Source organism: Cryptomeria japonica, chromosome 6, assembly GCF_030272615.1.
Source record: "Cryptomeria japonica chromosome 6, Sugi_1.0, whole genome shotgun sequence".
Taxonomy (NCBI): Eukaryota; Viridiplantae; Streptophyta; class Pinopsida; order Cupressales; family Cupressaceae; genus Cryptomeria; species Cryptomeria japonica.
Window position 1 is genome coordinate 156,383,616 of NC_081410.1, and position 72,089 is coordinate 156,455,704.

Genomic DNA, 72,089 nt, shown 5'->3' on the forward strand with positions numbered 1-72,089 from the left:
TAATTGCTATAGAATTCACGATAGCACACAATAGCATAATAGTGGTAGTGAAGCATTCAATGAGATATTGGCAACAAACTAGGATATCAAGATACTAGTTATTTTATGGGCTTACAAAATTACACACAAAAGAATAACCAATTATTACACTTTTTAATAGTATACAGACTTGATACAAATATGCATATACAATACATGGTACTAAACTGAAGGTTGGCAAGTAGACTTAGGTTGACTAAAGAAGAGTCAATTAAAGAGAGATTATCAAACTTGGAAAATTAGATGAGAAAAGATTGTTGGTAGTATATAATCAAAATTAGGAGAATTGAAAACAAAAGGAATGGCATGTTAGGGATAAAAGGAATAAATTGTTTCAAATTGGTGGCTTTGTCTTACTATAAAATAACAAGTTTAAGAAAATTGGAAACCTAAAAATGTGATGATTAGAACCCTATAGGATTGTACAAATAATACACTTGAGATTTATTATGTTGAAACACATTCAAGATGACATGCTAAATAGGGTATTTGAGTGGTGGAAGGTTAAAACATTATATTGTGGGAGCTCAAAGACTTGGAATTGAAGAAGAATAGTACCAAGGGCACTTTGTAAAGTATGTATATTGGTTTAAATTGTAGTGCAACAAAACACAAAATCAAGGATGTACATGTGAGAATAGCTAAAATGTGGCAACATAAAATAATAGTATAAATTAAATTTACAGCATAGGATTTGTGGTGCCAAACGAGATAATTCAAGGATGGAACATGATGATGTAACACTACACACTACAACTTAGGACATTTCATATGAGCGTTGATATGTAGCAAAAATGCCTAACGAAGGAGAGTGAACATGGAAAAAGTAAAACCACAACTTTTATAAATAAGTAATGATCAAAAGATAGATGGAATTGAAATATATGCAATAAAATTTTAATGGTCAAAATGTACAAAATTATAATATAACTACTATTAAAATATAAAATTGGGATTGGGAATTAAAAGAAAGAATGGAATGAAAGAGATGGATGGAATAATAAATTAAAACTAAAAAATAAATGACTTTTCAAAAAAAAATTAAATATGAATTTCATCATACTAAAAAATTGAAGTGATGAAGCTAAGATAGGATACAATGAAAAAGTAAAGGAGAGTTGTTGTTAATTTTGTGGATCAGAATTAAAATTTATCTTCTTCTATGTATTATATATCACTGAATTGTTGTATAAATCTGATTGTCTTCTTTTATGTTGCAGGAGAGGAGGAGCATTTTTATTTCAATGTCCATTCTCACACATTTCATTTGGTATATGTAGTGGGTTGGGTACGGTCAAGCGATGCCTTGACCGGCCATGTCTTTTGGACATGGCCGATCAAGACATCACTTGATCGTGCCCCCTCACGATAATAAATGTTTGAACGAGAAACTTCATTTATCTCTCATTCAATCATTTATCTTACCAAGGCTATCATGCATTAACACTCCCTCTTAGCTAGGTAAGATAAATGTAAAAGGTATTGGGAGCAATATTCATAAATCGTATGATGCTTATCTTGGGACCATAGTTTCAAGATGTGAATTGCCTCTGTCGACAATTCTATTCACAAACTCTTGTGTGGATTGCCTTAGTCGGCGATTCTATCCACAAGCTCTTGTGTGGATTGCCTCAGTCGGCGATTCTATCCATGAGCTCTCACGTGGATTGCCTCAGTCGGCAATTCTATCCATGAGCTCTTATGTGGATTGCCTCAGTCGACGATTCTATCCATGAGCTCTTGTGTGGATTGCCTCAGTCGGTGATTCTATCAACAAGCTCTTACGTGGATTGCCTCAGTCGGTGATTCTATCAACGAGCTCTTATGTGGATTGCCTCAGTCGGCGATTCTATCCATGAGCTCTTACGTGGATTGCCTCAGTTGGCAATTCTATCCATGAGCTCTTGTGTGGATTGCCTCTCTCGACGATTCTATCCATAAGCTTTTACGTGGATTGCCTCAGTCGGCGATTCTATCCACAACCTTGAGTTATTGTAAGATCATCACCTTCCAATAACCTCAAAAATACAAGTGGAAATCATTTGGAAGTCGTCACTTCCTTATGATTTACACAGGGCCCATAAAATAATTATTAGTATTAATAATAATAATAATCAATATTTACAATTTTTACCTCAGAAGTGCTCAATCTTGATTAGTAAGCTCCCTCTCAATCACAAGGCATCTTGAGTTTCTTCTAGAGAACATATGTCTGAATTTCTGACTTCAGCAAGGGACGCTTGTAGTTTAAGTTTGAGAGGACAAGTTCTTGCAATGTGGCCATATTCGAGACTTTCAAGGAGATATCAATCTGATCTTAATCGGATCTTCCTTCAGGCGGTTAGGCTTTATAGAAGGAAACCTGGCTCTGATACCATGTTAATTTTGTGGATCAGAATTAAAATTTATCTTCTTCTATGTATTATATATCACTGAATTGTTGTATAAATTTGATTGTCTTCTTTTATGTTGCAGGAGAGGAGGAGCATTTTTATTTCAATGTCCATTCTCACACATTTCATTTGGTATATGTAGTGGGTTGGGTACGGTCAAGCGATGCCTTGACCGGCCATGTCTTTTGGACATGGCCGATCAAGACATCACTTGATCGTGCCCCCTCACGATAATAAATGTTTGAATGAGAGACTTCATTTATCTCTCATTCAATCATTTATCTTACCGAGGCTATCATGCATTAACAGTTGTGAATTGGGGTAACAAGTAAAACATTGTTTGTACACAAGAGTTGCATGAAGCAAACAGTGTGCAAAAACCTAAATAATTAGAACTTGGCCTTTAAGATTGATTTGAGAAATAGGGGACTAATATAGAATGAATCAACTAAAGAGGTATACTAAAGAAGGTATCAATTAATCATGCATGTGAGTAGAAAGTCAAAATGGAGATTATGTCAAAAGGAGGGATATAATGTAATGAAATAACTTGCACAATAAAAGAATATAATAGAAAATATGTTGAAAATGTTTTATTATAATATACCACTTTGAGGGGGTAATCTCCTAATCCACTTTGAGGGGGATACCTCCAATAGTTTTCAATATGAACAAAATACTCCTCATGCTGATTATAAATAGCCACTAACTCCTATATATATAATTCTACCTTGGTTGTCACTTAAGTTAACTTAGATACTTAATTGTAACCCCTAAGATTACCTAACTACTAATATATAATTATAATAATCAATATATAACATTAAAAATTTAAGGTGTCCACAAGCCAATTACTCATAACCCAATACACATCATAGGATTAGGGGTATAGCAAATAATGTAATAAGAATCTGTTGGAGCAATAAGTCATTTATGAAAAATACCATAGGGTTTTCATAACCATGCATTGTCACATTTATATTACAAGATATAATATATTTATATTATATTTATTTCATTAAAATAAATGTTATGAAATAAGAATCTGTTGGAGCTTCATTCTTAAAATGTTGCAATGGCTGGGGTTTGGACCTAAAATTAAAAAACATGTTCAAATGTTGTTTGAAGATGCTAATGCACACCTTATTATCAATAAAACCATGTCAAATTCCTTTGAGCTACAACGTTCTGTAAGGCATGTTTTTACAACTGATGTCATGGGTTACCTTCTCCAAAAAGCCAACCATATGAAGTTGATCAAAGGAATTTCTATTCCTCGGAATAAGGTGGTAATTAATTCCCACTTTGTTGATTATAGTATGTTGTTTTTGCATAACTCTGAAGAGGAATTGAACAATACTTTAGACATTTTTAACTTGTGTCGTGCAATTTCTGGTTCACATTTACCTCACAACAAAACTGAATATCTGATGACTCATCTTGATCCTACTCCACATTGGATACCAAATGAATGGAGGCAAATCAAACATGGAGAAATAACTAAATATCTTGGCATTCCCTTCGGCTTGGTTGTATCCTCTTTTAAATATTTTTCCAATAGCTCTCCCTACCTTTTTACATAATAATTTATCCTTGATAGAAATTTATTTTTCACTCAGCCAACTATCTCATAACAACTCTTTGCATTTCAAATAAACTTCACTGTTCTATTCTCCATGACATATTTTCAGATCTGACAAATATCAACCATTTTTAATTTAAATGTTTCATTCAATAAGCATACATGAGAAACAGCAAGGACATGAGAGCTAATACATGCATAGGAGATCTGTAGAAAGAAAATACAAGGCTAACACATGCATTTTAGAATGAAAAACCCCATCCTCTTGCTCTACAAAGTCTTTTGGTCTTCAACGAGCTCATATGGAGCCTGCGCATTGCTTTCATCTCCCTTGTGATTATTGTCTGCATCTACACTCGCCCCACGGATCTTCACACAAGAAATAGTTTCCAAGCAAAAACAAATCAATTTACTTTTCTCATTCATCATGACAAACCATAGAAAAGCAATGTAACATGAACATCAATCAATGCAACACAATCATCAATCAAATGAACAAAATGACAGGAAAAAATAAGGAAACAAGCTTTCAACTGGGAAAAAGATTCTACCTTCATGAGATACTCCTTTTGATAGCGATAGCCCTAGATGAACAAGAGGAAAAATACTCAGCTATGCGCTTAAAGTTAAAAACAGAAAATTCAGCACAGGTTTGCTGTTAGATAAAATCTTGTGGGCCATATCCTCTACATTATTTATAAATGCAGCTCTCATGAGTTTGAACTCAAGCTATTCAATTCTAGAGAAATAATCTAAAACTCAAAATCAACCAGTTTATGTAGTTCTTTCATGATACCTTATGAAAAGATTCAACATCGATTTAGAACAGCCTAACAGAGTTATAAGGAGCAGTTTGCTGAAATCAAGTAAACCAAAGGTGGTAGATTACCTTATCTGTACCATAGATATAATCACAGTATGTGAACACTGAAGCAAAGTTACTCTGACTTTGTCCTCCTACATAATGATGGTAGTCATGATACTCTGGGCCTCCATAGAAGGGAATCAATTTGGTAGGACTCCATGGAAAATCGTACCTATGCAAGCATTAGAAAATGAGACTTGGGGAATAAATGTAGTATCTTTTACTGCGCATCTTGAGGAGAAGATGAATTTTTTATACAATAGCCAAAGAAAATGGAAATGCACGCGAGCATTGTGAAACTACTATACTCTATTCAATTCTAAACAACAAATTGATAAAATTACACAAAGACAAAAACAGTTTTTACAGGTTAATGGGGGAAAGCACACAAAACAGTAACATAGCTGAGTTACTCTTGATCAATGCTGCAAATCTTTGAAGCTACAATAGTACTTTTTTAAACAGAACAATCTGTTGCTGAGTATGTATAAACTGAATATTATAAGAAAAGCTAAGCAAGATGAATAACAACAAAAACTACATAGTTGATATCAAATCAATGAATAGTGGAAAATAGTTAAGCTATTGCCTCTGCTAGGATTTCTAGAACTCCATACTCTTGCAAGCTGGATAGACCATGGACCTTGACAGCATGAAAAATAGCATTAATAAAATTGAGGGACAGAAGAATAAGCAAGAGAGCTGGTCCTGTATGCATATAAATAGGTACACACGGGTTTGTTTACATCAATGAATGACTAAGATGCCTATGGCCGTGGTTGAGGTAACAAAAGATAGAAGTGGCAGTCCAAGTTGGCGAGTGGACGGTTAGTTTGATTTGGCATTTCCTAAAGATGCAGTAAGAAGAGGTGGACAGGTGGTGACTGGAGAGGAACTGTCAGAGCAGGGATGGTTATGTCTCTCGATTGCTCTTCTAAGACACCGATCTGTTCAATGAGGAGAAAAATGGAACAGGAGAAACCTCCTTCCCCAACTCTCTTACTAATTTTGGTGAAGTCCTGGGCACATTCAATTGTTAAATTTGTCATGAAGATTCTTTGATGTTTTTGTTGTTGAATATTTAAAATGGGAAGTCTTTTGTTTGATAATGTGGAGCACAAGATATTTTTAGTTTGTTTTCTCAAATTCTGTACCTTTTTTTGTTGTTTTTATGTTAATGAGCAAATGCATTAATCTAATAAAACAAGCTAAAAAAGACTAATCTGATCAAGGAAACTAAACTAACTTAATCTAATTGCTTTGACCTAACTAAACTAAGCTAATTAAAACCTTGCTAAATGCAATTGCTTTCCTTTTTGTCTTTTGTGAAATAAATTAATGAAACGGTTAAATTGATTAATTAATATTAGATAGCCAAATACACTAAATTAATCAAATGGCTGTGATTAATTTAACATACTCGATCAACTCTCCTGTTCATGGGGCCTCTAGAATTGATTCTACAATAAACCCTGTAATGTTCCCTATTAAGAGGCTGCCAATTCCTAAAGAGCAACATACATTGCTACTTATTATGCTACATTAAGTACATATTAAATTACTATGGTTGCTCATAGTATAATTGACATTGTCCTTATTCAAGCTCTAATCTTAATCCCTTCTAATTCTCAACCCTAGATGGGGATTTACTTGTCTAGGGCGCGATGACACCACCTTCATAATGGAGCCCAGATTTCAGGAACATCAATCCATTCACCCTTGGGGTTCATAATGCACCCCAGATTTCAAAATCATCAGTCCATTCACCCTTGGGGCTCATCTATTTTTGGGATAAATTTACTCCGCCTCTCCCTAACAAGACCAAACCTCTCCTTATGGGGGGAAGAATTAGAATTGATTAAGTAATTGGGCGATGAGTACACTAACTTCTAATATATTATGAATATATATGAAAATTTCAAATTACGTATGACTGTCATACATATTGCAGTCTATATTATTAAATTATGCATAAAAACAATATCAAGCTTCATATATTTTGCGTACATATTAAGCACATCCCCATGCATACTACCAAGAACAAGGATGTTACTGCCTGTAACTTAATAACAGTTCTGATCTGATCTGATCGATGGTGATGTCATTGGATGCTTTTGATACCTTTTCTTTATATCTCTCAATGTGAGGGAGAGGTCACACCTCTTCGTCATGTATGCCCTTTGGCAAGAGACACGCCCTTTCACCATTAGCACCCTTTGAAAGAGTGCAACTCTTCATTATTTCTGCCCTTTGAAAGGACACAACCTTTCACAATCAGATCTGCACTTCTCACTCCCCAAATTATCCCCCCTTCAAATGAGTTCTCTTCTCCCTTTTATACCTCATATTTGGGGGAGTCACAACTTATCATTTTATGCCTTTTGGCCATTCATTGACTTTAATCAAATTTTAATTATATTTTAATTTTATTTTTATTTTTATTCTTTTGTATTTTAATTTTATTATTATTATTTAATATTTATTGTTAAATTGTATTTCAAAGTGGGGACATTACAAACCCACTCGTAGGAATCAAAATAGAATCCTCCTCCCCCAGTGGGTGGGTGAAATTTAATTTTGATGGTGTTGTGGGGGGCAAACCAAGCAGCTCAAGTGTTGGATGCAAGGTGCATCATTTGAAACTCTGAAAGAAGAATGGTCTACACCCCCTCGAAAAAAATCAAAGATGGCACCGAGAACAAGTCAAAAGCACAAACATTTGTGCTTAGACTGCAAGTTGTGTTTTCATAATGACTTGCTATTTGTGCAAGCGGAAGATGACTCCATGATCATAATCAATGCAATAAGAAGGCAACCTTTGTTGAGACATGGACCAGTTAGGACTCAAACCTAGGACTTTCCATACCCTGCTAGAGTGCTCTACCACTGAGCTACTAGCCCCTCTTGGACCAGTCCATCGTAGGTCCGAGTGTGGCTTATTTCCAACACCAACACCCCCCTTTAAGCCACACCTCTCGTGTGCTTGGGGCTCCTAGCCTGGGCCTGACTCTAATACCATGTTGAGACATGGACCAGCTAGGACTCGAACCTAGGACCTTCCATACGCTGCTGGAGTGCTCTACCACTGGAGCTACTGGCCCCTCTTGGACCAGTCCATCGTCGGTCCAGGTGTGGCTTATTTCCAACTCCAACACCCCCCCTGTAGCCACACCTCTCGTGTGCTTGGGGCTCCTAGCCTGGACTTGGCTCTGATACCATGTTGAGACATGGACCAGCTAGGACTCTAACCTAGGACCTTCCATACGCTGTTGTAGTGCTCTACCACTAAGCTAATGGCCCCTCTTGGACCAGTCCATCGTCGGTCCAGGTGTGGCTTATTTCCAACACCAACAACCTCAAATCAGAAACTTATAAAATATTCTTCGCGAAACTTGGCACCTTGTGGATTCTTTGGAATCCTTCACGATGCAACAGATTTACAGAGAGGTATATAGAGAATCAGATATCCTAGCAAAGTTTGCAATTGCCAACCATGGGGAATAGATCATCAACGATAAGGTGGAGGCACAGCCCTCTCTTGGCACAAGGTTTGAACATCTAGGTGGAATATCTAGCAAATGAACACTCATATGGCAACTGGATTTGACCCAAGGTGGACAGGAAAATAGAATGACAGTTTCACACATGCCTTATTGTCTAACAAATGTGCAAGCAATCTTAAAGGCTAGATCTTTTTTTTCTCGATCCACAGCATAATGTCATTATCAACACTTTGTGGCAATCCCAGGAGTAAGGATTGCTAGCAAGAACAAAGGAATCAAGCATCCCTTGGATAAAGCAATATAAAGCAAGCATAATCATCATGCTAGCCTAATATCCCAAACTCAAATAGCTCTTCACCAGACTCTCTGGATACAACATATTGAAGCAACTAGCCAACTCAACAGTAAGAACTTTGGATCAAATTGCCAGTGGAGAAATGGAGACAAAGCTCCATGGATCTTTCGATACAAAATGAATTAGAGCAGTCTTCATAGCTGTGGCACAAAGTCAAACCATCAAAAACGTGATGTAGTCTAGAACAATACAATTTACTTGATCAAAAGTCTAAGCACTCATATGAGAGTGAGGTCACTTCACGATTTCTATTGAGTGCAATAGATCTTATCCAGAATGCAAGGATAACCAAGGGCTTGGTGGAAAGTTATCTTTAGAAGAAGCTCTAGTATGAGAGTCAGGTTGCTTCAATACTTCTATAAAACGCAATGGATCTTATTGAAGATTAAGTGATAACCAACGGTCCAGGTTATCTTCAAAAGGCTTATAGACTGCCGCAATTAATGTCATTAATAGGTACAATCTACAATCAGAAAACAGACATAGATGGGCTCTTCAGCATATCAGAAAGGACTAATCTTTATATACAACCATAACTGAAACTGATACAAGAAGGACTAATGGAGCAATCAATCATGCCTCTGAGATTTTCTAAATCAACCTGGGCAGATATTATACATTGACAAAACTGAGAAGATGAAGAGAATGGTTTGGGAATCACAACTCCTCATCTCCCAAGCTCCCTTTAGATAAAGCTATTACTTTCCCCCTACAACACTCTCTTACTCTAGCTCCAGTGATGAGATATGAAACATATTTGGGACAGCAATAGTTAATGAAGATATGAAGCACAATCATTCATGTTGGTCTCCCATGCGGATTTTTATATTGTAAATCTAGGACTTTGTTCTTGTGTTCCTAGATTATGATCTCTCGTGTCCCCACCACTTAAAGTGGCAAATCTGATTTGAAATTTTTGATTGATTTAATAGAAAAGGAGCAAATCCCCAGTTTCCATTTCACCAACCAAGAAAATAACATAATTAAATAAATATAATTAATTAAATATGAGCAAATAATTTCACCCGTTCTCTTACCATAGGAAATTTTTATTTACTTTTCTAGAATTTGCAGAAGCAATTGAATCTCAGAAATTGAACTGTCTTTCCAATATTTTCCAATAAGAGCAAAGCTAAAGAAATAGGTTTTTAGCCAGTAAATATTTCTCACACAGAAAAAAAAAAACCTTCTTTTCAACAAAAATTAATTATTAATATTTCTTCTAAGCATAGATAACAGAGTTTCTAGTCAAAGTTTTCTATTTGATTAATTATTTAAGTTTGCTCTTGAAAGAACCTAATTTCTTCTACTGTTTGAGAAGGAGGACTTTTTAGAACAAAACCAACAAAACTTATTTTTCTAGAAATAAAAGCTTTTCTCTTTTTAGTGATTTTTTTTATTGAAAGAAAACAAAGAAAGAAATGACAAAACTCGCATATCCAATGCTGCCTTTTCTATTCTAATAATTCCTACACTGATAAAGAAAATACAGCTAAAACAAATAATATTTTCTAAACAAAAGTTCTCTTATCTATGATAAACAATTAAACCAGACTGAAAGCTAGGTATGTTATAGATGTAGAACAATCTTGGAACTATCAACACTATCTTCAAGAATCCATTTTTCAACTCCTTCCATTTCTGAGTAACTATCTATGAGTCATCTCCAAAGGCCAAAGGAGGAGCTAAGATCCAAAAAGACTTGACCTAAACAATGGCTGCATGTATAAAATTGCAAGAAAGTTTTGGCAAAGAACAGAATAGTCAAACAAGAAATATGATAGCATATTGTTGGTTGCAAATTACAAGTTTCATGAATGGTGCAAATGACTCAAATTGAAGGTTTTGTGAGCATAGGATGACCCCAATCACGTCAAAAAATAGTGGAGCTAAATCAAGGCTAACTAGGTGAAATGCAATAGAAAAGCATAATAAAACTTGTGTTTTGAAAAAAAATATAAAAAAAATTACGTGTTCAAACAGACTAAACGAATTTGCCACTTTCAACAGTACAGGATTTGCCAAGCAAGCGTGACTACCGCAGTGAATGGAAATGTCAAGAAAAAATCACTAATTCTTAAGGAAACAAAAATAACTTTTGACAAAAAACACAAAAACCTAAAGCAACACAAGGAAAGAACTCGGGGCAAAATATCGAAAAGTGGGACCTCACTTTGAAGACGTGCGTTAGCTACCAAAATTTTATTTCACTTAATGTCATTTTTAGGATTACTAGGATTCTCAATAATCATCAGACTTGCCAAGGCAGCCCATTCACTTTTGGGAGCTTACAAGTCCAATAATTATTAGAACAGTGGAAGGATCAATCCCAAGGATATCATGGGGGATCCCAGCCCTAGCCCAAAGCAACTAAAGCGTCATCATCTAATGGGGAGTTGTAATCAAAAGACTAGTCAGATTTAAAAGTGGGATAAATGGTAGCATCGAATAGGACTGAAATTTAGGCAAGGACAATGGAACGAATAAGACCACAATTAGGAAGAAACCCTACCAATCAAGAGGCTCAAGCCTAATTGAAAAAGGTTTCTCGATATCAAGTTTTTATAATCAAGCAGCTAAAGTTAAGATGACATCATTGGATAAACCAAAGTACAAAAGTCAAGATAGAATAAAGATTTATTCCTGTCACTTCCAAAATCTATTTAAAGATGATATTTCGGAGGGGATTAAAGGAAACCGTCTCTGTCTGTTGAGATGGTTGAGATAGTCCAAGTTAGAAAAATCATCAGCATAAGTGGAGCTATAACTAGACCTTTTACCCCTAAGAAGGTTAGTTCTCTAAAGGCATTACCCTGAAGAAGTTTAACTCTCTAAAGGCATGTAGGAGTTAACTAGGAATTATCTCTTCATGATTTATAAAGACGGTACCTTAGAAATGAACAATTATTCGGTGCATCTTAAAGTTGATAAAAAAGAATGATAATAGAGAAAAGAACGCAGCATGAAAATTCATTGCAATTCTAAATGTTTCATATAAAATCATAGCCAAAGCCTTAAAAATATCATCAGGCCTACTGCTCAAATGTAAGTGAGTCTTAAACAGTAAGATTTCTGTGAGTTAAATACATTCTTGACAACATCATTAGGCATGAAGGCAGCTCACTGAGCTGCTGCTTCAAGCTAGTGACATATCTTTATTCAAATTATTTTGATAAACCCCTGGGAAGTTCAACTAGCCCTTTATTCTCTAAACATTGTAATCGTTGGATTTTGGGGAAACAAGTATCACAAGGATCAAGATGTTGCTCCATGATGCTTCAACTAAGAGTGGTTGTTGACAGATCGTTGTCCAAGGCACTAAACCTGCAAAGATCAATTCACAAGAGCTTCCAATTTGCTCCATTTCTTTATGAATTTTTTTCTCAATGCTCTTGGATGCAAGCTTGATGAAGCAGATAGTGCCATGATGGGATGTATTAAATTATTCTGGTGGGCTGAAAGCTAGATTCATCCTTCTCTGTTTTCTCGTGTCTATGAGAACTCCATCTTCCTAAAGAAAGGAGAATTGGGCCACAGGTTTTCAAAGGATATAGACTTTTTGACCCTCCTACTAAGAACATTGATGAGAAAAAAGACATCAGATTTGTTAGGAAGTTTCCTTCTTTCATGGATGGATCTTCTTCACTTCCATTTTTACTTAAGGGTTCTCAGTCCACTTTTATTCTTCCTTCAGAGTTTTCGTGGCCCTCCACAATTCAGCTGAAGATATTCATTGTACTGAAAGTCAACCGTCAAACACCTTCTCATTTTGGACATGATGGTGTGCATGATGACGCATCTATGGTAGATCCCCATGATGGACATTGTGCTCATATGGAGGAAGTACATGATGAGATTATTACTGATGTTGCAATTGCTTCTGACTCTTCGCCAGCTCTTAGTGAGGACTCTAGGCCTGAGTAGTTTAAGAACACTTTGGAAGATGTTCCTAAGCTATCATTAGAGCTAGTTGTTATGGAACAGAAAACTTGTGGGCAGAAGTGCAAGGTGAACTTTGCACTCATCACTAAAGTCGAGGGAAAAAAAGATGATTCAAACAACTGCATGGAAAACCTGAAGGAAGTGACAATGAGAGACAAATATGAGGCCTTAATGAGGAAAAAAATTTGGCAGTTCGTTCCTAGGCCCAAAATTAAGAATATTGTGGGGTGTAAACAGCTCTGTAAGACCAAGTATACTTGCATGCGTGAGGTGGAGAAGCATAAATTTCAAATGGGTGGTAATGGGTTTTTCTCAAGAGAAAGGCATTAATACACTAAAATATTTGCTCAAATGGCTCGCATGGACTCCATTAGACTTGTCCTCACTATAAATTAATTTTCTTATATATGAAAAGTGCATTTCTCAATAGGGACTTGAAAGAGGAGATTTACCCAGATCGACCACCTGAGTTTGTGAAGGATAGCTCCACTCAACTTGTATGCAAGTTCAAGAAATCGTTATTATGGGCTTAAATAAGCTGCTAGGGCACAGTATGAGAAGACAGTGATTTTCTTATCAATTCTAGATTTATCAAATACATTTCCTACAACAATGTCCATGAGTAGAAGAGAGGTGAGCAGACCATCATCATTGTATTGTATGTGGATGACTTTATGCTCACAAGAATTTCATCCAAGGAAATTGAAAAATGAATTCTAGGTTGAAAAATACGTTTGAGATGATAGACTTGGGCCATCTACACCTCTTCTTAGTTTTGCAATTTAAAAATGAAGGATGGTACTTTTCTCTCATAGCCTAGATATGCCTTGGACTCCTTGAAGAAACTCGAGATGGAAGATTTCATGCAGCCAAGACTCCTAAGGCTTCAGGGACAAAGCCAGTGAAGGACTGTCCACTGATCCTAAGGTGGATGCCTCCTTCCACTAATCAATTGTGGCTGCTTATTGTATTTCATTCACGGTAGATCAGATACTCATTTTGTTGTTCATATGTGGCTAGATCAGTGGATTGTAGCAAAGAGTATGCTGAAGTATGTAAAAGGTACTTCAGATATGGTAACGCTTAATGGGAGAGCAAGCTTACTCGATTTAATAGGATCTTCAGATTCCAATTATTGTGGTCACGCGAATGATCAGAGATCTATTTCTCATTATATTGTCTTCAATGGTGGTGGTCGAGTTGCAAGGCTGAGCAAGAAGCATACCCTCTCCAGGGCTTCTACAGAAGAAGAATACTGAAGTTTCACTTAGGTGGGACAGCAATTGCAATTGTCATGTCATTTACTTGACGAGGTTGGCTTCATACAAGATATAACCTATAAAATTTGAGTAATGACCAAGAATCTAGTGTTGCATCAACAGTTGAAACGCATTTAAGGTAAGCATGAATTGTTTTCGTGAGTAAGCACAGCATGGAGGAATTGATGTGCAGTATATTCTGACTACAGACCAGCTAGCAAATAACTTCACCAAAACTTTTGATGGAGGCTACATCTTTTTGGATTTGAGAGATTATCAGAATACAAGATGCTGTCACGAAGGCAGGGTGAATGGTTAATGAAACCTTCAGCTCCCTAAGTCAATCTTAAGGAATGGTGTTGAGTGCTAAAACAGACTTGTGGTTTGTGTTCATTAACACTATATGGCCCATTACTTAACCCTCTCATATACATTACCTATTTAATGTATTTATTATTTTGATCTTTATGGCCATTAGCCAGGTATTTAACCTTATTATATTGTTAATCAATGGCCAACATGTATTCATGCACATCCACAATGGAAAATACCTTGGTTGAAGTTGACTAAATGTATGTCACCCACCTAAACATTTGTTAGCAATTAAGTTTTTATATATTACTATTCAAGTGTGTGCTACAGCACTTCATAATGAGCGCATCAAAACAAAAATCTTTTGTGAATGGCAAATTAATGAAACCTCTGGCTCCCTAAGTCAATCTTAGGGACAGATATTGAGTGTCGAAATTGACTTGGGGCTTGTGTTTACTAACACCATATAGCCCATCGCTTATGTCTACCACATAAATCATATATTCAGTGTCTTTATTATTCTGATCATTACGATCAATGGGCACGATTTAACCTTCGCATGTTGTTAGTCAGTGCCCAACATTTTTTTTCTTTTTTTTTGGCACCTAGGGTATTCGCAATCCCCGCGGCCCTGGCCCAGCGTTTCCACTTTAAGGGCGAGCCTGGGAGCGAGACTAGTCCCTGGGGTGAATCCACAGCCCACAAGCAATCCCCCTCTTAAATCCAGGAGGGGAGTCAAACCCAAGACCAATAGGGAGCAAACCCACCACCCAAGCCAACTCACCTACCTGTGCCGATTAGTCAATGCTCAACATTTACTCATGCACATCCATACAGATTGCGTCTTGGTTGAGATTGACATTAAATACATACCTAAACATTTGTAGGCATTTTTTTTTCATTATCAGGATTGCTATTCAAGTGTGTGCTACAGCACTTCATAATTCAGTGCACAGAAGCAGAAATATTTTCTGAATCACAGACAGCCTTGCTGGACAACTCCAACTAAGTGGGTTTAAACTTGGAGAAAACTTCATGGTTAAGCACGTTTGAGTTAGAGTAGTACTGTGATGGGTGACCTCACGGGAAGGCCCAATGCTTCACCTCTGTGAGCATCATCTAGATGCATTGAATGCTAAGTGGACCACTCATTGTTCTTGTGAACCACTACTCATAAATCATGGATTAATGAGTTTGACTCGAAAAACTACACAGTTGAATTCTGATAGCAATATCAAAATACTCATGTATCATCTTGCTAGTTAGTACCCATATTTAGCATTTTAATAGTCGGCAGCAATCTACTCATCCCAATGTTAAGAAAATGTATCCTCATTAATTGACCAATTTGTGTGAAAAGAAAAATATGTATCAAACACGACCCTCAGGACTAATTCAATGGAGATGCTAAGGACTATGAGAAAGGCTATATACACTTCTCTAACCCTGTTAACTCCTACAAACTGCTGTATATGCTCAACAGTCTGCCAACCGAATCGGTACATAGGCTATTCCTTTTCTTTTTTGTGCAGAAGAGGGTAGTGATTTGCTATCATGTTCAACACCCAATCAACAACCAAGAATGCCAAATGGTCCTCTTATCCCTAAACAGTCTTTAGAAACTTGGGGTTGTCTCTTCAGCCACTTCTGACAGATTCACTGCCACCTATGTGATCTGATACTTGATTATAGTCAGCAGTACAGCTATGAACAATATGAGAGAGGGATTCAACTGGATGAAGACGTAAAAACTGGAATACCTTACATCATACTATCATGTATTTATTTACTATAAAAATGAAGAGAATTAGTACCCGCTGTGGGTATCAATAGCTTCCATTTGGCGCAGCGCAATCCAGAGCCAGAATGTAATCAGGTGTCCTGGAGCGATTGCGGGTCCAACAAAGGATGGGATCCCCAGTAATAACACCTCTGCCCAATGTGCATAAGGAGCAGCAAACCCTATTGGAGTAGTAAATTCATGGTGAATCCGGTGGATCTTATCATAACCCCATTTGCAGTGCAACCACCTGTGGATCCAGTAATTGCCCCAGTCTTCCACCAGAAAGTACACTGTAAGTTGTGCAATGACTTCCCAGAGAGCAGGCAGAGGCAGGCTTGTCCTGATACCAATAAACTGCAAGGACACCAAATTCAACATATCATTGTCGATATAATGCAATACTCTCGAATTCATCATTACTTAAATGTGCCTTCTTTGGCGCTTGAAGTTCTTCTGATTCAAGAATATAGAAACCAATTTTTCCAATCCCTCAGCCCTCAACCCTGCCCTCCCTACAAACATAAATAAAATACCATAACACATTCACAGATACCACTTGGTTTATCCACAAAAAATGAGATGTGTGATGTGTAATGTCTGATAACTCCAAAGATCTGATTGCTGTTTAAGCAGGAGTGTAGTGTTCGCTTTTAGCGACTCTAAACCCAAAAAATAGCATATCAAAAAACAAAGACGACATTCTGCATACCTTGATAAAAGGATAAGATATCAGCTGCAGAGGCCCAATAACTGTGAAAAAAACATACATAACACTCTTGTAACAATGCAGCACCTCCGATTTGGGTGTGTAAATTTTGGGCTGAATTTTATATTTCTGTAAGCCTTTGGCCTTGGCGAGGTCCAGAATGGCCAATGGCAGTGGCACCATGGAGAAAACTATTATAAGAAACCATATGGTGTGAAAGTAGAGCCAAATGTCCGGCATTTTGGCAGAGTATCTGAACCATAGATTTTCCCAATAAGAGAGGTCCCTGCCCAGAGCGCCCTCTGCTTGGTTTATAGTTTCGTACGGCAGCATTGTGCCTTCTATCTCTGTAGACTTCCACCGTTTGGATAAATGGTAACTGAATCTTTCCTGTGGGTATGTGAATAACAGGGACACTGAAGTAATACAGAGAGTATTTTAAAAACACAAAGATTCTGTGATGGGACTTCGTAATTAAAGCCAAAAGAAAATAACAGAATTAAAACAGAGTATTTTAAAAACACACAAAGATTCTGTGATGGGACTTCGTAATTAAAGCCAAAAGAAAATAACAGAATTAAACCAGACGATTTGTTTCGGATCATTGCATGTAACTGTGGGCCACTTGATTGCGACTAAAGATATATAACTAGTGTAACATAGTGGTCAGTATTTGTTTTTATTATATTGAAATTTGAAATTGAAGTTGTTTGATAGTTATATGTGTTCGAAAGTAGTTAAAGTAGGGTTAACAATATTTTAAAAAGATTTTAAAAAATAATAATAATAAAAAAATATAAAATAATGGTACTTAAATTTGTTTAATCATTTTTTGTGATTGCTAGCAATAGTTAGTTCATTCATTTATTGTCCAAGGGGTTGAGCTTAACTGGTTAAAACACTGGGTTCTCACTCTGGAGGCCCAAGTTCAATTCCCAATAGGGACATCTGAAGTGGAATTCTAAGTTGTGACTCTTGGCCTTCCATAGGATGGGGAAGGTCTTGGGTCAATCTAATCAAACATAATAATAATAATAATAAAAATAATAATTCAAAGATATGTAATGGGGATGGGGCCCCCTACTGTGTCCCCTATTCAGGCTTCGGCCAATTACCGATCAAAAAAAATAAAAAATAAAAAATAAAAAAAAATAGTTAGTTCATTTATAATTTTTTTAAATTATTGACATAATTGTTATGCAAATAATAATTTTAAGTATATAATTATAGTTATAATGCTTTTATGATTATGATAGTTGTAATTAATAATTATAGAATTAGGGTTATCAACAATACACTTTCTATCATGTAATACAATTAATTAACTAGTATACCTATCTTTAAAGTACGTCGTGGAAAGATACCATATTTGTTCCCTATTCCACAAAAAGAATTATATTATTATATTGTAATTAATATTAAATTATTATCATATTATGATGTTGTAATCAATATTAAATTATATTTCTATTAAACTCTTCATCAAACCAAAAAAATCTATTAAGACTAATTATTATTATTATTATATTATCATATCTTTATATTATTATTATTATAATATTAAATTGATTAACTATTAGTACGATGGAGGTAGACAAAATTGATTAATCATTAAACTCAAAGTGAGTGGTAGAGAAAATAAATAGAAAATCTTTCTTGAGTGCTAGTTGAGAGGAGAAAATAAATAAAATGTTTTTTTTTCAGTTTTAAAAGAAATTAATCCAAATGACACATAGAATAGTCAAAAAATTCATAAAAACAAACATAAATATTACTAAAATAAAAGTTAATATGTATAAAGTTATTACTAATTATTATATTTTTAAAAAGATTGAAAATATTTGTTAAATTTTTTTAAAACAAATTTGATTATAATTCACATTTTAAAAATAAAAATTTTATAAAAAAAAAATATTGTTAAATATACTGATTTTTTATATACATTATAACATATTATAAACAATTTATTATATTACTTATATAAGATATTTTAATTAATTAAAAATTATATATATATATATATTTAACTAAATAATTAAATATACCGTGTTATTTGGAAAGTAGTTTTTTTTACAAGTGTACCAATACTAGCTCGTGTTTTTTTAAGAGTTTTTTTAATACAAGATTTTTTTAATAAATTACTTATATAAGATATTTGAATTAACTAAATATTATATTTTTTTATTTTTTAACAAAAATTTTAATTTCTATCCATCTATCAAGATTTATTTTTTTAAAATTGTTTAGGCTGAATTTGTTTGACTTTGTAGTCAAATATATTATTAGTGTGAAATTAAGAAATATATTTGTTAATTAATTGTTTAAAAAATTATAAATATATAATTAATAATTATTTTTTCTACATTACATTTATTATTGAAATATATTAAAATTAATAATTATATCTACATTACATTTATTATTGAAATATATTAAAATTAAAATAAATAAATATATAAATTTTGAAATGAAAAACATATTATAAATATTTAAGTTAACTAAATGAATGAGTACAGAAAATGGAGTAAAAAATTGCATATTATGCCACATCAGTCCATTGTATGCTTTATGTTCAAGATTTTTTTTGAAAGTTAAGTGGAGTAAATAAAAAATATTAAATGCCAAAAGAAAAATACAACGTGGAGTTAAAACCGTGGTTGTCAAGGTTACTAAAAAAATTATTTTATAAATATAAAATAGCTAAAAGTATTGTTAGAAAAATTATTTGTCTTATATTACCCTGAAAAAGGTTAATTATCTAAAGGCATTACCCTGAAAAAGGTTAATTCTATGAAAGCATGGAGGAGTTAATTAGGAATTATCTCTTCATGATTTATAAAAACGATATCTTAGAGATGAACAATTAACTCAGTGCATCTTAAAGTTGATAAGAAAGAATGATAATAGAGAAAAGAAAGCAATATGAAAATTCATTGCAATTCTAAATGTTTCATATAAAATCATAGCCAAAGCCTTAAACATATCATCAGGCCTACTGCTCAAATGTAAGTGAGCCTTAAACAGTAAGAGTTCTGTGAGTTAAATACATTCTTGACAGCATCATTAGGCATGAAGGCAGCTCACTGAGCTACTGCTTCAAGATAGTGACATATCTTTATTGAAATTATTTTGTTAAACTTGTGGGAAATTCAACTAGCCCTTTATTCTCTAAACCAGAGTTGAACTACTCGCGACTCGGCTCGACTCGCCAAGCCCTTGAGAAAAAAACTCGGCGAAAACTCGGGAAAAACTCGGAAAAACTCGGCGAAAAACTCAGCAACGTAAAAACACGCTTAATTTTAATAAAAAATGCATTTTTTTTGCAAAATTTAATGAGAAGATGCATCCAATGAGTCAATAAATGATAACACAAAAGAAACAAGCTGATTCTAGATATATTTGATTGCAAAGTGTCTACAAAATCGCATCCTCATGAGAAATGCTGATGGCTGGAAGCAAAATAGTAAATAGTTTTTGTAAAACCAAAAGTAAATACAACTTCCTCTCCCCAGCTCTAGCTAAAACTACTTTCAAACTTTCATCATATTTGAAATTTCATCATTCATACTCATAGTTTCAAACTTTCAACTCAAAGTTGGGGTCAAGGGGCATCGCCGAAGGATCCTGAAATTTGACTAAGTTTGGAAAATTGAAGAATCCTCCAAAAACTAGATTTTGCATTATAACTCCTGGAGGTCCGAAACCACTCTCAAACATCCTGACAGTATATATGGAATATAACTTAAAGTATAAGAAATGTCACTTATACTTAAATGTTATATTCCATAAATGAATCCTGACAGACAGACCAAAAAACTCGGCGATTACTTGAGGGCATAGTGGGCTCTCAGGGTGGCCCTTCCAAGTGAGTTTCCCCCTTCTCAGCCCAAAACCATATAGAAAAACAAAAAATGCATGTATTTTTGGCCGTTTTTTGCTGTTATGCTAACCCAGGCGAGTTTTTCTTTAAAACTCGCTGAGTTTTTGACAAAAACTCGCCAAAAACTCGGCGAGTTTTCCTGGCGAGTAGAAGTCATTACTACTCGCCAGGTCCAAAAACTCGGCGAGTTTTTGTCACTCGCCGAGTTTTCAGCGAGTGTGCCATCTATGCTCTAAACATTGTAATGGTTGGATTTTTGGGAAAGAAGTAGCACAAGGATCAAGATGTTGTTCCATGATGCTTCAACTAAGAGTGGTTGTTGACAGATCGTTGTCCGAGGCACTAAACCTGCAAAGATCAATTCAAAAGAGCTTCCACTTCGCTCCATTTCTTTATGAATTTTTTCTCAATGCTCTTGGATGCAAGCTTGATGAAGCAGATAGTGCCATGATGGGATGTATTGCATTATTCTGGTGGGCTGAAAGCTAGATTCATCCCTCTCCATTTTCTCGTGTCTGTGAGAACTCCATCTTCTAAAGAAAGGAGAATTGGGCCACAGGTTTTCAAAGGATATATACTTTTTGACCCTCCTACTAAGAAGATTGATGAGAAAAGACATCAGATTTGTTGAGAAGTTTGCTTCTTTCATGGATGGATCTTCTTCACTTCCCTTTTAACTTGAGGGTTCTCAGTCCACTTTTATTCTTCCTTCGGAGTTTTGGTGGCACTCCACAATTCAGCTGAAGTTATTCATTGTATTGATGGTCAACCGTCAAACACCTTATCATTTTGGACATGATGGTGTGCACGATGACGCGTCTATGGTAGATCCCCATGATGGACATTGTGATCATACGGAGGAAGTACATAATCAGATTATTACTGATGTTGCTGTTACCTATTTTTCCCCTTTCAGGATTAAATTAGCCTCACATAAGGACTTGGTCTCATTTTGAAAATTTTGAGGAATTAGGTGTCAAAATGTCAAATAAAAGGAAAAGAGAGATTTTAATATCTCATATGAGTCCAGTCAAGCAAATAATGCATGGCATTATTAGGAGTTAAAAGAAACAAAATAAAATAAATAATGTCTTTTATTTATTTCATTCAAAAGCTCCAAAAGCCTTCAAGCAAGTCTTCCCACGTTGATTTTTAGTCTAAATCAAATGTCATGCATGGTTTTGGAGGGACATCATTAAATGAAAGGCAAAAAGAAGAGAAAGATGCAAGAAAGATTCCACGCGGTATGTTAGGGTTCCACTTGAGTTTGTTTCCCCTTCTCCTTTTCCATCGCTTTCATGGAGATTTTTAGGCAGAAAGGGAGAGTTTTCTGCACAAGAGTATGTGTTCAACGCCTCAATGATAATTCACAGCTAAGATGCAGTTAAAAAAGGGGCATGCACAAGTTTGTTACAGGAATCATATGTAAAGAGAGAGATTATTGCAGCTGTTTGAGGATTATCGCAGCGGTTTGAACATGGAGTTTGCCTTTTGAGGAGGAGTTACACCTTTTGAGGAGGAGTTACACGTGGAGAAGAGTCTAACTGTGCGTTCAAAACTCTTTCAAAGCCCATGCAGAGCTACACATCAGATACTTTAAAGATAAGTCCATTTTCTCTTCATTGAGTCTTTTATTTCATTTCAAAGAGAAAAAGCATATTCATGCAATGAGATTGGATGTATTAGGGTTTGGTATCCAAGGGAAGTAAAATAATAAAAAAGCCCTCTCAGAGCTTGACAAGCTCACGTAGATAATGACAGTCATACAAGGACAACAAAATAGGTTGTGTGCAGCATTTATAAAGGCCAAAACAGTTAGAGAAATGGAAGCTTGCAGTTAGTCTTCTTTCTTTACATCTTCAAGAGTTCTTGGAGCCCATTAATGGAGTCTAATAGCAGTCCATTTAATGAAGGTTCATTATAAGACACAGAGAGTCAGGAAAAGTAGCCATGTTGAAATCTCATGACTGAAAACAGAGACAATAGACAGTCACTAAAGATCTCAGTCAAATCAAAACACATTAATACAATGAGCATCAATATGTGAGGCTCTAGAAGGGTAATGGAGATCACACCCTATCCATACAAGCAAACCAAAGGGCATTACAAGATTTTATGGCAGAGAATGATCAAATCAGTCTATAAGGGATTTTCTGAGCCAAAAAGATATTACATTCACACAAAGATGCTGGAAATATGCAAGGAAAGACAGAGGTAAAGGACAGAAAAGAGATTCAATACAAATAATGTCAAAGAAAGAGAAATCACTATCACAGGGGCAACAATAGTGGGCAAATCTTTTGTGTCCATATCTTGACAGTGATGAGATCTCAGAAAATCAAGAAGACATCCTCCATGAAGATATAGACACAGTTTGTTGTAGTCACACACAGTCATGAGAATGTAAGCAAAAGAGTATTTATGATGCACACAATACATGACAAATCCTAATAAGTTTTATTGCAGCTTTTCCATCATTGTCAACACTGAAATGATAGTGATAGCCCTGTAAAGAGATATAAGACAAAGAAAGGGCGTGACTGGTTATAGATCTGACTTGGGGCACCCAATGTGAAAAGAGCAGCCAAAATCATTATAGCGGCCAAGAGATTAATATGACAGTGAGCATCATCAAAAGAACATCAAAACAGTGACCTTGACAGTTAATAAAACCATTTGCAGCCCTAACTCATAGAGAATAGCAGTCACCATATACAAGACCCAATTAAAGCATGTAAGGCAATGGATCATGGTCCTAGGGAAGTGATCTAGATAACAAAGCACATTATTGTATCATCTCAGGTGTAGCAGCCTTCAAAGCATTTCAGAAGAATACAGTGGCATAATGACAGTGCCAAGAGGGTTGTGAGGCTCAGTTCCTTAAAACTGTTATAGAAGTCTGAGATATCAGATGTTAAGGATACCACAATTGACACAAAAGGCTAACCACAGTAGAGAATCAAAGGCATACAATACCTTACTGCCCTATGACACATAGCAGTAACCAGTGAGCAGGCCTTTACCATCAAAATACAGTCCAAAGGCTCAAGTTATCTCAGAACATTAATAATGAGACAGGGAAGTCTTAATCATAGGTGTGCTCCATAATGATTGATAGTTCCTATTAAAGAGAGATAAAGAAAAACCAATGCAAAGTTACAGTGTAAAGCCTGTGACAACATGGAGAGCAGCCTTAAATGTTGAAAGAGTCTTTGCAAAGATCATTGTTATGAACTTATGAGCAAATCACAGTTTCAACAGTGTATTACAGTTATGGGGCAGTCCAATGGTCTCAGACCATGCACTAAAACAGGGCAGTGACATCTAGAGCATGACAGTGATCAGAGATAACACTCAGGGCAGCAGTGATTAAGGAGTCAAAGTTGTTCAAAGGCTTATGCAGCCATGACTAAGAAATCTGGAAGCATCCATTCACAGACAATAAGAAGTACTGACAGTACAGTATAGAAAAAGGGACAAATTCTATAGAGATCACTCCAAGAAGCCAGTCCTAATCTCCACAATGAAGTTTCAGTCAAAGTACAGAAAAGACCATGGTACAGTGACTATCATGAGCTAAATGTAGCAGTCACCTAGGGTCCTGTCATAGCAGCATTGACTGTTATAACCATGAGGACAGCCATAAAAGGCTTTAGAACAGTTAAAAAGTATCAAAAGAAATAGAGTGCAGTCATTATATGTCAAAAGGCAACAGAGTATATATTTCAAAGTCAGAGTCACAAGATTATACGAACAGTCATCAAGGTTTTGCAACATGAAGAATAGCCTAAGTCACTGCCCAAAGGTCATGATGCACAGTAAGCACAGGGATATCCTTGACAGTAAAGCAAAGGAAAGACAGTAAATAGATCCAAAATTTCAGTGAAAACACAGCTACGAGCCAACTACAGTATAAGTAAACACAGTAAAACTACAATGATCAATAATCAATGCCATGATCAAGTCAGTGAATGCATCAGCAAGTACACAATCACAATACACAGTGATCAGACCTGTAGAAAAAGAGCAGAATATAGTATGAGTTACTGTCTTTTCTCAGGGTATATCACAAGATCAATAGCTCAAAGAATGCTACAGCAGTGATTAGGGTTTATGACAGTAATTGCAGTGATAAGAGACTAAGAACCCAGTCATAGCAGCGTTAGGCAAAGGATAGGGCACCGCTTTCTACAAAGGTCAAGAGTATTGAAAGATGAAGGACACGATCATATTGACTGAGACAAAAGGCCATGATCAGAACAGTCATAAGCACACAAGGAGGACAATCTATTCATCATGTTTGCTGTCAATAAAGAGCAGAACACTGTCATCAAAAAACAGTGATTTGAGCATAGTTTGAAAACATATATGGAAAATAAGTGAACAGTCACCATTCAACACAGTTGCAGGCTCATAAGTGCAGGGACCTCAGAGCAGAGTGAAGGCATGACAGTGATAAAGCAAAGGTACAGAGATATCAAGCTTTTGAGCAAATGCTCACTGCTGCTCTCATTATAGTAAAAGTGCATAGATGATGTGATTGTGTTTCAATATAAAGGTATATGGGCATACAAAGATCACAGTGAACAAACAATGAGTTGATAGTTCAAACATATAGATGCATTGCAAAGATAAATTATAACTAGCGGTTGGACCTCAGAAAGGTCCAATTTGTACTGCCGATAGCAATTTCTCAAACGAAGATGAAGAACATCATGCCTGAAAATGCATGCATTTAAGACAAGATACTTAGATCACTTGCGAGTGGGCTGCAAATGTCAAAGATCATCCACAGATTAGAAAAAAGAATAAATTTAAGTAAATAAAATAAGTATTCATTTTTTTAGACTGAATTAATATGGTTGTTGGCAGCAAGCCGCACAAATACTGGAAGTAATGATCATTTTAGTGTAATCAGAAAATCTATATTTGAAAATGATTGGAAACTGATTCTGGCAGCAAGACTTCTAGAATAATGACAAGTTCAAACTTAAGCCCATGAGCATGGCAAAATCTCTTATCCATCCATCTGGAGGTGGTGTGCTTGATATCTCATGAACTTAAGAAGTTGGTCGTCCTTCCTATTTACAAGCCATTTCTAATAAATTCAAAATTGATTTCCTATAGGAATTTGCTATATGCATTTGCTAGTAAATAATCATAAAGGAAAAGCAAATAAAGTACTTACAAATAGCAATTACTTGATTTCTGCAAAGTACATCTACAAATCTATTAATTCATAATCTAATATTATATTCAAACTTATCTCAAAAAATATAATTGCAGAACAAAATATTACTTCTGCCTTATACCTTTATTTCCCTTTTGTTTTCCAATTCTCACTTGATGCCTTCCTCAAATGAAGCTTCCTCCTTTTATACCCTCCAACTTATGCAATCGCTGCCCTTTCACTTTGCAATCACTGCCCTTTCCTGATCACTGTTGTTAAGGATAATAAGGGGTTGCTGCTTAGCATACAATAATTATCACCGCTAAGGATAAATGATAATTAATATCTCTCAAGGAAAAACGCAGACCGATAATGATTATTATTCCTTTGCTTTCTTTATTCAGAACTTGTATTGATTATAAGGGTGATCTGTTATATTTATTATTTTATATTTATATTATTATTATTTTCTTATGGTGGGGGGCATGACAAGAGAGCATTGCATCAACATCGAAAACCATAAGGAAAGATTGACTTTTCCATTTTCTGCTTGGCGTGTCTTCCAACTTGATCAAAATCATTAAATCAATCGAAGGATTGACTAAAGCAAAAGCTGGGAAGTTGGTCACCTTCCTCTCCTAGCTCAGCAAGTTATAATGATGTTTCCAGGGACCACACATTTCAAGTATCATAGATGAACAAAATTCTAAAGATCAGAAGTACAGATTTTAAGGTCGTCAACCAAGGTAAATAACACAGAAAAAGGGTCAAAAACACAGCCACACAGACCAGAACTGTAGGTGTGGGATTGAACGAAACAGAGCATAGTTCATTTATCAATCTGTCCAAGCTTCATGGTTTCACATCTACAAGCGGAGTTCAAAGTTGGATCACTAAGTGCAAGTCAAAGCCAAATATCTTCCTATCACAAACAAAGCTCAGTACTATAATCCTCTTTGCCCATTTTTTTAATGTGTTTGTATGGTGTGTCTAGTATCTACACTCAGCTCCTTAAGTTAGAGTAATCTGATCGTTATTTCTTTATTGCATTTATGTACCCTAACTAATTCAAAAGAGCCTATTTTATTTATTTTCAACTATTAAATACTATAATGCTGAATTTGCATACCCATGCCTATTCCCATTTATTTTGAGCCCATCTTGAGAAAGTATCTTAATGCAATAACATATCAACAAATGGAACAATCTTGTGTAATATTTAGCTCATTCCTCAATCCTGTACACATTCATTCCATCTCTCGTTCCTATGCATTTCATTCTTATTTTATTAGCATCCACACACCTTTATTTACCCCATGTCTGAGCATTTATTCCCTGCCTAGATCCTACCATTCCCCTGCCCTGGGTCAATCCTACAAACCCATGATCAATCCTGTGCCTGCAGATCTGACCCCTGATTTCCAAAATCCAAATTTGGACCAACTCTTACCTTTTCCTTTTTTGCCCTGATCTGATTTAATACATGTTTGCATGATTATTGCTATGCACTTGTATTTAAAAGCATTAAATTCCATTCATCTTACATCCTCTCTCAGTCAAGCTCATTAACATTCTTAGAGCATTCAAGGAGCAATTAATAACAAATTACTTCGATTTTGTGCATAATGATGAATTTGAATCTGCATGATCATCGTGTAGGACATTTGCATGCTTGCTTGCAACTTACTAAACCTTAATCTGACCATAAAGCCAGCCTTTTCTGGAGGCTGACGTGGGAGACCACATCCCCTTTATGATCCAGCAACCCTCTAGAGGTACTTTTACATACCAGCAGTCTTTACAACAAAGCAGACAGCAGAGGATCAGGAAAATCAGAAAGCAACATGTAAAGGACAGGTAGAGACTAACATTTCCAGTCTCGAGGCATTCTGATTTCAGTGCATTAGCAGGCTTATGTGGCATCAATCATTCCAAGAACTAAGTAAATCTCTCCTCCTCGTTAACTTCCCCAAAATAGCAATTGCAATTATCTGATTTATCATATTCAGCTACCACATGTTTAATCTAAGTTAATTTATACTTAAGTGCATGCATCTTAGTGAATTAGCCTAGCTAAAATTTAGGGAAAGTTTATTTTCCTTCATAAATACTTCACCTTTCCACCCTCGATCATTGCTTAAGACCAGAAATTCTTATTAAAAACCATGCACTCGAAGCCTCAAAAACAGCGACGATTCAGGCATCATGACACATCATGAGAATGACAAAACGCTAAATGATGTGTGCACACATGCACAAGAACACATCTGAGGATGTTTCAATTCTTTCACATGATATTTAACGATTTATTTCAATTTTCAGACATAATTATAAAGAGTTTAAATTAATCAAAACGGCATTTGAGCACAAACATCATTCAAATCAAAGAGGACTGAAATTGTATGTTTTGTAATATAGGACTCAATCTCGTTGCTTCATAAAACTCTTTTAAAGATCTCTCCACATAAATAGAGGACTACAGTTCCAAGGAGGCCCTTATTAGAAGTCACACTTATTTCTATTTTTGGGATGCCTCTCGAAAGTGCAAACATAAAAACACAAAAGAGTATGTGAATAGCAATGATTATAGTAATAAAATGGGTGTTACCTTTTTGCAGGCGCAGTGAAGAGGGCACTACCTCCTCCTTTTCCTGTGTGTTTGCAGGTTTAGTAAGAGCAAAGGCAAGGGTCCATGATCCCCTTCGCCTGTGGCTACACCATCCAATGTTTAGAGAATAGGGTTTTGCATGTTGTGCATAGCAATGGAAGCTTGCCTTCCAGGTAAAAGGGTGAGAGAGGGCCCATGCGGCTGCACTTGCCATGAAAACACAAACGACTTCCTCTCTTCTCTGCTCTGTGAGTGAAAAGATGAATGAAAGCAATACTAGATTTGAAGCAAATAAAACTATTGAGATTCCCAGTTGCCACCACCCACCTGCATGCTCTGCCTCCAACGAACGTGGAGGACGGGGAATGATCCCCTCAGCTACGGATTTATTTGCTCGCTTCTAATTACTAGCGGTCTTTGCCAGCAATACACCTCCGGATGGATACACAACCCGCATGCAGGCAACCACATCAATGTCCACCACAGCTGGAATATAAACCCTAACCACGCATTGTAGGAGTTGTCGCAGAAAGCCTTTCAGAAAAAATTTCGGCGGCAACGGGAAAGTGACGATTTTACGGCTTGAGACAATTTCGGTGGGGGTGCAACCCCACAATGAATTGCCTATCGGCAAATAAAGGAGGGGTTTAAGTCTTTAGGATTTTATCTGCACTTAACAGAGATATTATCAGTCCCAAGGTCCTAATTTAGGTCTCTGAATCATGCATCACTAAAGGATTGAGTTCATGCAGCATTTAAAAGGAGGTTTAAGAGCAGCTACAAGCAGTTATGCAGCAGTTTAACCCATCCTATGGGTGCCTTATTAGTCAAAGACAACTTTCCAGCAGTCCACAATCATTTTGCATGAATATGGAGCTTTATTTTGCATGATATCTCATCAAATTCGACCCAGGGGGTCAAATTCATGCAAAATAGAGATTAGAGGAGTAATTTAAGGGCAAATATAGCAGGCTTGTATCAGTTAGAGCTTCTACATGCATGCACCATGAATCAGGGAACAGTTTGGGCCCACCTACTCTTAACATAGAGCAGTTTTGCATACTTTTTTGCATGCTTTCTAAGCAAATCCGACCTCAAAGGACTTCACATGCAGATTTCGTCATGCAAATCAGAGATAAAGATAGAATAAAGAATAAAGAAAGGAGCTCACTTCCAGTTCTTCAAAGGCGCGACAACTTGGCTCTTTCTTCTTCTCAAGACTTTTCCTATAAGTCTTATTCTTCCATCTTTTCTTAGGCAGTTCTTTCTTTTCTGCTTACACATACAGCAGCAAAGTATTGTAGCTCAAGTGTTTTTATCCAAGCATTGTAATAGAGTTGTTTTCAGCATTCAATAAAAGAAATAGCAGATTTCATTCTCAATACTTTCTTGTGTCTGATTGTCCTATGAATGATTTGATTGAAACATTGTGATTTTACCTTAAATCCTTTGTTTTGTCTCATTGATGCTTTCTGAAACAAGAAGATCTCATGTTAAAATTCAGGTTGCATGCTGTGTTTAATAAAGTTTTCAATCATTTGTATCTGTGAAAACCTAGTTTTCCTTCTACAAACACTGAAACTTCAGACCTGCATGTTTATGATCTTAATTGAATTGTGAAACAAATTTAAGACTTTTTTGCAGCTGATTATAGGTTTAGGACAATGAATAGAATCTCATCAATTTTGTGCAATCACCTCCTGTAGCTTTAGGAATTCAGTTTTCAGGAATTCAGTTTTCAGCAAGCTTTCTATCCTTTTTCCAGCAAAATAAGTTAGTTTTAGGAGGTTTTCATCAGGGAACCAGCCCTCTCTGGAGATTAATCCTCAAGATTAGGCAACCCACAGGCCTGAGGATCATTCCATGTTTCACAGAATTGCTGAGTTTACACTTAGCATCAGGGTGCAATCCTTCGTGACAACAGTTGCAATTGCTTTGTGTCATGTCCCCGCCATAAAAGAAGAAACAATACTCAGAAAATCGTCTTATTATAAGACCTTGCGATTTTCTGTAGGAGTTAATGTTTTGGGCATTAGACATCTTCATAAAGCTTCAATGGGACGGAAGACATCGGTGTTACCAGGTATTAAGGACCGGTAAATATGGGGTGATAAGAGATCTGTACATTGCTAGATGGTCAACTAATGAATAACAGCAACATCAATTTCCATTGGTTTGCTAATCAAATATTAATCCCCAGAGCACCTTAATCGATGAATAGACTAACCAATATTATACAACAAATAAGTTGCTAATGAACAGCAAACATATTAATCTTAATGAAGAGGCACAATACTAATGGAGCAATTATGCACTAACCATGGTGGTTATAATGTCAAAAGGTACAATTAAAGCCAATAAGGGGCAGTGATTAGGAAGAGACAAGGGACGTGTCTCTTGAGCATCCTTTTCCACCAAATATAAAGACCATCCAATTCATTTGGAAAGGCATTGATTAAGTATATATCTCCTTTTTTACGTCCAGTTCGATTTTTCTCTTTAAGAGCAGTTTCCCATTAAGGCACCCCACCAGTTGCATAAGGGGCAAAGGTGTATATCAGGAAAGGCACCAAGACGTTGCATACATCAATCGGTGTATCTGGAACAACAGTCTTATTCTGTGCAAGTAAAACTCTTAACATCAGGAGCAGCAACTTCAGATTTGCATACGTTATTGTTTACATCAGACCTGGTAGCAAGGATCATTGCAAAAACCAATTGACATCTCAGGCAGAGCATTGGCATCTAGTTGCAGATTGGAATATCACAGTGACATCAGTCACATAATCAGATTGGAAACAACATTGTACTAAACTGTAACCTTCATCGATATTGGTGAGATGGAAGTTTATTGACCTATCATTCACTCAGCATATACATCATTTCATCTATTAGAAAGAGCAGGTGACATTGATAAGTATCATTATTTGCATATTTATCTTTATACTATTAACGGTATCAATTTATAATAAAAGTCAGACATTGTGATCTATGAAAAGGTGAGTTATTGTCCCATAATTACTAAGTATTGTAGAAGGGGACATTACATTCTGACTCTTCGCCAGCCCTCATTAAGGACTCTAGGCCTAAGTGGCTTAAGAACACTTTGAAAGATGTTCCTAAGCTGTCATTAGAGCTAGGTGTTATGGAACAGAAAACTTGTGGGCAGAAGTGCAAGGTGAACTTTGCACTCATCACTAAAGTCAAGAGAAAAAAGATCATTCAAACAACTGCATGGAAAACCTGAAGGAAGCGACAATGAGAAACGAATATGAGGCCTTGATGAGGAAAAACACTTGGCAGTTGGTTCCTAGGCCCAAAATTAAGAATATTGTGGGGTGTAAACAGGTCTGTAAGATAAAGTACACTTACATGTGTGAGGTGGAGAAGCATAAGGTTCAAATGGGTGGTAATGGGTTTTTCTCGAGAGAAAGGCATTAACTAACTAAAATATTTGCTCAAATGGCAGGCATGGACTCCGTTAGACTTGTCCTCACTATAAATTCTTGTCTTAGATAAGAAAAGTGCATTTCTCATAGGGGCTTGAAAGAGGAGATTTACCCCGATCAATCACCTGGGTTTGTGAAGGATGGCTCCACTCCTCTTGTATGCAAGTTCAAGAAATCATTATTATGGGCTAAAATAAGCTCCTAGGGCACAGTATGAGAAGACAGTAATTTTCTTATCAATTCTAGATTTAACAAATACATTTCCTACACCAATGTCCATGAATAGAAGGGAGGTGAGGACATCATCATCATTGTATTGTATGTGGATGACATTCTGCTCACAAGAATTTCACCCAAGGAAATTGATAACATGAAGTCCAAGTTAAAAAATATGTTTGAGATGATAGATTTGGGTCATCTACGCCTCTTCTTAGTTTTGCAATTTAAAAATGAAGGATGGTACTTTTCTCTCATAGCCTAGATATGCCTTGGACTCCTTGAAGAAATTCAAGATGGAAGATTTCCTGCAGCCAAGACTCCTATCGCTTCAGGGACAAAGCCAGTCAAGGACTGTCCATTGATCCTAAAGTGGATGCCTCCTTACACTAACCACTTGTGGCTGCTTTTGATTCATGGTAGATCAGATACTGATTTTGTTGTTCGTATGTGGCTAGATTAGTGGATTGTAGCAAAGAGTATGCTGAGGTATGTAAAAGGCACTTCAGATATGGTAATGCTTAATGGGAGAGAAAGCTTACTCAATTTAATTGGATATTCAGATTCCAACTATGGTGATCACGCGAATGACCAGACCTCTATTTCTCATTATATTGTCATCTATGGTGGTGGTCCAGTTGCAAGGCTGAGCAAGAAGCATCCTGTCTCCAGGGCTTCTACAGAGGCAGAATACTGAAGTTTCGCTTAGGTGGGACAGCAATGGCGATTGTCATGTCATTTACTTGAGGAGGTTGGCTTCATACAAGATAGAACCTACAAGATTTGAGTAATGACCAAGAATCTAGTGTTGCATCAACACTTGAAACACATTTAAGGTAGGCATGAATTGGACACATGAGTGAGCGCATCATGGAAAAATTGATGTGCAGTATATTCTAACTACAGACCAGCTAGCATGTAACTTCACCAAACCTTTTGATGGAGGCTACGTCTGTTTGGATTTGAGAGATAATCAGGATACAAAATGCTGTCATGAAGGCAGTGTGAATGCTTAATGAAACCTTTAGCTCTCTAAGTCAATCTTAAGGGATGGTGTTGAGACTTAAATCGGACTTCTGGTTTGTGATCATTCACACTATATGGCCCATTACTTAACTCTCTCATATACATTACCTATTTAATGTGTTTATTATTTTGATCTTTATGGCCATTAGCCAGTATTTAACCTTATTATATTATTGTTAATCAATGGCCAACATGTATTCATCCACATCCACATGGAAAATACCTTGGTTGAAGTTGACTAAATGTATGTCACCCACCTAAACATTTGTTAGCAATTAAGTTTTTATATTATTACTATTCAAGTGTGTGCTGCAGCACTTCATAATGAGCGCATCAAAACAAAAATCTTTTGTGAATGGCAAATTAATGAAACCTCTGGCTCCCTAAGTCAATCTTAGGGGCAGATATTGGGTGTTGAATGTGGCTTGTGTTTATTAACACCATATAGCCCATCACCTAAGTTTATCAGATACATCATATATTTAGTGTATTTATTATTCTGATCTTTATGATCAATGGTCACGATTTAACCTTCTCATGTTGTTAGTCAATGCCCAAAATTTACTCATGCACACCCATACAGATTGTGCCTTGGTTGAGAATGACTATAAAGATGTACCTAAACATTTGTAAGCAATTTTTTTTTCATTGTCAGGATTACCATTCAAGTGTGTGCTACAGCACTTCATAATTCAGTGCACAGAAGCAGAAATATTTTGTGAATCACAGACAGCCCTGCTGGACAACTCCAACTAAGTGAGTTTAATCTTGGAGGAAACTTCGTAGTTAAGCACACTTGAGTTGGAGTAGTACTGTGATGGTTGATCTCCCGGGAAGGCCCAATGCTTCACCTCTGTGAGCATCACCTAGATGCAATGAGTGCTAAGTGGACCATTCATTCTAAGAGATGGGTTATTGTGAGCCACTACTTATGAAACATGGGTCAAAGAGTTTGACTCAAAAAACTACACAATTGAATCTTATCATAATACTTGTGTATTATCTTGCTAGTTGTAGCCGTATTTAACTTTTTAAAAGTCGGCAGCAATCTACTGGTCCCAATGTTAAGAAATTAGAATCCTCATTAATTGACCAATTTGTGTGAAAAGAAGAATATGTATCAAACACGACCCTCAGGACTAATTCAATGGAGATGCTAAGGACTATGAGAACGGCTATATACCCTTCTCTAATCCTGTTAACTCCTACAAATTGCTGTATATGCTCAACAGTCTGCCAACCGAATCGGTAAATAGGCTATTCCTTTCTTTTTGGCGCAGAAGAGGGTAGTGATTTGCTACCATGTTCAACACCCAATCAACAACCAAGAATGCCAAATGGTCCTCTTACCCCTCAACAGTCTTTAGAAACTTGGGGCGGTCTCTTCAGCCACTTCTGACAGATTCACTGCCACCTATATAATCTGATCCTTGATCATAATCAGCGTTACAGCTATAAACAATATGAGAGAGGGATTCAACTGGATGAGAGACGTAAAAACTGGAATACCTTACTTTATTCTATCATGTATTTATTTACAGTAAAAAGGAAGAGAATTAGTACCCGCTGTGGGTATCAATAGCTTCCATTTGGCGCAGCGCAATCCAGAGCCAGAATGTAATCATGTGTCCTGGAGCGATTGCGGGTCCAACAAAGGATGGGATACCCAGTATTAGCACCTCTGCCCAATGTGCATAAGGAGCAGCAAACCCTATTGGAGCAGTAAACTCATGGTGAATCCGATGGATCTTATCATAACCCCACTTGCAGTGCAACCACCTGTGGATCCAGTAATTCCCCCAGTCTTCCACCAGAAAGTAGACTGTAAGTTGTGCAATGACTTCCCACAGAGAAGGCAGGGGCAAGCTTGTCCTGATACCAATAAACTGCAAGGACACCAAATTCAACATATCATTGTTGATTTAATGCAATACTCTCGAATTCATAATTATTAACTTAAATGTGCCTTCTTTGGCGCTTGAAGTTCTTCTGATTCAAGAATATATAAAATCATATTTTCCAATCCCTCAGCCATCAACCCTGCCCTCCCTACAAACATACATAAAATATCATAACACATTCACAGATAACACTTGGTTTATCCACAAAAAATGAGATGTGTGATATGTGATGTCCGATAACTCCAATGATCTGATTGCTGTTCAAGCAGGAGTGTAGTGCTCGCATTTAACTCTTTGGTAAACTCAGCAAAAGAAACCATCTCTCCAGATTCCAACCCCAATAAAAGAAGATGTCAAAAAACAAAGATGAGATTCTGCATACCTTGACAATAGGATAAGATGACAGCTGCAGAGGCCCAACAACTGCGAAGAAAACATACATAACACTCTTGTAACAATGCAGCACCTCCGATTTGGGCATGTAGATTTTGGGCTGAATTTTATACTTCTGTAAGCCTTTGGCCTTGACGAGGTCCAGAATGGCCAATGGCAGCGGCATCATGGAGAAAATTATTAAAAGAAACAATATGTTGTGAAAGTAGAGCCAACTGTCCGGCATTTTTGCAGAGTATCTGAACCATAGATTTTCCCAATAAGAGAGGTCCCTGCCCAGAGCGTCCTCTGCTTGCTCTATAGTTTCGTAGGGCAGCATTGTGCCTTCTGTCTATGTAGATTTCCACCGTTTGGATTAATGGGCAACTGTATATCCTTCCTGTGGGTATGTGAATAACAGGGACACTGAAGGAGTACAGAGAGTATACTAAAGAGTAAAAGGTACAAAGGTTCTCTGATGGCCTTTTGTAATTAAAGCCAGAAGAAAATAACAGAATTAAACCAGACCACCTGTTTCGGTATCAGTCGATGTAACTGTGGGCCAGTTGGAGCGGAGCATTCTATGGCTGTCACAGACTAAAAATATATTATAGAAATCTCAAAGGAAATGCTGTACAAACTATGACTAAAGCTGAATTTTATATGAACATTGTCAGATGTTTCAGTTTTTTGAGGGTGGTTTATTATTTTTAATTATTTTTAAGAAATGATTTTGACGTCATCTCATAAAAAATCGTGTCCTCCTATTCAACGATGTGAGATTTTCTTATAAATTTAATTGTTAAAATATTAATTGTTAATCGCAGACTAAAAATATATTATAGAAATTACAAAGGAGATGCTGTACAAAGTATAACCAAAGCTGAATTTTAAATGAACAGTGTAAGATGTTTCAGTTTTTTGGAGGGGGGGGTTTATTATTTTTTATTATTTTTTATTATTTTTAAGAAATGATTTTGACATCCTCTCATACAAAATTGTATCTTTGTATTCAACGATATGAGATTTTCTTATAAATTTAATTGTAAAAATATTAATTTTTAAAATATTTAAGAACTTTTTATAAATTTGTATGTAAAATCCATAAGATTCTTTCTTAATTTAAGACAATTGTTATTTGGAAAGGGTGGGTCTAAATCTCTGCCAAAAAACTCTCCTAAGAAAGTTGAGATTTTTTTATAAATTTAATTGTAAGAATATTAATTGTTAAAATATTTAAGATTTTTTTATAAATTTATATGCAAAATCTTTCTAAGACAATTGTTATTTGGAGAGGGTGGTTCCAAACCTCTATCCTCCTAAGAAAGTGGTGGTGTTTTTTGAGGGAAAATATTTTATCAAATGATTCTTTTAAATGGTGGTATACAAGAAATAAGAAAAATTAAAACATGATAATGTGGGAAGTCTATTATGTCTTGCATATTTTAATTAGAACTTTTTGAAGAGACTAATGTTATGTTATGATAAGGTTTGATTTCATAATTTTGATCGATTAAATTTATTTGTTGATAAAAATTTAGTCAAAAAATTTACTTTTATTTAGATGTACCTTCCTACATATTATTAAAGTTGACTATGTAAAAACCATGTGATATCTATAATGTACCTTCCTACATATTATTAAAATTGACTAGGTAAAAGTGAGATGTGATATCTATATATGATCATTTGTATCAAAAGATAATAAATATAATAACAAATCAATAAGTACTTGATGAATTGAAGCACAAACTGTATTTGATAATCATTTGTTTTCTTAAATACTAGAGTCCTTAACATTGAAAATGTTATATTATTTATCTAGAATCGTGAAGAAAAATAAAGGACGTTTAAAAAGTAGTTTAGGCTAGTCTAATAACATGCAATTAACTTAGATTAATTTAATGATAATATTTTTTATTTTTTTATGAAAACAATAAGATTATATAGGCATGGCCTCTATATCCTATTTATTGATAATATTTGATATGAGAGTTACTATATACTATCATATCTATCTTTAGAGGATATAGACAAAGTACACTAAAAGATATTATATTTGTTAATTAATTCACTTAAAAAATTAGTATATTGTAATTATTATCATATTATGACATTTTAGTTAATATTAAATTATTATTCTAATATGATTATATTATTTTATTTTAATATATTGTTATTTTTATATTACAAAATTATTATTATTATAATATTTTTGTTTTGTATTCTTTCTTATTCTTATTCTTGAACAAAATGGACTTTATGTAAGTACTTTCAATCCCCCATAATTAATATTATGCATTAAATAATTAAAAATAGTTTGCATCCAATACACCTTTCGTGTAATAAGGCTAACAAAAAGATTCGGGGGTTTCAACCTCGAGACCTCCACCCGGAGGTGTGAACCATTGCGATACGGGGACAACCCCAATTATTCTTAATATTGTTAGGATTACTATAATATTATTATTATTTAGTCATGATAGTAATAAGATGATTTTGGCATAATCTCATATAAAATGTATTAATAATTGAGATTTAAAATATTTAAGTTTTTTTTAATAAATTTATATGCAAAATATATAAGATTCTTTCTTAATATAACTCAATTGTGATTCCAAGAGGGTGGGTCCAAATCTGTCCAAAATAACTTTCTTAGGAAAGTGGTGGTGTTTGGGAGGAAAAAATATCCATAAAATGACTCTCTTTAATGGTGGTATAGAGAGAATAAGAAAAATAAAAACATGATAATGGAGGGGAAGTGTATTATGCCATTGCATTTTTAAAATTAGAATTTTTCGAAGAGGTGAATGTTAAGCTATGATTAGGTTTGATTTAGGATGATTTTGATGGATTGGATATATTTGTTGATAAGAATTTAGTCAAACAATGACTTTTATTTAAATGTGTCTTCCTACATATTATTAAATTTGACTATGTAAAAGTGAGATGTGATATCTATATACTATGATCATTTGTATCAAAAAATTTAAAATATAACAAATTAATAATTACTAGATGAATTGAAGCGCAAATTGTGGGTACAACACATTTGATAATCATTTGTTTTCTTAAATAGTAGAGTCCTAAACATTGAAAACTTAATATTATTTATTTATAAAGGTTGTTTAAAGAGTAGTTTAGGCTAATCAAATAAAATGCAATTAACTTAGATTAATTTAGTAATAATATTATTATTATTTTATGAAAACAATGAGATTATATAGACATCAACGTCTCTATCCTATTTATTGATAATATTTGATACGAGAGTTTATATATATAAGATTATATAGAACCTCCTACACTTCTAGCTCTACTAAACCAAGGGGGTTTTCCCTAATGTGCTACAAAATATATTATGGTAAAGACTATGTATTGACCTTGATACAACCATATCCATTGCATAGTATACCTCTATTTTAGTTGTCAATGCATGTCTGTGTGTTGGTTTACAATTATAAATGTACGATGCCTTGTTAGAGAAGATAATCTACCATTCAAATGTATGTAAATGCAATATACACTAACCACTTATGCTATTAATAGATCCTGGCATGATAGTTGAAACATACTTAAATATATCAAACTAAAAATATATTTAGATTAAATTGTTTTGTGTCTATTAGGATGATGAGGAGATGAAGCTAGTATAAAAATGATGTCTATATCTAGTTGCGCAATAGAGTATGTGAGTTCATACAAAATATGTAATGACTAAAACCAACGATGATACCTGACTCAAGACATCATAAAAGACTACACCTTCCAAAATGCATAAGAAAACTAGGCTCTACACATATATTTCAGAAAAATAATAGATAGTTCTAGAATATTAAATGAGTATAAATTAACAATATAAGAGTCATCTTGTTGATTAACTGATCAACACATATCCACAAGTATGCACCATGCTCAAGGAGACAATCAGCTAAGATTAACTCTACCTTTAACTATTTAATCTACAAAAGGTTAGAAATGTGCTATTACAAATTTGGGACAAACTGAAATCATTACAATATCAAAATGCTTTACCTAGAGCCAAAAACTAAAAACCCTAGGGTTCTATTGAGTAATTTTCTTCCTCTATTATGCTCCTTTCTCTTCTTCTTTTCTCCATCCCCCCAAAAATAAAGTAGTTTGGATTCTTAACACCCTTAGAGAGAGAGAGAGAGAGAGAGAGAGAGAGAGAGAGAGAGAGAGAGAGAGAGAGAGAGAGGTAAAATCCATAACGAATGTTGAATTACATGAATGGTGTGAAGTAGACATCACTTGTGCCCTAGCTACCATATTTATTAATACTTTCTAAGAATTAATGGCACATGGATTTAAGTGCAAGGATGAGAAAATTTTCGATGAAATCCATTGAAACAGTGGCATAGAGATGGTGTATCAAACATCTAAGAAACAACATAGACAAGAAAAAGAAGAACAACATGGCCAAGCTACCAAACAAGACTACAAAAAAAAGAGAGAGAAAGAAAGGATCATCGATGTCTCACTTGCACAAACTCAAATCAAGAGCAAGTTGATCTTTCACCCATAACTGGAGTATGAGTTTGGGAAGAGGAGGGAGAAAGACCTTTCCTTCTTCTATGAACAATAGTCTAAGCAATACTATCATCCAAATTGTCATTAGAAAGGGAAGCAAGATGGTGAATCCCCATGGAGGTCCTATCAACAAACAAAGAGGGGGCAATAGGATGATCAAGTGAAAGGTGGCCATCTCACTCATGAGAAATTTGGAGTTGATCTAAAGCAATAGGTGAATCGAGTTGCAAGCATAGACTAGGAGGTTCCTCAATAAGGTCACACGATAAGACCACACCAAAAGATGGAGGATTGATATTATCCTAAGAGTAATTCATAAAAAAAGAATCAAGAGCCTAGACAATCAAGTGTTCACCATTAACATTCTTCCACAAGTAGCAATGTCTTTACAATGTAAAAAATAATAATTCAACAGTGATAACATCTAAAAGGGAGGTGCTCATAATCAAGCGGTTGATTCAATGGCCTATCCCCAACCATCAACACTACATCTCTATGAAAAGGATTTGAGATATTACAACAAAATGCAAGCAAAAGTAGACAGCCCCGTGTAGGAAGTGCTTATATCATTCTTAGAGATTTTACCTCTTTCAAGTTAGAATTCTCTAGAAATTAATGCGACATATAGACGTCTACATGTTGCACCAAAGTCCCATGAAAATCTTTATTCCTTGACTATTTTTAAGCATTTTTTCCCTACCACCTTTCCAATCCATTAGAAATTGCTTTAGAGGGTATCCAAACAATTATCTAAAATCCTCTTCTCTATTCCTTTGACAACTACCCTTATTCAATTTCAATCTCTCTTACAACTTTAAACAAGCTCTTTTACCATTCCACCATTGATAACAACATTCGTGAGCTCTTACTAGCATTATGAAGCATGTAGTAGCATCTTGCAACAACAATTTTGGCCTCCATACTTTCCTTAAAGATTTGGGGGGTGATAAGTGCATTGTGATTTTTTTCCTAGATTCTCTTTTTATTTTCTATTGCATCACTATAAAATCCCAATTATTATTGCCTTTGGCACTTGGGACACATTTATCATTTACTAGCATTCTAGTTGTCATTTTATTACACTCATCTTACATTGTATTTCTCTTGCATTCCTTGACACATTGGGAGAAGAGAACACACTGTATATTAATATATGTATAATATATTGGTTGTTTGTGGAGGTCGAAAGACTAACATAGGAGCTTGATTTAAAGGAAAGCTCTTAAACAACCCAAAAATTATTTTCTTTGTCTCTTGCATTCTACAAGTTTATATTGGAAGAGATATCCAACCACGTAGGAATTTTTTTTATATCTCTCCTCCTTTTTCATTTTATTAATTTTATTTAAATATTTTAGTTAAGTCTTTGTTATCTTATTTATTTTTTCATTCATGATATTCTTGATATTTTTTTAGTTTTGATTTATATTCACAATTGGAAACATTTTTTTAGATAGATTTGGACTATCGTTGTTATGGAACACAATGCCTGGTGAAGGCATTTGCATTAAAGATTGGCACATAATCTAGAAACCTCCAAATTTTGTCTCTAGGTTCTTCTTGGATGTTTATTTACATTTTTTCTTCCAGTTTGTTGATTCTATATTTTGCTTTCTATAAAATAGTAGTAGATTTTGCTGCTGCTGTGCGGGGATGGAAGGATCGTGGCGTCTCTTTCAACGTTGGGGATAGAGGATGCATTGCAGGGCGACAAGAATTGGAGTTTTTTCCTCCAAACAGGGGTAGTGCTGGTGAAAGGTGCTCCAAACGGAGTGAGAAGGGTTTTATGCAGGGTTGGAGAGAGTGCCCTTTCTGGGCTATTTTTAGGCTCGCAACCTTCAAGGTTTGGGGTTTCGAGGAGGCTAGGTCGATGGGCATTGAATATGCTTGCACTGTGTCTTCCATTGCCAAACTCGTCATTGTGTCGTTTAGAGGAGGTTGAAAAAGAAGTGATTCATAATGAAGAGGTTTTTTCTGGTTTAGGACTTATTGGGCATTTTTAGAGGGTTGTGGTCCGAGCTTAAGTGACCTTTATAAGTGTATTTTGACTCGTTGGGAACCCATTTTGGCTGGTTGTGTTCAGTTCTTTGTTGTTGTTTTTGAAAATGTGGAGGACAAAAGTAAAGATTCCTTGTGATAGTCAATGGTGTTGGGAGGACAATCATCTTTTGATGATGAAGCCTTGGCATCTAGCTTTTAACCTCCTTTCTGAATTTTTTGATCGGATTCCTCTGTGGGTTAGGCTCTCAAATCTCTCCATGCAGTTCTGTCTCGATTCTTGTTTTGAATCTATAGGGAATTCGTTAGGTAAATTTTTGATGGTTGACAATGGCTCCTTAAATCTATTGCATACTACTTATGCTCGACTTTTGGTGGAAATGGATGTTTCCAACGGTCTTCCATCTGAAATTTTTATTAAAACTTCAAAAGGAAGGTGGGTATAGCTGTTGGATTTTGAAGGGGTTCCCTTCAGATGTAGGAGATTCTTTAAAACAGGTCATATTGTTGCCCTATGTGACAAGCGTAGGGTGGACAAACCAGCTTCTTGGTGGAAGGATGTTACTCTTCAACATTATACAATGGAAAAAGGGGATGAGAAGATCAGGAATGAAGAGAGTAAAGATAGTGGAGAGGAGACAAAGGCTATAGATAACTCTAGCCCTCTGAAGTGCGCGGAGGTTTTTAAAGGGAAATCAGGTGGTTGAGGGACTATGGTGAAGAACAATGTTAATACTGATAACTGTGTTGATCAGGTAGTCAGTGATAACCCTCAAAATTTGGGGGCTCCTTCTCAAATGGGGTGTCGTCATACAGTGGAGACTAATGAGGGGCAAATGGGGTGTCGTCGTACAGTGGAGACTAATGAGGGGCAATCTTGTGCGCAAAGTTTAGAGGTGAGGGGGAAGGATGTGTTGGGAGAGCCCAATTTGAAATTGTTGGGAGAGATGGGGCAAGAGGGAGGATGGATAGAGGTTAAAATAAGAAAGATAGGAGAGCTAAGGAAGAAGGATTTAGTATAATTCTTCACTCTCGTGAGAAGGGTATCAAGTCAGGAATTTCTACGTAGTTAGACTCCTTTGTGTGTCCTTAATTTGAGGAAGTGGCTCCTTGGATGTAGCCCCACTTAGTTCGGGCTAGGGCAAAAAACACTGATCTTCTAATAAAATCAACAATTATTACCAACCAAAAAAAAAGTAGATTAGGTTTCTTTACCATAAGGTTTGCAAGGTTAATCTTAGTGTAACTTGTCCATTAAGATTTTTTAGCAAAATAAGTTGTTGTTTTTTCTATTAAATTGAATTTTATACATTACAACTCCTATACATGCTTAAACAAGTATAGACCTCTTTCTATTCATTTAAGTGAAAACCACCTAATCCATCATGTATTATATTGCAAATTATCTCCATCACCTATTCAAAATCCAGATTTTAATTTTGCATGCTCAAGCTATCACGAATAAACCAAATGTTGGCTCTATGAAATAAATTTTGATACAAATAATAAAATCTAAGCCTCAAACCTATGTTATTGTATTATTCTCAAAGAAAACCTTATGATGCCTATAAGAAGTATCAAATTTGATATTGTATGTGAAAATTTGCATTATGGAATAAAAATGTATCCTTTGAGGGTTGTGAGGGGCCAAAAAAATGACCTTATAACATATTGTTGATGATGTTAGTGATGGTGTAGGGGTAGCTATCGGGTGGCAACAATATACAATAAGGGTGGCCAAGTTAGGGTCTAGTGGACAACCTAATAGATTCTTCTAATATGCTTAGATTTTATGAAGTTCTAATTTTTTTCTTAAGTACATAAAGGTTGTAGGTAGGCTGGATAAACTAGGAGTGTAAGGCCCTACTAACCATTGGTTAGGGATCAACCATCAAGATTATGGTCCCCATGTAATACTACCATCAATATATCATTGCCAATGGGTGTAGGGGTATATGAGGTATACAAATCCCATACCCACCTATTTTTTAATTTTAAAACATTCTATGTGAGAAAAAAAATTTAAAATAGCTATATAGTAGTTCATATGATAGTACAATTACATATATCAAAAGGAAAATTTTCTACTTTAAGTCCTAATGGCAGAATATTACAAATTTTATATAAATCTTTACTATCTTAGGTCACGCATCATACCCTTCTTTCAACAAATTGGGAACCCTTTCCCTAATGGATTCTTTTTGAGTTGCCTATCACATTCTATTTTCTATTTGCAATTTACTTATATATTGCCTTATGTTTTACTTTTTCACATCTTGCTAATTTTATCATTTTTTTCATGCTTTTTAAGTATGTTTGTCATCTTGTCATATTTGTGGTTATCTTTTTCCTATTTTGAATGACTTAGCACATTAATTTTTTTTAACAATTTTCCTCTTAGATGCATTTCCATTTTCATTTACATTTTTTTTTTGTGTGTGTGTGTGAGAGAGAGAGAGGGGAGAGATCCTTCTCGAGGTGCCTATTTTAAATCAATTGATCACATGAATGTGAAAAAGGTGCCTTGAAAAGGATATCTCTTGACTTATTCTATATATTATTAAATATATATAAGCTAGTTTTAGAAGAGAAGAAAAAGTTTTGAACAATCATTTCTAAAGATAATGAATGTTATTATATGAAAATATTGATTATCAAATATATTATTATTTTTATGAAAAAATTTATGAATCTTTATTATTTTGTAATACAAATGAATATTTATAGAAAAGAGTTTATTACAATCATTTTTTATTTTGGTAAAAGTGTTGTCTAAAGTAATTTATTTTCACTTAAAGATTTTTAAAATGATTGATTTAAAAAAAATAATAATATAATTTTTTTTTAAATGGGTTTATAATAAAATATTTTTATATTAAAATTAAAAAGAACTGTGTACCTAAGAAGAAGAGAGATGATGGTGTCATGAATGTATATAGGGTTTATCATGTATATGAATGTATAAAACTTAAGCTTAGTCTCTACTAAGATAAGTCGAATACAAACATTTAAACTATTCATTGTGAATGGTACAAGACTAAAGCAGTTTATTAAATGATTATATCATTATTTAGGTTATACAATTCGGTGTTCAATTATATTATTAATTATTTGTTTTATTCACTCTTTTTCTCATTTGCAATTCTACTACACAATCGCCCTCTCAGTGGTCTCACGAGTTGCAATGGTTGCAAGATTTGCACAAAATGGATTTGTTGATAAGGCTTTAGAAACTCTCAAACAAATGAAGTTGGTGGGTGTGCAGCCAACACTTTTCTCATCATGCCTGCCCTTTCTGCGCCTCGACAGGCCCTCTTTCTTCCCCTTCAAGATATGCACCAGATTGATTTGTTGAAAAGGCTTTAAAAACTTTTAAGCAAATGCAACTGGTGGATGTAACACCAAATTCCGCAGCCTATACCAACATCCTTCCTACCTTCTTCTTTTAAAGGTTTGAACCTGCTATCCCACTACCCTTTCAATGCAGCCCCATTTATTTCATCGTTTCTTTTTTAAGATGTCCACTCCTCTGACGATCCAGTAACAGATGGATTTCATAATCTTCTGACACTTACCACAAATATCCATCTAGTTCATAATGTCACACATGCAAATAAACATCAAATTTTATCTATATAAATTGTCTTATGGCAAAAACATAACTGCCACCTTAGCTTTTCAAATATTTATATGCACGCCAAATTTATTCAAAAATTGAAATGTTAACCAATACTTTTGCTGCCATTGTAGGAAGCCTCTTGACTTAAAAATATCCATCATGTATTACATTGCAAATTATCTCCATCACCTATTCAAAATCCAAAATTTAAAAATATCCATAAAATGACTCTTTTTAATGGTCGTATACAAGAAATAAGAAAAATAAAAACATAATAATGCACGGAAAGTGTATTATGCTCGTAGAATTATCATCAATTAAGTTGTGCAAATAAGTCTAACACCTAATAGGTAGTCCACAATCTTGCCATAATAGAATCAAAATGGCAAGAACAAGTTACTTGATTACCTCAACTTTTGTGATGTTCAAATTAATAATCATCATCCCTCTACAACTGTACAATGTTTTGACATCATTGCCATCTTTTTAAATTACCCTTTTATGTTTATTTTCAATATTTGAGGGTTTCACAATAGTGATTCCCCACTTGATTCACTAAGCAACTACTCAAAATAATATAGTTTGTAAGAAAATGCTAGTTTCTTCCCATTCATGTTCAAATGTGTTTTCTTCCATTAGGAATCATAACTAAAAGCAAAAAAGAATTAAAATCTTCATGCATTTTTATATATTAGAATTTGAATTGTATGATGTGTTCATGTGTACAAAAGGCACTAACCTACTAAAGTCAATTTGATCCCAACAAATTACAATGACAAATTCCCCAAAATCTCAAAAGACATGTCAAGCGTTGAGGTGAGGTGGGCCAACTAAGACCTACAGATGCACCACTGAGTTTGCCAAACTCATTGGGACTTACAAGTCTTTCCAGGTATACTCAATTATCTAAGATCAACCCATACAAAATATGAAAAATTGGATTTTATTAAGCAAGTTTGGATTTCACCTAGAAGTAACCATACATTGGACCAATTAGTGTGCACTCCAAGAACCTCATTCTTTAGGAATATCTATTCTATTCTCATTTAATTAGGGCCTACGTACTATCCTATGACCTTGACACTCACATTTTTAAAGGATTTGGAGTCCGAACTCTTGGAGCTTGGAGTAGCCATAGTAATATTAATTGATTAACTGATTTGCAGTAGCATGAGGACCTATATGAAACATAAGCATAGGAGCCATCACAGAGCTAGTGATACTAGGGTATGTGATATAAGCTCCTCACTGCCATAATACATGATTGTATGTTGTGATTTTCTTTTTGATGCCATAAGTACCATAATCCATTGTACCATAAGAAAGAATGCAATGTCTTCTAACGTAAGAAAAATCGGCAAACGGTCTCCCATATTGAAATAAACAGCTTATGGATTTGATTGTGTGTAAATTTTTTATCATCAATGTTTCGGATCACACTCCATGATCCATCATCAGGATGAATGAGAGTTCAAGAAGATGAAAAATGATTGGTTGCATAACAAAGGGGCAATTTGAAGAGGGAAAAGGTATAGGAAGAAAGAAGGTTGACACGAAGATCGAAGATAGGGGATAAAGTCAAACGCTAGAGAAGACTTGTGAAAGAGAGAAAAGAGAGAAGGGCACAAAGGAAAGAACTAACAAAATAATAAAATTAAATCAAAAAATAAAAATAAAAATAAATATAAGATTAAAGATGAGAAATAAGGAGAATAAATAAAAAAAAATAACAAAGAAGAGACTAACAAAAATAGGAACAAAAAATGAAGACAGAAGAAAGGAGAAAGGAGAAAGAACAACTAAAAATAAGAATTAGAACACAAGAACAACTAAAAAATAAGAATTAGAACAAATAAAAAGAACAAACACACACAAATAGCAAATAAAGAGAATAGAATAAAAATAGAATAAAAGAAATAGAACAAATAAAACAAATAAAAAGAAATATATATATATATATTAGAAAAGGAATTAGAAGGGTGTGTGGTATAAATAAGATGAGAACAAAACAGATATACACATCACCATTGATCAATCCGATGAGAACTGTTATTAAGCTACAGGGGTAACATCCTTTTTCTTGGTGGTGTGCATGGGGATGTGTTTAATCTGCATGCCTAATATATGAAGCCTGATAATGTTCTTGTGCAGAATTTAATAGTAATATTAATATAGACTACAATATGTATGACAGACATACTTAATTTCATATACATTCATAGAACATGAAAGACTAATTTCATATACTTTAATTACAGTCATACTTAATTTCATATAAAATTCATAGAATATGAAAGACTATTGTATTAATGTCGTAGACTTTAACTCATTTGCTAATGCCTATGAAAGGATAGGTTGATGTGTGTAGGAAAAGGCGAGTAAACCCAATCACAAATGATGGAGAGTCCAAAACAGGTAGGGACGTAGTCCTGGGCCTTGAGGGAGCCTCCTTGTAGGTAGTGTCAGCGCCTTATGACAGTAAATCCCCCATCTCTCATTAAGATTAGAGAAGAAACTAAAATAGACCTTAATGTAATGAATGCTAATGTGATATGAATGCCAATTCGTATAATATTATTTAGAATTATAAAAATGCAAACATAATATTGCACAGTAATATTCATTTGGAAAATGGCAGCCTCCTAGTAGGGGACATTACAGCCAGGCTTTTAGCCATCTTTTTCTGACAATTGTAATATGTCCGTGACTTCACCAAACATGGGCATTTGATATACAGCAGTTTGCAGGAGTTGCAGGATTAGAGAAGGGTGTATAGCCATTCTCATAGTCCTTAGCATCTCCATCGAATTAGTCCTGAGGGTCGTGTTTGATACATATTCTTCTTTTCACACAAATTGGTCAATTAATGAGAATTCAAATTTCTTAACATTAGGACCAGTAGATTGCTGCCGACTTTTAAAAAGCTAAATATTCAGGGGTCCAACATGATAATGCAAGCACCCATTTGCTAGAGATTATCTAGAAGAAAGGAGACCAACTTGATAATGCAAGCACCCATTTGCTACAGACTATCTAGAAGAAAGGAAACATAAAAACTGGAATACCTTACATTATTCTATCATGTATTTATTTACAGTAAAAAAGAAGAGAATTAGTACCCGCTGTGGGTATCTATAGCTTCCATTTGGCGCAGTGCAATCCAGAGCCAGTATGTAATCAGGTGTCCTGGAGCAATTGCAGGTCCAACAAAGGTTGGGATCCCCAGTAATAACACCTCTGCCCAATGTGCATAAGGAGCAGCAAACCCTATTGGAGCAGTAAATCCATGGTGAATTCGATGGATCTTATCATAACCCCATTTGCAGTGCAACCACCTGTGGATCCAGTAATGCCCCGAGTCTTCCACCAGAAAGTACACTGTCAGTTGTGCAATGACTTCCCACAGAGAAGGCAGGGGCAAGCTTGTCCTGATACCAATAAACTGCAAGAACACCAAATTCATCATATCATTGTTAATATAATACAATACTCTCAAATTCATCATAATTAACTTAAATGTGGCTTCTTTGGTGCTTGAAGTTCTTCTGATTTAAGAATATAGAAATCATATTTTCCTGCCCTCACTACAAACATAAATAAAATATCATAACACATTCACAGATACCACTTGGTTTATCCACAGAAAATGAGATGTCTGACCATCTCACCAGACTCAACCCAAATAAAAAAGATGTCAGAAAACAAAGATGAGATTCTGCATACCCTGATAAAAGGATAAGATATCAGCTGCAGAGGCCCAACAAATATGAAAAAAACATACATAACACTCTTGTTGTTAACAATGCAGCACCACCAATTTGGGTGTGTAGATTTTGGGCTGAATTTTATACTTCTGTAAGCCTCTGGCCTTGACGAGTTCCAGAATGAACAATGGCAGAGGCACCATGGAGAAAACTATTAAAACAATCCATATGGTATGAAAGTAGAGCCAAATGTCCAGCATTTTGGCAGAGAATCTGAACCAGAGATTTTCCCAACAAGAGAGTTTCCTGCCTAGAGCACCCTCTGCTAGCTCTATAGTTTCGTAGGGCAGCATTGTGTCTTATATCTCTGTAGAATTCCACCGTTTGGATTAATGGGCAACTGTATCCTTCCTTTGGGTATGTGAATAACAGGGGACGCTGAAGGAGCACAGAGAGTTCATTAAAGAGTAAAAGACACAATAAAAGAAATAAAGGTTCTCTGATTGGACTTTGTAATTAAAGCCAGAAGAAGATAACATAATCAAAACCAACCACCTGTTTCGGTATCAGTCCATGTAACTGTGGTAGAAATTACATAGCGAGGGCTGTACAATTTAAGATGATTCAGTTTTTTGGGGGTTTAACGAGAGCTGAATTTTATATGAACAATTTAAGATGTTTTTGATTTTTTTTTTTTCCTGTCATTTCATACAAAATGTTATTAGTTTGTCAATGGGTTCTTGGTCTATTGGTGAAGTTGAATGGTTTCAAATGAGTCTACTAGGGATCAAGTCTTGTTGAGTGCAAGGTTTTGACATCATAAGGGATAAGGGATGAGGCCGGGAACGTGTCTCGTATCAATATTTCTATTAGATATTAGGATGATGTTATGAGAACAATTATTTTTGGCAAATATCTAACACTATTGATTAATTTTTGAATGTGAACAATTATGCTTAATGTTGTGCATAGTAGTGGTGCATAGTGTTCTATTGTGGTGGTAGGCTTTTGCCTTTTTAGAGCCCATTAATAATTTGGCCTTTTCAACACTACATTAAATATGGAGTAGGACAGCTCTATTTCCAATGCAATGGTTGCATTGGAAAAGATATAAAAGAAGAATATATAAGAAATAGTCAAACATCATGTGACAATTATTCAAGTGAGCTGAAAATGTCAAATCAAATTTTCAGATTCTTTCCTTTATTAGGAAAACAACACATGTCAACCATATTACTCAATAAAGATATGAATAGACATCAAGATCTTTTTGAATTTATTGTTTTTGGACTTTTTGTGTAAACACTTTGATTTGTGATAAAGAACAAATCATAAGATTTTTTTTCTTCTAATTGTTGGTGTCACTGCTTAAAAAATCCCTTCGATTATTCTTATCCTATTCGTGCAATTATTTATTTCATTCTCACAGTTTATTCTTATTGTGCTTTTTATTGTCTTGTGACATTTGAGGGCAGTGGTGATGTTTCCTTCATTTTCTTGAGGTTTTCTTCATTGGCAGTGCAAAGGTAAGCAATTCTAAATCCTGGTATTTTGAAATTTATGTTTCATGATCTTTTGTTTGACCATTGCGGGTTTCATAGTACTGTCTTTTACCAAATTGTTTTGTAGTTGCTTGCTATTTTGTTTAGACTCGAGTCTCTCTATGTTTGGATTCACATTCATAATTATTACGATGAATAATTGAGAGAAAACGTAGAATTTGATAATAATATGTGTAAACTTTGGCAAAGCTGATAACTTTTCCAATATTATTTTGGCAAATTCACTAATTTAGCTACTTGCAAATTGATCGATCGGTTTTCAGATATGATTTTTTGGATATTTAAATGTTTTCCTACATCTCAAAAATGTCATCGGGGAATGGGCTTAGCAAGGAATCAAAAAGCATTGTTAGGTTTGTACATTTTTTGTATAAAATTATAAATAACTTTTCTTTCTTGATTCGATATAAAAGTTATCTAACTCGCCCCATGGAAGCAAAATACACTGAAAAAAACCTCAAATCGGTTCAAAACGTTAAGAATTTGGACAGAAGATAAGACCACTCCACGTGTTCAAAAGAAGAACCGAAATTCTAAGGCTGAAAAATATTGAGGAAACATCAGTTAAGAAGTCACAATTTTAGAGAATTTGATTATATGCTAATTTTTCAATAAAGCAAGTTAAAAAAATTCTGAAAATAATCTATTCCCTAGGTATTGATGTCTTTTTTCTATAAAAAAAAAAAAATTGAATATATATATATATAACAAGTTATGTGTTCAAACATACACCTATATCTATATTATAATTAGTCAGACTTCAAAACTTAATAAAATGAAAAATATTCAACATATCACTATCAAACCAATTGCATGCCCTAGATATTGATGTTACAAACCGAAATTCAAAAGAATTAAGTTTTTATGATTTATATAAAAAAAGTTATGCATTTCAAGATGCACATCACTCTTAAAAAATGATGTTTGCTATAAAAAACTACTTTTTGAGGGAGATGGAAAAATAAAAATAAAATTATTCAAAACAATTTGAAAAAAAATAAATTTAGAAACTAAAGACAAGATGTTACAAATCTCTGGTTTACATCATCTTCAAATTCTTAACGGTTTAAAAGTTATAGGTCTTGGAAAGTGAAGATTTTTTTCAAAATGTTCATCTTAGTGTCAAAGTTGGTCAAAAAGTGGGAACTAGTATTGTGAGTTCACCCTACAACTATTGCAAAAGAGGTCGCATGAACAAAAACAATACCAATTATGAAGAGTATGCCAAATGGTTGAATTTTACATTTACACCAAAATAGACAATTACTTTGCATATTCTAAGCTACAATGTTAATAAACACACATTATTTGATGTAATAAAAAAAAGAAATGTACAATTCGAGAATACATAATGAAAATGTGTAATTGTCTCACAACAACATAATGGAAAGCAATACAAGACTGGGAAATCAATCACAACCTACACAAGAAGAGACATCGAAAAGGTAATTAACATATTCTACAACTACTCGGACCAGACTGATCCAATGATCAAATTTTCAAATAACTTCAACATGTTCATTACAAATCAAAGAGTACAAATCCACGTGCCATATCCATATAAGAGATCTCAATGATCGAAAAGCTAGAAACAAAAACATGAGAAGTGTTACGCGCTGAACTAACAGATGTCAAAGGTGAAATGACAGTTACGTTAAATGTAATTGGTCAACTTGTCCAAAAATTTGAAGAAAAAATAGTACAAGGAACGACAATTTCCATATCAGATTTTGACATTGCCCCAAAAATTGATTACGATTGTGGAGACTGTGACTGTATTATCATATTAAAAGAAACAAGCATTGTTGAAAACATACCCCTTGTTTGGAAAGAAACAAATTCATACCAAGCACTACAATAAAACAACTACTTTCAAGCACAAATTCCTATACAACTGGAACAATTGGTGCATTGGTATTGGCTACAAAAAAAATGACTTTCCAATATTCAATTGATGTCAGAGATGGTGATTTCGACATGGACAAGGCAGAGGTGGGAATATCTTTTTTACCATCTCTCTAATTTTACTTCAATTCAAATTTGCTTTCTTTTTTCCCATGTTCTATAACTTAACAATAAGATTTCTTTCCCTTGCCAATGAGAAACAGTTACATTTGCATTCTAAATTTGCACACCATTTTACAACAATGCAAGACCAACTACGCAAAAACCAATTTCCAACAATTCTATTAAAAAATATTGCTAAATGCACAGAAGATGGCATCCTCCACTCATCTCAATCCACATTCATTTGCAAGTTGACAAACAAGAGAACATTGGAAAAACTCAACCGATTATTGCAATTAACATTCGAGGTAATTATATTTAATTTATTATATTTCTAAATTTACAATCAAATAAATAATTCATTACAATATCAATAATATTTTAACACATGCTACAGGTTGATGGAACTTTGAAAGTGGCCAATCCACTCTCCAATCCATTTCATGTATACTATCCAAATTGCAACTACAAATTTGACAACTATGGTAGCCTTGATGAGAAAACTACCCACTGTCTTGGTTGTGACAAAGAAGTCAACTATGTCTACTCTTTGTATCTAAAAAACCATTCTAGAGGCTGAAAAAAAGCAAACAATACATTGTTCTACAGATAAATCAATAATCAAGTTATTGCTACCCACTCTGCAAAATATTTCATACGAAGAGTAAATAGAAGACAAATCAGCAGTGATTTTTATGTTGCGCGACTTCTTAGTAAAAGGGCACTTCACATTAAATCAGAGCAATCTTATTATCAATGCCAGTTCAATTCACCAATAATCAAAAAAACAAATGGAAAAGTACATATACATTTCTTTATTCATCTCCATTACTACTTACATATGTTCAAATTTTGTAATTGCTTACAAAATCAAATAATATTCTCTAATATATTTAGATTAAGCTCACCCTTAGATACACAACACTTGACCCTTAGATTCTATCCTAAAAGGCTTTCTCCACCCCTAAAATGGAATTTATAACTTCAGTCCTCATATTAATTTAAACTAATTAAAAAACATTGCACCATAAAACCAATATCATACTTCAGTTATTTGAGCCTATTTAGTGAGAATCTCATATTAGATTAATGTAATGTAAAAAAATTCAAAACACCGAAGGCAAGAATAACTTTGCAGGTACAAAATGATAAAGGGACAAGAATAATGATCGATCTCTAGTACCTGCTATACCATTATTTGTTATTTCAAATAATGTCATATCAATTGAGTATTATGGTCACAATGTATTACCAAACCAACCACAAATATCAGTTCAATAACTAATTGTCAATCTTTACTTCATTTATTATTGCTAAATCATTTCATACATTCAAATATTCTTCATGTATGCTAGTATCTTTTTTTTATTAGTAGAATATTTTTGTTTTTATTAAGAAGGAAATTGAAGTACATAGTAAACCACCATACAACCAAACCACCATCTGGAAAAAAAACCACCTAGCCAAAACCAATTTGAACTTAAGCAGAGACATAAAAAAAACCCTACCCCACCCCACTGTCAAAAAAGGTTTCAATACATCATGCCTCAATGGCATAAATAGTTTATTAAAAAAAAACATTAAACATAAACTTCGGTGAAACAAAAAATGTACCAAGAGGTACCATTGATCAACAATTATTTAACCTTATGCAACAATTCAAGAGCTCGAAGCATCCGCCACCCCACCAGAGCCACCAACCGCACCACCTTGTTCAACCTGTCTTGCCAGCTCCGTCGAGAGTCGTCTAGTGATCGACCTCCTGCTTCTCGCCTCATCTACCAGCCTCGCCTCCACACCCGCCTGTCGGATAATTTCTTCAATCTCCATAGTCTAGACATAAACCACTAGGCCTTCCAAACCTCACCTCGTAACGTCCCTGAATCGAGCTTTGACCTCCTCTCAACAACGAAGGAATGAAATTCAGGAGTGCCTCGCTCGCAACTCAACATTATTCTCTGGAATTCCTTCAGAAAGATTGAATCCCCAACTCGGAATGACCCACTCCAACAATGACTCCAAATTTAATAAGTAGGCATGCAGAATGATCATCCTCAATACCTTCCTGACTTCCTCACACTCATATCCCAACTCTAGTCCCCAAGCCATAATTAGGGAATAAATATCAGCTCTACATCGATACCTATGGCCTATAACTGCCACCTCCTCGCCCAACACCAACTAAACCACTTTCAAGAACAGCGGGTCATTTGCCAGAAACATTTTCTCCAGCTTCCTCATCGGGACGGGACCCTGAAAGGCCGACATCAACTTTGAAGACTTTAGAGTAAAATTGGCTTCCATTCTGGGTGTCCACATGAAACAGATTGCAAAAAAATCGTCGAACTCTGCAAAAAACCTGTAGCCTTCACCACCAACTCATAGACAAGCCTTATTGAATTCGCAATGATACCAAAAAAAGAAATTAAGTAGGCACGCTCCATAATCGCTGCCATTTCAGAGAGCATTCCGCATTAAATGCTCATTAACTCGAACCAGACTACAAATTTGGATAAAAAGCCAGTCGAAAGACACACATTTCGAATTTGCAGGAGTACAATCTTGGTAGGGTGTCTTAACTCCATCGCACGATGCAATCATGATAATATCGCCACCTCACCTCCCCTTTAGAAAGCTCACATGCCACATTTGAAAGCCCGTCAACAATGACATTCCCGCCTTTTTTCACGTGGGAAATACAAAAATATTGGAAGGATTTTAACTTTTCACAAATTATATGTATAAATTTATTTAGCTTCCAACACGAGGTATCACCTTTGATCAAGGCATTGATCACAACCTGGGAATCCCCTTCCAAATGGACCTTCGATGCCTTCATGCTCACTACCAAGTCAACCGCTAATAAGGTCGCTTGAGCCTCTGCCTCATTATTGGTTCCATCTTATAATCTTCTTGCTCCTGTGAAAAGGATCTTCCCCTCATCATCACAGGTCACACACCCCGCACCTGAAGTGCCTGGATTCCCTTTTGAGGCCCCATCAAAATTAATTTTCACCCAACCCCTCTCTGGCTTCGACCATGTCACAACATCCGCTTCAAAAGAACCACTCACAAATTTAAAAAGTACACTAAATTAACATCAAAGATTTCAAATTTTCTTATCAATTTAATTAAGATTTTCCACCTGATACCACATTTCTCATGCTTGAAAATTTTCTGGGTTGGTAAAATGAACGCGTGACTCAATATAAAAGAAGTGGACATTATGAATTTAAGCACAAGTAACCGCACATTTTCACACCTTTCTCTATGGGTCCTATCGTATGAATGATTCATTCAACGTATATTCACTAAATTGACAGACAACACAAGGATGTGATGTTTTACTATTTAAATGTAATATATGAATGATATAGATGTTTTATAATATTAAAATGGTTTTACTATTAATATATATGTTTTATAATATTAATTTTAGAATGGTTTAACTATTTTATCTTTTAATAAAAAATAATTTAGATTATTATTTTTTTAATATAAAATTTATAGAATTTAGTTTAAAAAGATAAATATTTTTAAAAGTTGTATTTCTAGAAAATAAAATTATAATTCTTTTTAACTAAATTTGGTTCTGATTTTTAATTTTAATTTAACTATATTTTGTAAGATATTTTTCATTTTATAATATTATTTATTGTCATTGTAGAAAACTTTATATTTATAACTATATTTAATGATTCTTTTTTTAATAAGTAAATAACTGCAGAGGGGCAACACCCTTGTATTAAACAAGAAGTAGAATACAAGGCCTGATTCAATAAGAGTGGTAGGGGGAAAGAATCAGGAAGAAAACCCCCTACCATAGCTCTAATCCATGGAAAAGAGAAATCAACACAGGACTGGATGAGGACAACAATATACCGACCTCTTAAGGATGCAGAGATCATAAGACAAAAACAGACAATCTCAAAAGGCAAAGAGACCAGAGGGCTTAGAGTCAACCGGAGTCACAGAGAGCCATCAAAAGCATCATCCACGAGTGCATTGGTTGCATCTAAGACAATGGGACATTCATGGCCACAATTCAAATGAGCTGTCGATTATGCCTTCTCCTTAGGGAGTCGGTAGTCGTTTGGATACCATTATTCACCCAGCCCAAACCCCCAGTCGTTTCCATCCACTAGTCACCATTCTCAAGGATCCCATGGTCATCAGTCACCGCTAGATCTTCACCACAGAGAGAAATTTCCCTCCAATTCGACGTGAAACCGCTTTGTATACCAGCTGCTTTCAGAAGGAACTCAATGTTCCTAGAGATGACAGGCCAAGTTGCTTGGAAGGATTCAAAATCCAAAGAATTAGCAATCACAAGCTTCTTCACCTCCGCTCCGTTGCTAAGTGACATATAGTAGTTTTGGGGAAGCAGGATTATGAGATTGGCATCAATATTGTCCAATACAACATCTATTTCCCTCAATAGGCGGTGCTTGAACATCATCTGCGTTAGCAGTTTTGCTTGCTGCTTACTAGTCCCCATGTAGATTAATATTGCAAGAAAAAAGGTTGGAATATCAACATCGGCTCTGTACTTGTGGTAAGCCATAATAAATTCCTTTCTTAGGATCCTCTTTAAGCTATGGAGAATGAGACGATGTCAAGAGAAAATGACCTCTTGAAGACGCCTGTCCGTAATTTCGCCCAGGAAAGCCATCTGTCGACAAGTAGCTTCGAGGAGGATTGGGGTCTCCATACCGAGTTGCCAAGAGAGGAAAGCAAAATATGGTGGAAAGAAGGGGTATTCATTTATTAAATAGCAAGGAATCAAACTAGAGAATACGACACCCTGCACCTGTGTCTCCAATAAATGCCCACATGCGTGAGCTACCGGTACCTAACTAACCATCTGCTCCAAAAATCCTCAACTTGATGTCGACTGACTTTAAGCATCAAGTGATCATAAACAAATCTTGAAAGGATATAGTTGTAACTGGATACTCAAGTACACTTGTATTTAATAGCCACGAGCCAAAAGTTGGCACTAATCAATAGTGTCGGCAATGCGTCACATCACGATGATAAGAGGAGACTTTAACTGGTTAACAAGGCAGTCGATCGATCTTTCCACCGAAAATAAGACCAAAAGGTGGAGAGGGGGAATCGCGGCTATCGAGGAGCAGAGCACCGGTTTGCTCCATAATTGGAGGGGGTAGATAGAAACGGAGAGCGCGCACCTATCAGAAGACCCACCGGCATGCGCCATATTTCAAAGGACCCAACCTGAGTGAGGAGAGCATGTCAATCGACCCAACATAAAACATCATCGGTGGATCTTCAGGGGGGGTCACTAACGGTTATAGCCAATTTAGAAAGTCTATTGGCTTCACCATTGCCTTCTCTGTAGATATGGCTAACCCAAAATTCATCAAAGGTAGCTAGCAGCACCAAGATCGGTTGAAGCCACTAGTTAAGGCACCAACAAGGGGTGATATTGCAGCGGATCACGTTAATGGCATTTAATGAGTCACCCTCCAAATGAATTTTTTGCACCCCAAGCTCCTTCCCTAGCTGAAGACCTCTTAATGCCGCTTTGAATTTCGTTTCATTATTAGTAGCCACTCCAATCTTTTCAGAGATTTCTTTTATACAGAGACCATCAGAGTCCCTTAGAATGCAACCAATACCACTTTCGCCCAGATTGCCTGCAGAAGCACCATCAAAGTTTACCTTGCTCCACCCAACCATTGGTGTACCCCAAATCACCCCTGCTCTTGGATTGGTCTGATCCACCAGAGAGCCCAAACCAAAAATCGGAGGGATGAGTAGGCCATCTTAATCTTACAATCTCAATCGGTGAACACATTTTTCTTAAGTGTTTTGGATTGGGCCGCCACATTCAGGAGCTCAGTTAGGTGGTTCTCAATTTTTGCACAAAGAGACTGAGGGCCCATATCTTTACCCTAGAAGATTCTGTGGTTCCTTTCTTTCCAAATTTCCCAAATCAGAAGTGATGGGAGGATGAAGAGAAAATCAGAAAAAAACTGCCTTTCCTACCGGTTTAGGCTATTGCAAAATGATTTATCTAGCCCTACTGGGAAGGGGCTAAATAATCTAAGTTTTCCCATGAAATACCACCAACAATGATTGGAGAATTTGCAATGGAGAAGAAGATGATCTACATTCTCTTCCTAATCTAGACATAAAGGACATCTACTGGGTCCATTGATACCCATTGAATGGAGCCTTTCTTGAGTTAAGATTTTCCTTTGGCAGGCCAACTAGGCAATGGAACTCGCTTTGGGAAGGAGGTGTTGATGCCAAAATAGATTAAGAGGCATGTCTTTTTTGTCTATAGACGCTTCTTTCAACTTGTAGCCAAAGCATACTTTGTATTTTCCATCAAAGGAGCTACACCACCTAATAATATCCTTATCAGGGGAAGGGAAAATAATCCTTTTGTTGAGAATGTCAGCAAATAAGTCCTTCTGCAACTGATCCAAGTCCAGCTTGTCCAAGGAGTTCCATTTCCATTTAGAAATACCATTTTCTAGGATCGGATAACCATAATCACAAATATTATGCCCCCAGCGGCAACTTGTTTCCTCCATAATAGGATGTAGAGAGGGGTTGTGACATAGGGAAGCTTCACCTGACCAAGAATCAAACCAAAAGGAGGCATTGCTGCCATTCCTGACCTCCCAGGTAACCTGATCGCTTATGATTTCCCTGCTGTCCAAAATGAAATTCCAGATAGCCGAACCCCTGGGAGGGTTGTTGATAGTCAGAATCCTCTTAAGTTCTAGGGAGTCCAAATATTTGTGTTTCAGGAGCCTTGCCCATTTTTGCTTCCCGTCGCTACAGATTTCCCAAACCAGTTTAGCACCCATTGCTAAATTCATAATTGATATTTGGTGAATACCGACACCACCTGCCATTTTTGGTTGACAGATCTTTTTCCAAGCTATCAGGGGAAATTTACCTTTATCATCCGACCCATTCCAAAGGAAATTTCTCATTAGAGAAATCAATTCATCTTCAACTACCACCGGTAATTGAAGGCAAGCCATGGAAAAAACCGGTAGCGCTGAAAGGACTGACTTTATCATAGTGAGTTTCCCAACAGAAGATAACCACTTGCCTTTCCAAGTTGCAAGCTTGGATTTGCACTTATCAATGAGGTGCTTCTTGTAGTGAGTTTTGTTACTACCAATGAAGAGTGGGGTACCAAGAAATTTCCCTGGGAAATTAGCAACTCTGAGATTGAGAATCCTTGATAATACCATTTGCAAGTTGAGCGGAGTGTTGACAAAAAACACTTCAAATTTGTGCTAGTTGATTTTCTATCCAGAAGCCAAACATTAATCATCAAGGCAAGTTTTGATTGATCTAGCTTCCCGCCTACAGGCTGATCCAAATAGAATGGTGTTGTCAGCAAACTGAAGATGAGTCATTTTTTCAACCCCTGTTGCCACATTAACTCCAACCCAATGACCATCTTGCTGGAGAGCTCTTATGGATCGACCTAAAGCTTCAACCATTATGATAAACAGAAAGGGTGATAATGGATCACCTTGTCTAATACCTCTTGTCGAAGAGAAGAAACCGTGGGATGAACCATTGACCAGAACATAGAATTTGGGGGAAGAGAGACAACTTGTGACCCAAGTGAGCCATTCCTTGCAGAAGCCAAATTTATTGAGAACATCAAATAAGAAATCCCTTTCCACCATGTCATAAGTTTTCAGGATGTCCAGTTTTAAAATCATACAGGAGTCCTTGGTTTTCCTGGCTATGTGGAGTGTTTCATGAGCAACAATGATACCTTCTACAATGGATCTTCCAGGGGCAAACCCGCTTTGTTCCTCTGATATGATGTGATTAAGGAGGGGATTCAATCTGTTAGCTATGATCTTTGTTACAATCTTATATACAGTATTGCATAAAGCGATAGGCCTGAAGTCACTCATCTGTTATGGATTCTGCTTCTTCAGAATTAGAGTAAAAAAGGTGTGATTGATGGCCCCTAACATAGTCATCTTCTTTCTTAATTCTTCTACATCAAGGTGTAAATCTCGAACAATGATATCCTAGTAATGATGGAAGAACACGACAGGGAAGCCATCTAGGCTAGGAGTCTTAGCCGGTTTCAACTGGAGGGTGGTTTTCCTTACTTCATCAAAAGAAATGGGCATACAGAGAGCTGTATTTTGATTAACAGAAATGATGGATGGGTTTGAGTTCAGAATTCTTGCTCTTGCTTCATGATCGATCTGATGGTCACCATTCAATAGAGAGTCAAAGAATCTTACATCTTCCTGTGCAATGTCCTCGTAATTCCTGACAGTGACTCCATCCGATCTCATAATCTTCAATATTTTGTTTCTATTTCGATTGGCAATGGCCGACCGGTGGAAGAATTTGGTGTTTTTATCTCCTTCCTTTAACCATAACTCCCTTGATTTTTGCCACTAGTGCATTTCCTCACATCTAAGGATTTCATTTAGGTCAGATTTGAGAGAATTTTCTTTGATGAATAGCTCCTCAATCATTCTTGAAGACGTAACAGAGTTGGTTAAATCTGCTAGTTCAGCCTTAATTCTTAATTTCTCCATATGAATATTCTTGAAGTGGTTATTATTTCATTCCTTGATCTTAACCTTAATATGCTTGAGTTTTTTTATTGAGAATGAGAAGTCTCAAATGATTCCTAAATACCAACTCATTTCACCAAGCCGCTATAAGATCATGTAGTTCAGCCACTCTGAGCCACATTTTCTCAAATCGAAATGGAGTACCTCCCTCCGCTTGAGCCAAGGTGACCTCCAGACATATCGGGTAGTGATCTGATCTAGTGAGTGATAGAATCGACGATTCTAAGGCTAGATTTTGGCCTAGCCAATCACTAGAAACAAGGAACCAGTCAAGCCGCTCAACAATATTAGTGAAGCCCAATCTCCAGTTTGACCATGTGAAAATTCCATTTTTCGGAACAATGTCTAAAAGGTGATTCTTCTCAACAAAGTCCAAGAAGTATTTTTGGGACATACCAGTCCTCTGAATACCCCCACTTTTCTCAGTGCTAGAAAGGATCACATTAAAATCCCTAGCTACCACACAACTACCATCAGTAATATTGTTTAGCTTAATGGATAGGAGATCCTAGAGAGCCTGCTTATCACCAGCAGAAGAAGGTCCATACACATTGAAGAGATTGAAGTTCTCATTTCGTCCAAGAATAGTGACCAAGCAATGTTTCCAATACTTATCTTCTCCCACAAGTGAGATCTTAACATTAATGCAGTTCCAAATAATTCCCAAGCCACCAGAAGCTCCATCCGATAGCCAAAAAAACCCATTCCACTGTTTCCAAACTCTCATTTTGGCCTCAATCTCAGCCTTGCTCCATTTAGTTTTCTGTAGTAGCCAAATATCTCCTTTGGTGTCATCAATCTGGCGCTTAATCAAGCGCCATTTGTCAGGGGCATTGATGCCCCTGACGTTCCAAGATATGAGTCTCATGACTCCTGGGGAAGGGCATTTCTCTTCCCTAAATTAAGTTTGGTTTGACCACAAGCAGCACCAGCTACTGCTAGCATGACTTTTTTGGACTTGCGGCCCCGCACACCTTTTGGTTTAAAATTTGGTTTATCAATAGTCAAATCTGATTTTCCAAAACCTTTTAAGGAACCCTCCATTATAAGCTCCGAGTCAGGTTCAAAGTCCTCCTCCCCCTCCGAGGAGGAGGTTTCAATTTCACCGTCTTCTAGTTCAATACCTATCGGAGAGCGAGTCTGCCCTCCCAACACCCCTATAATGTCAATCTCCATATCCTGAGAGGGTGGATTTCCGTCTTCAATTGCCAATTGATTACTAGGCACAAAGGGGGAGGGTGGAAGAGAGTCTGCAATCTTGGATTCAATGTTTGCCTGTAGGGATTTGGTCTTCTCCAGCAGTGTGAGAAGATCTTGTTGGCTCTCGCTTTGACTAGAGGAGGGGGGGAATATGATCAAAGGGGTTGCCTCTGTTAGCGTAACATTATCCTTCTCAAGAGTATCGTTGCAAAGGGCATCCCCGAAGTCATCGGTAATAAGAGGTTCCGGTTGCAGTTTATCCTCAATAGGAGATTGCATACAAGAAAAATTTCACTGTATCGTAGCCGAGACATCACAACTAATACCAGTATGATCCAAGGAGAAGAATTTAGGACAAATATGCAGCTGATCTTCCCTATCAATCTTTTGAATCCAGATCTTTCCAGCCCCAATAATTCTAACTTTGTCAGGGATCTTGTTGATTTGAATTGTGTTAATACAAATTCTGAGAAATCTTCCCCATAGTTTATCTTCCAAGATATCATCAGTCGATACAAAGGTACCAAGGTTTTTGCATATGTCCCTAATGACATCAATGTGCCAATAATCCGAGGGACAATTATACAGTCTTATCCATACCTTGCTATCTGACAAGACATATGTCTGAGGATTGAAATTGGGCTGCTAATCGATGATGTGAACTTCAATGCCATCTAGGATATATGGACCTCTGTTTTTAGCTTGTCATTGCTCCTTATTGCGCATAAATTCAATCATATAGAAATTGTTCAAGAGAATATTAATATTAATATCTTTTCCCCATTGCGCTCTACACCAAGATTCAAAGTTGTCCTTAACCCGCTTTCCACCACCCCACTTGACAAAAAGGCAAGACTCAAGCAAATTTGACCGAGAAAAATTAATTTTATTCTCATCCAAAAAGATAGTGGGTCTTGAGGATTTACTTACTGGTTTATGAAAACGGGGTCGCTGAGAGCGAGTGTCTGCTCTCCAAAAATTTGGGCATCTTTCCAGATTCGGTTGAGGGTTCCGATTAATCGGATAGAAGTTAGATCTCCAAAACCTTGCTTGATTCGCCTTAGAGTTTCCTTGCCTGAAGCGCCCATTCCGTTTTTGGAAATTACCATGATCAGTCAGGGGAGCCAAAAAAGAGTCGGTATAAGGGATGTCTCTCTCGAGTGACGCATCAAAAGTGTTAGGTTTAGGCGATGGATACTAGTTTCTGGGGCCCTCAGATACGGGATGGTTAGCCTTGCAGAACCAACCTTTGTTGTTCCAACTGAAACCATTCGCCTTCCACTTGTGCAGGTCAATAGGGCACAAATTACCACTTGAGTAGGGATTTCCATGGTTTAACCGCGGACTGGAATATTTGGAGCCCTAAAACCTATCTGTTACCCGCGCTTTATCTGGTTCCTGGACCACTTGCATTCTACCAATCTTAATGGGAAAAGCAATGTCCGCTTCATCGCTCCAAGAACCAACCTTCGTGGACTATGAGCTAGAATACCTCAGATTGGTAACCCTGTTCTATTCACCAGTGCCGCTCCTGCTACTGTCCAGTGCCACCATCTCGCTCCTCCTTTCACAATATTTTAATACCACCCTTTTTCCTTCAAAAAATTAATAACATTTTCTTGCATGTAATCTATATTTAATGATTATTATTAAAATAAAAAATTACTAAAAACTTATAAATTTTTTGAAAATTGAAATTATTATGCGGAGATTATGCCGAGAGCATCTACAATACATCAAAAAAAAATCGTAAACAAAAATTCATTTTTGAAACAATTTGACATGCAAATGACGGTTAAATGCATGAAATATGCCATGTTTCACTTTTGTGGAGGTGTTATTTTATTACTCCAAATAAAATAGAATCCTCGCCACTTGTCTCCAGCATGTTTCAACTTTTTGCATGCAGGACTTTAGTGGATTTGTATTTTTATTATTTTAGAAGAACATTTATTTTACATATGATTCTCTTCTATTATAAGATATCTCTCGACATATTTTACATATATTTTTTAAATATAAGTATACTGGTGTTAAAAATATTTTGCAATAAAAATTGTTTAGAAAAATTATAATTTTTCTTTTCAATGTGTAGATTACAATCTCTTACAATTTAAATTATAATCCTCAATCAAATGTAAATCTTAAATAATATATACTATCTTTAAATTGTAGTTAGGGTTTGGGTTCACATCAACTTAAGGTTAGAGTTAAGCATTGGTTAAAATTAAGGTATTCATTCTAAGATGAAGTTTAGGTTAGGGTTAGAATTTGGACTCAATTTGAGTTAGAGTTGGTGTTGTTTAAATTTAAATTAATTAATAATAATAATAATATAGAATTATTATAAAATTGTTTAAATATTTGTTATTTAAAATAAATAATAAATAATGCACCACTTTTAAATTTTGTAAATATATAATGTTCTTCTCTTTTTTCTCAATGCATTTTTTTATATATATCTTTATGATATTTGAATTGTCTTATTGCTTTTTTTTTAATAAATTATAATTTAGATTATTATCTTGTTAATATAAACTTGATGACATTTAGTTGAAAAAAAAACATATTCATAAAGAATAATATAATTAGATTATGATAATAATCCGATTATAAGAATGTATTATGCTAACTTTTTGTGTAATTTAATACAAATAGTAAGGTTTCCTAAAGCCCATTCATTATAAAAAAATGTATATTATATTAAAATTTATGAGTGATGAAAAATAATTTTATAATTTTTTTGATATTTTAGAATTAGAATTAAGGTTTTAAATTTTGATTAATAAAAGTTATTTATTTATAACTTATGTGATTACTTTTATAATATTTGAAATTAAAATTTAATAAATACATATAATTTATTTAATATAAAATATGTATTTATTATATATTTATTAATTACAAAATTAAAAAGAACTATTAATTTTTTTTAAATATAAAAAAATTAAATGATTAAAATATATAAAATTATTGTATTGTAATATGTAGAGTTAAGGCAAGCTTCAATGTTTGGATTAACAATTGGTTAAAATTAAGGTTTCCATTCTAAGATATAGCTTAGGTTAGAGATAGGGTAAGTATTAGGCTCTATTAATGTTAAAGTTGGTGTTAGGATTGAAGTGCAAGACTACCATTCTAGGATAAATCTTGGGTTAAGGCTACAATTTAATTGGGGTTAGGATTAGTAGTTGGTGTTCCTAAGATTTAAATTATGTCTAGAAATAGTGTTAGGGTTAGGGTTCAATTAGTATTAGGATTAAGGTTAGTATTATGGTTAGAGTTAATGTGTGTTATATTAAAGTTAGGATGTAATTAAGGTTATGGTTCCATATACAAATCTAACCAGGATCATAATCTTGACCTTAACCCTAACCCTATCCTCAACAATCAAACCTAATTCAAGTAGTAAATCCATCACGAGCCCTAAAAGTTAATTATTTTCTTATATTGTAAAAAGGCTACAGTGTACAATGAAGGATCCTATGAGACTTATGAGGAGGATCTCAACTATTCATTTATATTTACTTTTGTATACTGTGAATTATTATCACTATTCCTTTGATTTGTACCCTCCCATATATTATTAGTGAGGATCTCAACTATTCATTTATATTTACTTTTGTATACTGTGAATTATTATCACTATTCCTTTGATTTGTACCCTCCCATATATTATTAGTTCATGTCTGCAGGGAGAATGCTAATGCATTCATCTATTTTAATTCATTTTAATAGCATCCCCCAATCAACAGGCTGAATTAAAATCTATTGATTGTTTTCCTAAAGTTTTTTTATTCTTATGAACTCTATTTTAATTGGTCAATAGTAGTGTATAGTCATATTGCAATGATGTCAGACTTCAATTGTTTTCTCCAATTTTGTTTTTATCATTTTCATAATACTATTGGAGTTATATTAATATTTGAACAATTGTGCTATTGTTGGTCAATAGCACTAATGCAAGTGGGAAAGACAAATAAAGAAAATGTAATCGTGGTGATTTGATAGCAATGCTATAAATTGTCTTTAGATGTGCATTGAATAAAGTATAGTATTTTATTTTAAATATTGGTCCAAGAGAAAAAGTCAAACACCAAAAATAGAATGTATTGAATCATCTTTTCGAAAGTAGCATAGAAAATTTATAGTATACACATGAAAGATTTTTTTTTTATTAAATTTGAATAGATAAATTTGATATTCTTCAAACACCCTTTCAAAATAACTCCCATTTTTCATCCCACTTTTGTGGCTATTGCTATGTGCAATTATCCCAGCTATTGTCTATAACCTATATATAACTTGTATCGTTCTTACTCTTATGGGCCAATCTTTAATGCTTTTACTCGACATTGCAACATTTTCTTCTTTTCTCACATTGCCTTTAAACCAGTAGTTGCAATAAAGTGCCATCCAATGCACCATGCTCGAACAGGTGGACAATAAATTTTGATTGAAATTACGTAAACACATTGGTGAAAAATGGATATTTAAGTGAAAAAGCCAAAGACATAAATTGTAATCATATGTTTATAGTATTCACTGGAAAACCCAAATACACATTTATTATTAATAATGGTGATTTGATTAGACAAATTTGACATAAAGAAAGAAAGATGCCTTATTTGTTGTAATCATTTTTTCTTTGACTATTTGTATAAATAATGTGAACAAGCAATCAAATAGGAATTTGGTTGATAAATTAGAAATTCAATCTTCCATTCAATTATTTCAATGACTTTTACTGCATTATTGTGACTGTGCATACAATTATTTAAGTCACTTGGTGCATAGTCGTCATACTAGATACAATAGTTTATATTCTCTTTCTCTATTATTGTGACTGAGGCATCTTGACATACAGCATGAGCAGATCACTCAGGGATTTCGTTCCCTCTGCAATAAGAAGGTGAGCAATGACAAATCCTATTTATATTTTCTTTTATCTTCATTTTAGTCATTCACTTTAATCTGTTCATATCTCTGTCTACAGTTATATCCCGCGTCTATTCTAGCTTCAAAATGGCAGTATGGATTTATTAACATGCATGTTAGTCGCACGTTTTACACCGTTGATTTTGTAATAAACGGCTGCGATTGACTAACACGTCGCTATCAGACTATACAAAAACTCTATTTTAGAACCAGAATAGCTTCAACCCTTTGAAAAGCCAAGCTTTTTGGATCACAAGGTTCGTACATTTTTCATTATTTCGTTTTTTTCTACAAACTATGTAGTTTTACCACCTTTTACAACATATGGTCTGTAGCATATCTTGTCCTTTGCATTTTTTGGGCAAAACCTGTAAACCCTAAACAATCATTTCCCTTAGATTTTAGTCTGAGTATAACACATAAAACATTATGTGTTCGTTTATTAACTGGATATTGACCAAAATCAATATACGTGAACGAGGGAAGTTAAACATGACGTAAATTCTTTACACAATGTTTGACAGCTTCAGATCTTGGATCTCCCTTAAAAATCACTCGTTACCAAAGATGGAACATTCGTTATTCCCTACGATCCATTGCAGAAAAGTGTGCATTTGTTTTGCACCAAAGTGCCTTCACAGTATTGGTTAAGGATCAACATTCTCTTGTTTTATTTATGTTGTCTTCAAATTTGTATTCTGCTCTTATGCCAGAATGATATTTTTTATTTTCAAATAATAAGTAGAGTGATTTAAATAGTAGCAAGAATTTGTTTTCTTTCTATTTTGAAGGTGATTATCTAATATTTCAAATTCTAGAGTGCTCATTATGTCACAAGTATCTATTGTCTAAGTTTTGGATTAGATGTTATGGCTTAATGCTATCTATTTGATGCTAAAGTCTTTTCATAGTCCTTTCTTTTGTGCATAAACTTTATCAAGAAAATGACACTTTGTATTTGTCAATTGTGCCATTTACTTTATAACCTGCCTAAAGTATTCATTTGGAGCCTATGGGTTTGTTCCCTTGTGGAAAATCACATTCTATCTGAGTTACTTCAATTCATCCTTTCAAATTCATTTCTTATGTGACAAAGTGGGGTTTCAAAAAAATAAATCTAGTACTTTTTGTTGGGTGAAAATTTTGTAAACTAGGGAAGTTCACAAAATAGTGGTTTCAGTCAAGATTATCTGCATCAAGTTGTGGTACCAAAAGGGGGTCTTAAGATGCCACTTTTTTTTCTTTCTGAAATCAGTAAACTCTGAACTTCAACGACAAATTGAATATAGTTACACTCTAAATTTGAAGATGCAACAAGAACAAGAGTCAAAGTGCCTCGAGTCTACTTTCTAAACTACTAATTTGTTTTGAAAATGGTGGAGATTAAGGGCTTCAAAAAGGGGGGCACAAAAAGTGGTTTTGTTTTTATGCAAAAAACATAACATAGCATCTGTAGTGGCCCCCCTAAAATGTTAACTTTTTTTTGAATTTTTAAAATCACTTCAGTAGGAAATTAGCTAACACCTTGTAGTTTATGTCAAATTTTTCAATTATTTTTAATGAGTATATAATTTTTAACTAATTTTCGAAGTGGACACATCCTAAAAAATTGAAATTTGAACGTGCTCCCCACTAAAATCATTGAAAACTAATAAAAAATCATTTTTTTTTAAAGTTGTGTATAATGGAGTCTAGTTTCTAAAAATGTAAGTTTCTTCAAAATCCGATGAACGTGTAAAAAACTATAGCTAAAATAGCACACGTTGGTTTTTGACCAACAACGGATACACTAACAAAAAAATTAAAGATGAAAGCCTTAACAAAATCAAAATTTGAAATAAATTACATGGTTGGATAGTTAAGAGAGAGCTTAAGGTCGCTATGGTGTCTTTTTTAGTTGCATTGAAACACGTGCAAATTTGATGGAGAGCACGACCAAAAATATGTCAAATTTTTTAATATTCTGACAAAAATACGTCTTTGGCCTAAAATGGTTGTCCAAACCTTTGGGTTGGATGCCCAAGGCAAATCCAACCCATAGGGTTGGTGTTTCCCAAAGCGGGCCATTTGATGCGTACCAAATTCAAAATTTTCATTTTTTCCATTTGGCGCACGCCAAATGTTCTGCATTGTTAATTTTTGCATTGTTCTAATTTGGAGACAAGCTATACCCATCCCTAAAGTAGAGAATATACAGGAAACATAACATTTCAATGTCTTTTTTCTTTCTTATACTTTAAGTTATATTTCATGTATATATTGGCAGGATGTTTGGGAGTGGTTTCAACTTTGTAGGAGTTATAATATAGATTCTAATTTTTAGAGGATCATATAAAATTTTAGACAGTCAAATTTCAGTAATCAACATGTCAAGTTTCAATAATCAGCATGCTCCTATTAGCATTCTTTAGCTTGATATCTCACTCTCTTTATCTTCCCCAAATTTTAGACCCCTCTCTCTCGCTCTCTCTCGTCACTCTCACTTCTCTCTCCCCTTTCTAGGTACATCCCACTCTTTCTACCTTTCATTCCTTCCTTACCCCCATTTCTCTCCCCTCCCTCTCCATTCTCTTGATCACTACATACCTCTTCTATCCTCTCTCTCCCCATATTTAGGGCTCTCCCTCCCTCCGTATTTATCTCACTACCTCTCCCTACCTATATTATTATCCACCTCACTCTCCCCCTCTAGGTTTCTCACCTATCTAATTGTCCACCCACTAGTTCTCTCCCTCCCTCGCCACCTCTCTCCCTCCCCCTTACCCCTATCCATTTATGAACTCTCTCCCTCTCTTCTCTCTCTCTCCAAACCTATCTATATCCTCATTCCCTATGTCTCTCACTCCCTCCATTTCTACCTCTCCATCCATCCCCTCTTACTCATCTCTTGTCTTCTCCCTCCCTCCCCTCTCTAGGTCTCTCCCTTCCTTTCTTCCCCTCTCCCTCTCTATCTCCCTCCCCCACTCTCTCATCTTCTCTCTTCCTCTCTTATTCTCTATCTCCATTGTCTAGGTCATCACCTTTCCATCCCACCCTCTCTCCCCTCTCTAGGTTTCTCCCTCCCTTCCTCTCCACCTATCTTACTCTACATATAGGCCTAAACTATCTACCATCAATCTTGTACCCACGTGTTAGGCATCATATGGGGTCCTAAGGGGCCACACATGTTAGAACACCATATGACCCCTTAGGACATCATATGGTGTCATTAGGGGTCATATGGGGTCATAAGGGGACATATATGTGTTAGAATACCATATGACTCCTTAGGACACAATATGACTCATTAGGACATCATAGGGTCCTAAGGGGTCATATGGTGTCATTAGGGGTCATAAGGGGCCACACATGTGTTAGAACATCATATGACACATTAGGACATCGTATGGTCCTAAGGGGTCATATGGTGTCCTAAGGGGTAATATGGTGTCGTTAGGGGTCATATGGGATCCTAAGGGGCCACACATGTGTTACTACACCATATGACAACTTAGGACACCATATGACCCATTAGGACCGTCATGTGGTGTCCACGAGGGCTTCACTTATTGAACCTAGGTTATATCACGTGCGTTCATGGCATACTAAAGAATCCCCCTATTTTCAAAAAAATATTGCCCTAAACTCTTTTATTTTCACTCCCTCCCAATACATAATCCGAATTTAAAAACCCCCTATTTTCACCAAATAGGCAATATAATGAGCTCATTTTTTAGGATATTAAACCCCCCAATATGAATGTACATGATATAATATTGCCTAGCTAGTGAAGATCTTGTGATGGTGTCCTAAGGGGTCATATGGTGTCGTTAGGGGTCATATGGTGTCATACATTTGTTAGAACAACATATGACCCCTTAGAACACCATATGACCCATTAGTACATCATATGGTCCTAAGGGGTCATACGGTGTCCTAACGAGCCACACATGTGTTACAAGACCATATGACCCATTAGGATGCCATATGACCCATTAGGACATCATATGGTTCTAAGGGGTCATATGGTACCCTAAGGGGTCATATGGTGTTGTTAGGGGTCATATGAGGTCATAAAGGGCCACATGTGTGTTACAACACCATATGACCCATTAGGACACCATATAACCCTTAGGACATCATGTGGTCCTAAGGGGTCAAATGGTGTCCTAAGGGGTCATATGATGTCGTTGAGGTCATTTGGGGTCATAAGGGGCCACACATGTGTTAGAACACCATATGACCCATTAGGATATGATATGGTTCTAAGGTATCATATGGTGTCACAAGGAGTCATATGGTGTCGTAAGGGGTCATATGGAGTCCTAAGGGGTCACACATTTGTCAGAACACCATATGACCCCTTAGGACATCATGTGGTCCTAAGGGGTCATATGGTGTCCTAAGGGGTCATGTGTGTTCTAGAGGGTCATGTTGTGTACTAGGATGTTAAAATAGGTCATATGGTGTTCTGAGGGGTCATATGATGTCCTGAGGGGTCATATGGGGTCTTGAGGGGTCATATTGTGTCTTGAGGGTCATATAGTAGTCCTAAGGGGTC

General features: G+C 35.4%; 3 protein-coding genes across 3 annotated transcripts; all 3 read right to left on the bottom strand.

Moving 5' to 3' along the window:
- Window positions 1-4,056: 4,056 nt before the first annotated feature.
- LOC131035117 (methylsterol monooxygenase 1-1) lies at window positions 4,057-17,352 on the bottom strand. Its single transcript, XM_057966755.2, has 5 exons — window positions 16,743-17,352; window positions 16,065-16,387; window positions 4,904-5,051; window positions 4,566-4,598; window positions 4,057-4,383 (listed from the first exon to the last, which is right to left on the bottom strand). Exons 1-5 carry the CDS (start codon window positions 17,070-17,072, stop codon window positions 4,285-4,287), a joined length of 933 nt encoding a protein of 310 aa, XP_057822738.1. The 5' UTR covers window positions 17,073-17,352; the 3' UTR covers window positions 4,057-4,284.
- A 17,292-nt stretch (window positions 17,353-34,644) lies between these two features.
- On the bottom strand, window positions 34,645-36,011 carry LOC131035118 (very-long-chain aldehyde decarbonylase GL1-10). Its single transcript, XM_057966756.2, has 2 exons — window positions 35,372-36,011; window positions 34,645-34,974 (listed from the first exon to the last, which is right to left on the bottom strand). Exons 1-2 carry the CDS (start codon window positions 35,699-35,701, stop codon window positions 34,645-34,647), a joined length of 660 nt encoding a protein of 219 aa, XP_057822739.2. The 5' UTR covers window positions 35,702-36,011.
- A 12,630-nt stretch (window positions 36,012-48,641) lies between these two features.
- Window positions 48,642-49,622, bottom strand: LOC131035141 (methylsterol monooxygenase 1-3-like). Its single transcript, XM_059221975.1, has 3 exons — window positions 49,381-49,622; window positions 49,190-49,253; window positions 48,642-48,971 (listed from the first exon to the last, which is right to left on the bottom strand). The coding sequence occupies exons 1-3, from the start codon at window positions 49,584-49,586 to the stop codon at window positions 48,642-48,644; spliced, it is 600 nt and encodes a 199-aa protein (XP_059077958.1). The 5' UTR covers window positions 49,587-49,622.
- Window positions 49,623-72,089: the final 22,467 nt, after the last annotated feature.

Bases quoted from the DNA above. Each gene is read 5' to 3' on its own strand.
- LOC131035117 (XM_057966755.2), bottom strand. From the start codon at position 17,072: ATGCTGCCGTACGAAACTATAAACCAAGCAGAGGGCGCTCTGGGCAGG. The intron at 16,388-16,742 runs GTATGCAGAATG...GTGTCCTTGCAG, and splicing joins TATCTTATCCTTTTATCAAG to TTTATTGGTATCAGGACAAG. The intron at 5,052-16,064 runs GTACTAATTCTC...ATGCTTGCATAG, and splicing joins GCTATTGATACCCACAGCGG to GTACGATTTTCCATGGAGTC.
- LOC131035118 (XM_057966756.2), bottom strand. From the start codon at position 35,701: ATGCTGCCCTACGAAACTATAGAGCAAGCAGAGGACGCTCTGGGCAGG. The intron at 34,975-35,371 runs GTATGCAGAATC...GTGTCCTTGCAG, and splicing joins CATCTTATCCTATTGTCAAG to TTTATTGGTATCAGGACAAG.
- LOC131035141 (XM_059221975.1), bottom strand. From the start codon at position 49,586: ATGCTGCCCTACGAAACTATAGAGCTAGCAGAGGGTGCTCTAGGCAGG. The intron at 49,254-49,380 runs GTATAAAATTCA...TCCTTTTATCAG, and splicing joins AAGGCCAGAGGCTTACAGAA to GGTATGCAGAATCTCATCTT. The intron at 48,972-49,189 runs GTCAGACATCTC...GTGTTCTTGCAG, and splicing joins GGGTTGAGTCTGGTGAGATG to TTTATTGGTATCAGGACAAG.